The 60,948-nt window shown below is 42.8% G+C and overlaps 2 protein-coding genes across 2 annotated transcripts; one reads left to right on the forward strand and one right to left on the reverse strand.

The window, feature by feature from the left end:
• The first annotated feature begins 24,928 nt into the window (after positions 1–24,928).
• On the forward strand, positions 24,929–27,218 carry ptger4c (prostaglandin E receptor 4 (subtype EP4) c). The gene is made up of 2 exons (XM_014190305.2): positions 24,929–25,800; positions 25,974–27,218. Exons 1-2 carry the CDS (start codon positions 24,949–24,951, stop codon positions 26,595–26,597), a joined length of 1,476 nt encoding a protein of 491 aa, XP_014045780.2. The 5' UTR covers positions 24,929–24,948; the 3' UTR covers positions 26,598–27,218.
• Positions 27,219–27,238: 20 nt separating this feature from the next.
• Positions 27,239–55,249, reverse strand: LOC106598943 (artemin). The gene is made up of 5 exons (XM_045714529.1): positions 54,177–55,249; positions 53,758–54,065; positions 33,197–33,288; positions 32,824–33,022; positions 27,239–32,382 (listed from the first exon to the last, which is right to left on the reverse strand). The coding sequence occupies exons 2-5, from the start codon at positions 53,846–53,848 to the stop codon at positions 31,907–31,909; spliced, it is 858 nt and encodes a 285-aa protein (XP_045570485.1). The 5' UTR covers positions 53,849–54,065; positions 54,177–55,249; the 3' UTR covers positions 27,239–31,906.
• Between the last annotated feature and the right edge of the window lie 5,699 nt (positions 55,250–60,948).

The following is a 60,948-nucleotide window of genomic DNA, read 5'->3' on the forward strand; positions in this document are numbered from 1 at the left end:
ACTTTTTCAATTAGAGTCATATCTATCTGACCTGCAATCTATCTGTGTGGGGGTGTGAAACACCACACATTGATTATGTGTCACTGAGCCTGCAGTGGTCCATTCCACACTACTCATCCACACATCTAGCTGACCTGACTACAGTTTAACCATGCAAATTGCTCCTCCATTCTATGAGAATATTGTGCTATAGAACGTATTGCAAGACAGTGAGGGCACTACCTCACCAACTACCTGAAGAGAGATAGAGAGAAATAGAAAGACAAATACAGAGTGAAATCTGACATTGAAAGAGAGAGGGACAGAGAGAAAGAGAAAGAGAGTTATGAGTCATAGCAATCTATTCAATGAGCTTGGTAGCGGAGGCAGCCTGCGGGCTCTGTGGGAGGGAGCCAGTGATTTCCCCTGCAGGAAGAATTTGAGCAGTGTGACGGAATGGAGCATTGCAGCGCCAAAACACTATCAACATCATAATGACGCTGACGTTACGTTACGTCTACCTCCGTACACGAGCCAACACCACTAATTCTTGTCTCAATGCGAGCATGCAGGGAACGCAATGGGGCATCACAAGCTTATGGGTATTGTGTCATATCATCAGTGTGCATCTGTGTGTGTGTGTGGTAGGGGGTGGGAGACAGGAGAAGGCTACACCTCATTTAATCTAGTCTTCTGACTCCCTCCTCTTCTGAATTCCCTCTGTCCCACTAGGGTTACCATCTCCCCCAGCAGTGTCTCAATCCAAGCAGCCTCTATTTTCTGTATTAATAAATAAAAATAAAAAAATAAAGTGTACTCATCTCGCTCTTAGCAGCCAAACTGTCCAATGCAGACACATAATGGCTATTTTCCTGTTTCAATAAAAAATCTTCTCGGTTTTCTTTATTAAAAACCTGCAAAACAAAACTAATTAACGGTTTTGACATCTTTGATTTTCTCGTCTAGAGATTTGGGACATGGATTTGTGTCTAGGCTGCTACTGGTTCAAATCCCACTGGAGCAACTGAACTACTCAAGCAGTGAAACCTACTGAAGTTATTGCTGTAATAAACAACAAACCACACCTACAGTAGATACAGAACATCTTTACCAGGCAGCACTCAGTGCTCATGTAATTTTAAGTGTTGTCTTTTCCTGTCAAGTGTTCCGTGATTGTCTGGCAACCCCACTGAGAGGGGTGCAGGAGAGGTGTCAATTAAAGCAAACAGAACGTTCGAGAGGTGGCATATTACCTCTTCATCCCGAGATGATCAAAAATATAACTGCTTGTAGGTGGCTGAAATACGTTATGCGTTTAGCTACCAGTCGGTTGTCTAGGGATGACTTAAGGTCTTTATTGTTATGTTATCAACAATTGTTTATTTCTGGAGACTCGTGGCACCACTTTGTCCCGGTGCTGAAGATCTGCACGGTACCAACCGCATGCCACCGAGTCCAACCCGGCTTGAATTAAAAATAAAAAAACTGAAAACTTGAACATGCATAACTATTCACCCCCCCCAAAGTCAATACTTTGTAGAGCCACCTTTTGCAGCAATTACAGCTGCAAGTCTCTTGGGGTATGTCGCTATAAGCTTGGCACATCTAGCCACTGGGATTTTTGCCCATTCTTCAAGGCCAAACTGCTTCATCTCCTTCAAGTTGGATGGGTTCTGCTGGTGTACAGCAATCTTTAAGTCATACCACAGATTCTCAATTGGATTGACGTCTGGACTTTGACGAGGCCATTCCAATACATTTAAATGTTTCCCCTTAAACCACTCAAGTGTTGCTTTAGCAGTATGCTTAGAATCATTGTCCTGCTGGAAGGTGAACCTCCGTCCCTGTCTCAAATCTCTGGAAGACTGAACAGGTTTCCCTCAAGAATTTCCCTGTATTTACCACCATCCATCATTCCTTCAATTCTGACCAGTTTCCCAGTCCCTGCCAATGAAAAACATCCCCACAGCATGATGCTGCCACCACCATGCTTCACTGTGGGGATGGTGTTCCGGGGTGATGAGAGATGTTGGGTTTGCGCAAGACATAGCATTTTCCTTGATGGCCAAAAACTACATTTTAGTCTCATCTGACCAGAGTACCTTCTTCCATATGTTTGGGGAGTCTCCCACATGCCTTTGGGCGAACACCAAACGTTTTTGCTTATTTTTTTCTTTAAGCAATGCTTTATTTCTGGCCATTCTTCCGTAAAGCCCAGCTCTGTGGAGTGTACGGCTTAATGTGGTCCTTTGGACAGATATTCCAATCTCCGCTGTGGAGCTTTGCAGCTCCTTCAGGGTTATCTTTGGTCTCTTTGTTACCTCTCTGATTAAAACTTCTTCAGGATTGGTGGGTCCCCTGCAGAACGGTTGAGCTAATGTAGGCTAATGCGATTAGCATGAGGTTGTAAGTAACAAGGACATTTCCCAGGACATAGACATATCTGACATTGGCAGAAAACTTAAATTATTGTTAATCTAACTGCACTGTCCAATTTACAGTAGCTATTACAGTGAAATAATACCATGCTATTGTTTGAGGAGAGTGCACAGTTTTGAACATGAAAAGCTATTAACACATATAGAACTAGCAGGGGATTTTCAACTCAAAACACCCGTCCCTCTATTCAACCTAATGAATGTGTAGTCTCAGTTCTGTATACTCTACCTCTAGGATGGATATTGACTTGCTAAGCCAACCTATCCATTTTTCATTACTTCTCTAAGAGTAGATTGGAGTGAGAGGTAGAATAAATTGTTCTTATTTGGAGAGGGATCCCCAAGGCATGTTCTGTGTGGAATGGTAATGAGATGCGTTCGATGCGTACATACACACGTCACTAACATACAAACACACACACACACACACGCACACACACACAGATGGCAGAACCCTCATTAAACCCATACTGTCGGATGCAGGGGAGCGTGGGTGTGGCGATCTGTCCCTCAGGTAGTGTGTATGTGTGCATGTGTGTACACCGACACACACAGAACCAACCAACTTCTCCATTTCTGCTAGCCCCATATTCTCTCCTCTATTGTCCCTCCACTTCAGTTGTGAAAATCATAAGGATCAAATAGATTGCAGTTTTTGTGAATAAAATCAGTTTTTACGTGGGTTCAGTCTTCACATAGATTTTTGTTGTTGAAATTACGTGGAAACATCATTGATTCAACCAGTTTGTGACCAGTGGAAACAGCCTGTGGATATTGGTTTGCTATTGACAAATGGTCAGACATTCTAGTTTCTTTGCAGCAATTACTTCTACTATGGGAATGATGTCACATCTTAGGCGTGAGGCAGCCCTGCATTTTCTTTGTCCTTTGTAATATAATGATGTAATATAAGGATGTAACATAATAATATAATATATACCATTTAGTAGACGCTTTTATTCAAAGCCACTTACTGTCATGTGTGCATACATTTTATGTAAGTGACTTCACCATCACCTTTTGACCTCTGACTAGAAAACGTGTCTATCAATTTTGACTAACAATCATTAAAGAGGACAGTCCCGTACTGTGGCATCATATACAACCCCAGCTTCAGGGGAAGATGAAGGGAAATATCATTGTTCTTCCAATGCTAAAATGGCAAGGTGTATAATGCAGAAAATCTGTCATTTAAGGCATGACCTCTGAGTGAATTATGTGGGGATGAACATGTGAAACCAGGCCATTAACTGTGGCAAGTACTATAATTCAACCAGTTGTATTTCTTAACATGGGTTCATTAATTTAAATACATGTCAATATACTTAGGTTCAATATACATGGGTTCATTAATTTAAAACAATGTCAATATACTTTAAAATTACTAAAACCCAATCTAAACTGTGTAAAAATCATACTGGACCTACATTCAAACATTTTAATGACTGTGTCCAGCTTGCTAATGATCACCAAAATTAAAAATAGACACTCAGGGAGAACAGAACATTTAAAACATGATAGAAATAGGACTATGTTTTGCAAATATTGACAGCGAATAAATATATTTTCAGTGAGGCCCTCCGTACTTCGTTGAAGACCGAATGAGGCCCCCTGGGTAAAATGAGTTTGACACCGCTGGTATAGGCTATAGCCCACTTAAATGTGGCATGCCTTAACACATACAGCACTAGCAGGGGATCTTCAACTCAAAACACATGTCCCTCTATTCAACCTAATGAATGTGTACCCTGATATCCCTACTCTACGTCTAGGCTGGATATTGACTTGCTAAGCCAACCTATCAATTTTTCATTACAGCTCTAAGAGTTGAGTGGAGAGAGAGATAGACTAAATTGTTCTGATTTAGATACGCATCCCCAAGGAATGTTCTGTGTAATATCCACATACCATACATACCATGCATACAGTGCCTTTGGAAAGTATTCAGACCCCTTGACTTATTCCACATTTTGTTACGTTACAGCATTTTTCTAAAATTGTTTTTTTATTTAATTCCCTCATCAATCTACACACAATACCCCATAATTATTATTATTTAAAAAAAATTTCACTTTTATTTAACCAGGTAGGCTAGTTGAGAACAAGTTCTCATTTGCAACTGCGACCTGGCCAAGATAAAGCATAGCAGTTAGACACATACAACAACACAGAGTTACACATGGAATGAACAAAACATTCAGTCAATAATACAGTAGAAAAAAAGAAAACAAAAAGTCTATATACAGTGAGTGCAAATTAGGTAAAATAAAGGAATTAAGGCAATAAATACGCCATGGTGGCAAAGTAATTACAATATGGCAATTAAACACTGGAATGGTAGATATGCAAAAGATGGATGTGCAAGTAGAGATACTGGGGTGCAAAAGGAGCAGAATAAATAAATAAATACAGTATGGGGATGAGGTAGATAGATGGGCTGTATACAGATGGGCTATGAACAGGTTCAGTGATCTGTGAGCTGCTCTGACAGCTGGTGCTTAAAGCTAGTGAGGGAGATGGGAATCTCCAGCTTCAGAGATTTTTGCAGTTCGTTCCAGTCTTTGGCAGCAGAGAACTGGAAGGAAAGGCGACCAAAGGAGGAATTGGCTTTGGGGGTGACCAGTGAGATATACCTGCTGGAGCGCGTGCTACGAGTGGGTGCTGATATGGTGACCAGTGAGCTGAGATAAGGCGGGGCTTTACCTAGTAGAGACTTGTAGATAACCTGTAGCCAGTGGGTTTGGCGACGAGTATGAAGTGAGGGCCAGCCAACGAGAGCATATAGGTCGCAATGGTGGGTAGTGTATGGGGCTTTGAGACAAAACGGATGGCACTGTGATAGACTGCATCCAGTTTTCAGACCCTTTACTCAGTACTTTGTTGAAGCACGATTACAGCCTCAAGTCTTCTTAGGTATGACGCTACAAGCTTGACACACCTGTATTTGGGGAGTTTCTCTCATTCTTCTCTGCAGATCCCTACTCTTCGTCTAGGCTGAATATTGACTTGCTAAGCCAACCTATCCATTTTTCATTACTTCTCTAAGAGTTGAGTGGAGAGAGAGGTAGACTAAATTGTTCTTATTAGGAGAGGGATCCCCAAGGAACGTTCTGTGTGGAATAGTAATGAGATGCTTTCCTTGTGTACACAGACACACACACACACACACACACACACACACACACACACACACACACACACACACACACACACACACACACACACACACACACACACACACACACACACACACACAGATGGCAGAACCCTCATTAAACCCATACTGTTGGACGCAGGGGAGCGTGGGGGTGGCGATCTGTCCCTCAGGTAGTGTGTGTATGTGTGTGCGTGTGTGTGTGTGTGTGCATGTATGTGCATGTGTATGTGTGTGTGTGTGCGTGTGTGTGTGTGTGTGTGTGCACACACTAACACACACAAAACCAACCAACTCCCCAATTTCTGCCCCATATTCTCTCCTCTATTGTCCCTCCACTTCAGTTGTGAAAATCATAAGGAACAAATAGATTGCAGTTCATTTTCTGGTTTCTAGCTATGAGTCAATTTGCTCAAAACCCACTGGGCACAGAGGTCAGTTCAACATCTAGTTTTGATTTACATTTGATTGAGTAGTCAAATAACATCAAATAAATGAATTTACATCAAATAAATGAATCTTTTTGGATTTAGTTTCAAAGTTGGGTAGAAAAAGACAACAGTGCACAAAATTCCTTTCCTTGCGAATAAAATAATTTTCCACTTCGGTTCAAAGTCTTCAGATAGATTTTTGGTTGAAACAACGTTGGTTTAAACAGTTTGTGACAAGTGGGACCAGCCCGTGGATATTATATATATCATTTATTTTAACAGGGAAGACATGAGATCTAGGTCTCTTTTTCAAATGATACAACATAAATATATACCCAATACAGTTGAAGTCGGAAGTTTACATACACTTAGGTTGGAGTCAACCACTCCACACATTTCTTGTTAACAAACTATAGTTTTGGAAAGTCGGTTAGGACATCTACTTTGTACATGACACAAGTAATTTTTCCAACAATTGTTTACAGACAGATTATTTCACATATTATTCACTGTATCACAATTCCAGTGGGTCAGAAATGTACATACAATAAGTTGACTGTGCCTTTAAAACAGCTTGGAAAATTCCAGAAAATTATGTCATGGCTTTAGCAGCTTCTGATAGGCTAATTGACATAATTTGAGTCAACTGGAGGTGTACCTGTGGATGCATTTCAAGGCCTACCTTCAAACTCAGTGCCTCTTTGCTTGACATCTTGGGAAAATCAAAAGAAATCAGCCAAGACCTCAGAAAAAGAATTGTAGACCTCCACAAGTCTGATTCATCCTTGGGAGCAATTTCCAAACGCCTGAAGGTACCATGTTCATCTGTACAAACAATAGTACGCAAGTATAAACACCATGGGACCACGCAGCCGTCATACCACTCAGGAAGGAGACGCATTCTGTCTCCTACAGATGAAGGTACTTTGGTGTGAAAAGTGCAAATCAATCCCAGAACAACAGCAAAGGACCTTGTGAAGATGCTGGAGGGAACAGGTACAAAAGTATCTATATCCACAGTAAAACGAGTCCTATATCGACATAACCTGAAAGGCCGCTCAGCAAGGAAGAAGCCATCGCTCCAAAACCGCCATAAAAAAGACAGACTACGGTTTGCAACTGCACATAGGGGCAAAAGATTGTACTTTTTGGAGAAATGTCCTCTGGTCTGATGAAACAAAAATAGAACTGTTTGGCCATAATGACCATCATTATGTTTGGGGGAAAAAGGGGGAGGCTTGCAAGCCGAAGAACACCATCCCAACCGTGAAGCACGGGGATGGCAGCATCATGTTGTGGGGGTGCTTTGCTGCAGGAGGGACTGGTGCATTTCACAAAATAGATGGCATCACGAGGAAGGAAAATTATGTGGATATATTGAAGCAACATCTCAAGACATCAGTCAGGAAGTTAAAGCTTGGTCGAAAATGGGTCTTCTAAATGGACAATGACCCCAAGCATACTTCCAAAGTTGTGGCAAAATGGCTTAAGGTTAACAAAGTCAAGGTATTGGAGTGGCCATCACAAAGCCCTGACCTCAATCCTATAGAACATTTGTGGGCAGAATTGAAAAAGCGTGTGTGAGCTAGGAGGCCTACAAATCTGACTCAGTTACACCAGCTCTGTCAGGAGGAATGGACCAAAATTCACCAAACTTATTGTGGGAAGCTTGTGGAAGGCTACCCGAAACGTTTGACCCAAGTTAAACAATTTAAAGGCAATGTTACCAAATACTAATTGAGTGTATGTAAACTTCTGACCCACTGGGAATGTGATGAAAGAAATAAAAACTGAAATTAATAATTCTCTCTAGTATTATTCTGACATTTCACATTCTTAAAATAAAGTGGTGATCCTAACTGACCTAAGACAGGGATTTTCTAGAAGGTTTAAATGTCAGGAATTGTGAAAAATGGAGTTTAAATGTATTTGGCTAAGGTGTATGTATACTTCCAACTCCAACTTCCAACTTCTGACTAGAAAACGTGTCTATCAATTTTGACTAACAATCATTAAAGAGGACAATCCCGTACTATGGCATCATATACAACCCCATCTTCAGTCGAGCATGCAGGAAAAGATCATTGTTCTGCCAATGCTAAAATTCAGCCAGTGGTATTTTCTTTTACATGGGTTCATTGTTTATGTAAATTCACTAATTTAAAGGAGTGTATCTTCACTATCTGTTACGCAGGGTGGAGCAGGTGAACCCAAGTGCAAACTCAGATGAGGAGACAGCGATAAGGTAACCAAGGTATTTATTGAAAAGCGGGGGGAGAAAATATAGGGCGTGGCAGGGGCAGATGTAGCAGTACACCCCCCCTCCCCCGGCGCCCAACCTATCTGGGTGTGAGGTATGGAAATTCCTTAAGAGTGAGGGGTCCAGAATGTGACAGCGGGGCACCCAACAGCGTTCCTCAGGCCCGTATCCTTCCCAGTCCACCAGGTACTGCCAGCCATGACCCCGACGGCACACGTCCAGAAGCTGCCAGATGGTATAGGCAGGATGGTCATCGATGAGCTGAGGGGGGTGGAGGAGCTGCTGCCGGAGGAGACAGGACTGGAGCAGATAGGTTTAAATCAGGGATACATGGAAGGTATGGTGGATCCTGAGAGAGGCTGGGAGTTTCAGGCACACAGCAGAGGGGTTAATGACACGGTCAATCTCAAATGGACCAATGAATCAGGGAAAAGTGTCTGCGATGCCACTTGCAATGGCAGGTCCCACAAAGAGAGCCATACCTTTTGGCCTGGGGTGTAGACCGTGCTGAGGCACAGCGATGGTTGGCTTGGGACTGGGTCCTGGCGGAGGCACGGAGAAGAGCAGCCCGGGCCTTCCTCCAGGTACAATGACAACAGCGCATCTGGTCATGGACAGAGGGAACCACAACCTCTTGGGCAGGGAACAAAGGGGGTTGGTAACCCAGTGCACACTCAAAAGGTGACATACCTGACGAGGCATTGGTGAGGGTGTTGCGGGCATATTCAACTCAGGGTAGCTGAGCACTCCAGGAGGAAGGGTTCGCAGAAGTCACGCAGTGTAGGGCAGTGTAGGGCAGTCTCCATCTCCTGGTTGGCCCGTTCGGTCTGGCCTTTGGTCTGAGGGTGATATCCAGAAGAAAGACTAACATTGATATCAAGAGCTAAACAGAAGGATCTCCATACCTGGGACGTAAACTGGAGTTCCCTGTCAGAAACGATGTCAGTGGGAATGCCATGCAGACAACACACCAGCAGGTCCGCAGTTTCCCTGGAGGACGGGACCTTGGAGAGGGGAATGAAGTGAGCCGCTTAGGAAAATCTGTCCATAATGGTGAGGATGACTGAGTTACCATTAGATGGGGGAAGGCCAGTGACGAAGTCCAGAACTATGTGTGACCAGGGGCGACTGGGTATGGGAAGAGGGCGAAGCAGCCCGGAAGTAGGTCTAGTGGAGGTTTTGTTCCGGGCACAGACTGAGCAGACTGGGACAAACTACCGGTCATCTCTCTCCATGGTGGGCCACCAAAAGCGCTGACGCAGGAAGGCAAGGGTCCAGTTCTATCAGGGTGACAGGTGAGGTGGGTAGAATGGGCCCACTGAAGAACAGAATCAGGAACAAACAGAGCATTTCTAGGACCGTTACCTGGGTCAGGCTGGTTCTGCAGGTGGATGGCACAATGGAATCTGGCTTGGAATCAGTGTTGTCGGCAGTGAACTGGTGGGAGAGGGCGACAGGCTTGGTATTGCCACTCCTCAAGAGCCAGCTTAACTGCCAGGAGTTCCCGGTTACCGACGTCAAAATCCCTCTCTGCAGGTGAGAGCTTATGGAAAAAGAATGCACATGGGTGGAGCTTCTGATCAGAGGGGGAACGTTGAGACAGCACAGCACCTACCCCGGTGTCGGAGGCATCCACTTCCACGATGAACTGGAGTTCTGGGTCTGGCTGAGTGAGGACAGGACCGGAAGTGAAGCGGCGCTTGAGTTCCAGGAACCCTGCCTCTGCCTCAGGGGTCCAGTGGAACGGAGTGGAGGTGGAGGTGAGAGTGGTGAGAGGTGCTGCCAGACGGCTGTAGTTGCAGATGAAACATCTGTAAAAATTGGCAAACCCAGGAAACGCAGTAGCTGCTTCAGGTTAGAGGGCGCAGGCCACTCTGACTGCCATGACCTTGGCGGGGTCCATACGTAACTCCCCCTGTGCAATAATATAACCCAGGATAGACACAGAGGAAGCATGGAACTCACATTTCTCAGCTTTGACAAAAAGCTTATTCTCCCACAGCCGTTGGAGAACGTGTTGCTGGTGAGCCTCAGGGTCCTTAGAAAAAATCTGAATGTCATCCAAATAAACAATAACGAAGCATCCAATCAGATCCCTCAGCACATCATTGACTAGGTTCTGGAAAACAGCAGGGGCATTAGTAAGACCAAAAGGCATGACCAAATACTCAAAGTGGCCAAGTGGTGTGTTAAACGCAGTCTTCCACTAGTCCCCCTCTCTGATGCGGACAAGGTGGTAGGCATTCCCGAGGTCGAGTTTGGTGAACACCGTGGCACCATGGAGGGTGGCAAAAGCCGAACTGATGAGTGGCAAGGGATACTTGTTCTTCACTGTGATATTAGTCAGCCCACGGAAGTCTATGCACGTCCTCTGTGACCCATCCTTTTTATTTACAAAGAAAAAAACAGCACCCACCAGGGGGGGAAGGAGGCCTGATATGTCCTGCAGCTTGGGGCAAGAGAGGTTATACAACTGGCTACTGGGGAAAGGAGATCCAGGCAGGAGGTCAATGGGGCAGTCGTATGGCCGATGAAGCGGCAGCGAATAGGGAGTAGTGGTTGCTGAACACAGGAGCTAGATCTTGATACTCAGAACTGTTGACAGGACCGGAGGTTCTGAAATGGACCGTGGCACAGACCAGTGTCATGACGTTGGCCTCTTTGAGTACAGGGAGGACAGTTGACCCCCTTCCCCCTTGCACCATCCCCCAACCTACCTCCCCCACCCAGGCCCTGTGTGAAAGGGTTGTAAAATTCCAGAGGAGAATCTTACAACCACATGGTCCAGTTGAGACACAGAGGGGTCCCATAGAGAGACACAGGAAATTCTTCCAACTCACAGAATTGGGGAACCGAATGACATTTAGGTTCTGGAGAAGGTATGAAAGATTGGTGAAGAATCCAGCTACAAACTGGTCCGCTTGGTACAATTTTGTGATACTCAGAAGAGACAATATAGCCATATTACCATAAAACTGTTTATATAATAGCCTCAGCCTTGAGACTTGGTTGTATAGAATGTATTAATAAGGATAAAGCTTTTGTAATACATTGAGATGCTATGTACTGATGTTAATGTGATAGAATTGTATTTCTGTACCAAGCCTAACTCAGTCATCGGCACGCCCCCAGGGACACAGACAGGACCAGGCGTCATGTGACATAGTCACTATAAAACTATACCCTGATCTACTTTCTTCAGACCCGGCCTCCACTCCATTGCGAGTTGGCCAATAGGTTTGACCATCCAAGTACTCTACTGAAAGTGAACTATACCACGTGGTTAACTTTTAGACTATCGATACCGACAGAATAAGAACAAGTCTTTGATATTAATTATTAGTCTGCAGCTAAGTAAATTATATCATTGAACGCGAAGACCAACGAAACATCCATTCTATAACGACATTAATGAATGTCGCTTTGAAAGATCCATTCTAACCGAGAGAGAGAGAGAGAGAGAGAGAGAGAGAGAGAGAGAGAGAGAGAGAAAACTCTCCAACAGAACGACGCTCCAACAAGGATCCCGACGACACACTGAGCGTAAATATATATTGATTGCAATTGTTCTCAAATGAGTGAGCGTTCATGTGCAATTGATTAGCATGTCAATTGTTAATATTAATGAACTCTGTGTGTCTCCTCAGCTGACCGTTTATGACCCATTGTTCAACAAGCCGCCAGGTCTGTTAGCCCACTAGGGTACATTACTCTACCAATTCTTTGTGACGATAATTACTGTTTGTATACTTTCTGTGAATTACTTAGTTTAGTAAATAAATGATTTTAAGACAATTGATGTATGGATGACTCTTAGTAAAGACTGGGTTCGTGCAGATACAACCATTTACGACGTTTGGAATGAGACTGGACGCGAGGTAAAATACACCATTTAAACCAGAAGATAATCGGCCTATACTATAATAGAATATAATATATAATGTTATAATATAGGAAAGTTATATTAGGAAAATTATAACTTTGTAATCTGAATATTTTCCTTGGTGCCCCGATCTCCTAGTTAATTACAATTAAACGATTAATCAGTTTGATCGCGTGATAATAATTACAGGGAGTTAATTGATAAAACATGTCTTCAGTTTAATGGTACCCCAAAGACACGACACCAGGCAGGGGCAAGGGCAGAATGCAAACAATGAGAGTGACGAAATGAACTCCAAGTGGTTACCCTTTCCGGCGGTCCAGTCGATCTGAGGGTTGTGCAGCTTTAACCATTGATGGCCAAGAACCAGGGGAGAGCGAGGGCAGTCAATTGTTTTGGAAACTGATCCTTTCCTGTTGGTTTCCAGAGAGATGCAGGATGACAGGGAAGGTTCTCTCCCAGACACGGGCGAGGAGCTGTTCGTTAAGAGCGTTGGCATCAAGGGGTGAAGCGAGTGGAACAGTGTCCAGGCCCAACTGGGTAACGACAGCACGGTCCTGGAAACTCTCGTCGGCACCCGAGTCAATGAGAGCATGCAGAGGAAAGGCCTGGCTTTGCAACACGAGAGAGCTGTCATGGAGGGGTCTAAGGCTGATTTGGCTCAACAGGATATCCACCACTACTGCCGAGCAACCTCTTTTGCTGGAGGCAGGGGACAAGTGGAGACAAAAAGTGACCAACCTGGCCACAGTATAGGCTGCTCCTAGTGCTGATTCGCCGCTGCCTCTCCTCTGGAGAGAGACGGGCCCGGCCGAGCTGCATGGGTTCAGGAAGAGACTTGGGAAGGGAGGCAGTCGGGGAAGAAGAACAAGGCAAGGAAGCAGATGTTATGGGGCATGCAACCTTACCTGCCTTCTCCCTCCGACGCTTACGGAGACGGTTGTCGATGCGAATGGCGAGAGAGATGAGCTCATCGAGTCCATCAGGCTCATCCCTGGACACCAACTCATCCTTGATGTGCATTCTGGAATGTTCCCTGAAGGGCCTCCTCATTCCAAGCAGCGAGGGTGCGAAACTCAATCGCCATTTCAGCGACACTATGGGAGACTTGATGGAGGGACAGGAGTCGTTTAGCGACATCCTTACCACTGACAGGGTGGTCGAAGACTCTTCATCTCCTCTGTGAAGCTGGAGTAGGAGGAGCAGATGGGTGACTGTCTCTCCCACACCACAGTGGCCCAGGAAAGCACTGCTCCACGGAGGCAGCCAATCAAGAAGGAAATCTTGGCCCGTTCGCTAGCATAAGAGTAGGCCTTTTGCTCGAATACTAGCGAACATTGTACCAAAAATGGCTCTGCATGCTCTGAGGTTGCCATTGTAACGCTCGATGGCCAGAACAAACGGCACACGGCGCAGAGGAGAAGGACTAGGGGCTGGTTACGAGCTCTGGGTGAAGGATCAGTCCTGCAGGTCAGAAAGGCTTAGGTGAAAACTCTTTGACGTGCTCCAGAAGGGTTTTCAGGGCTTGGTCATGTTGCTCGAGCAGGGCACCTTGGCCGGCGAGGGTTTGGTGGAGAGGATCTAAGTCTGCTGGGTTCATATCTTTTGGCCACATCGTACTGTTACACGGGGTGGAGCAGGTGAACCCAAGTGCAGACTCAGACGTGGAGACAGGGATAAGGTAAGGGGAAACAAATTCAATATATATTAAAATGACTAAAACCAAATCTAAACTGGGTTACAAATTATACTGGACCTACATTCATGCATTTTATTGACTGTGTCCAGCTCGCTAATGACCACCGAATGAAAACTAGACAGTGAGGCCCTCCGTACTTCGTTGAAGACCGAATGAGGCCCCCTGGGTAAAATGAGTTTGACACCGCTGGTATAGGCTATAGCCCACTTAAATGTGGCATGCCTTAACACATACAGCACTAGCAGGGGATCTTCAACTCAAAACACATGTCCCTCTATTCAACCTAATGAATGTGTACCCTGATATCCCTACTCTACGTCTAGGCTGGATATTGACTTGCTAAGCCAACCTATCAATTTTTCATTACAGCTCTAAGAGTTGAGTGGAGAGAGAGATAGACTAAATTGTTCTGATTTAGATACGCATCCCCAAGGAATGTTCTGTGTAATATACACATACCACACATACCATACATACATTGCCTTTGGAAAGTATTCAGACCCCTTGACTTATTCCACATTTTGTTACGTTACAGCATTTTTCTAAAATTGTTTTTTTATTTAATTCCCTCATCAATCTACACACAATACCCCATAATGACAAAGTAAAAACAGGTTTTTATTAAAAAATATGTTTTCATACCCTTTACTCAGTACTTTGTTGAAACACCTTTGGCAGTGATTATAGCCTCAAGTCTTCTTAGGTATGACGCTACAAGCTTGGCACACCTGTATTTGGGGAGTTTCTCCCATTCTTCTCTGCAGATCCTCTCAAACTCTGTCAGGTTAGATGGGGAGTGTTGCGGCACAGCTATTTTCAGGTCTCCAGATATGTTCGATCGGGTTCAAGTCCGGGCTCTGGTTGGGCCACTCATGGACATTCAGAGCTCAATTTCGAGTCTCATAGCAAATTGTATGAATACTTATGTAAATAAGGCTGTAACATAACAACATGTGGAGAAAGTCAAGGGGTCTGAATACTTTCCGAATACTTTACAAACACACAGACGCACAGTTGGCCCCCCATACTGTTGGACGCATGAGAGCGTGGTGATCTGTCCCTCAGGTAGTGTTTGTGTGTGTGTGTGTGTGTGTGTGTGTGTGTGTGTGTGTGTAACAATCATTTGTGTGTGTAACAATCCTTTGACCAACTGGAGACATTTTGTTTGTCCCCACGAGGTCAAATGCTATTTCTAGGGGGTTTAGGGTTAAGGTTAGAATTAGTGTTAGGGTTAGGAGCTAGGGTTAGTTTTAGGGTTAGGGTTAGGAGCTAGAGTTAGGGTTAGAAGCTAGAGTTAGGGTTAGGAGCTAGAGTTAGGTTTAGGAGCTAGAGTTAGGTTTAGGGTTAGGAGCTAGAGTTAGGGTTAGGGTTAGGAGCTAGAGTTAGGGTTAGGAGCTAGAGTTAGGTTTAGGGTTAGGAGCTAGAGTTAGGGTTAGGAGCTAGAGTTAGGGTTAGGAGCTAGAGTTAGGGTTAGGAGCTAGAGTTAGGTTTAGGGTTAGGAGCTAGAGTTAGGGTTAGGAGCTAGAGTTAGGGTTAGGGTTAGGAGCTAGAGTTAGGGTTAAGGTTAAGGTTAGGTTTTTAGGTTAAGGTTAAGGTTAGAGTTAAGGTCAGGGTTAGGGTTAGGGTAAGGGTTAAGGAAAATAGGATTTTGAATGGGTCTGAATTGTATGTCCCCACAAGGTTAGTTTGCAAGACTGTGTGTGTGTGTGTGTGTGTGTGTGTCTCACTGTATGTGTGTGTGTGTGTGTGTCTCACTGTGTGTGTGTGTGTGTGTGTGTGTGTGTGTGTGTGTGTGTGTGTGTGTGTGTGTGTGCGTGTGCGTGTGAGCGTGCATGTGAGCGTGCATGTGTGTGCGGGCGGAGGGAGCTGACGTCCGAAGGAGGGCTCAGGGTTATTACAAAGAGGAGTACAGACGTGCGTAAAACCACACACACACCCAGGGGGATCTGTCCAATAGCTCGTCACACTAGGAAGAGAGGAATCCACTTACACAGACAGAGACAGAGAGCCACGGCCATATTGTAGGCTACCGTTATAGCCTCTACCATTGGATATGATACATTTTTTCATTATTCCAGATTAGATTATCCAGCCCTGGTTTGTGGGCTCATATTGGCTGTGGTATACTTGACTGTGTTGAGTCTCAGAGTCACAGTGAGCCTCCCTGGCAGATTAATAAACTCACATGGAAGGCCATCCAGCCATCTCTATACAGCAATCTCAACCCTGGGTCATCCATTCTTCATGTGGATTTTGGCACATGTTCTATTTCTTGCAAAGATAGAAATAGAATGAAAGAAAGCACTCAGTGTATACCAGAATAACATTTTGTACCACTGGTGAGATACATCTGTATATGTAAAGAAAATCAATGGCTGTTCACTGTTTGCGGCTCTAAAACGTGATCCTGATTGAAAGTACTATACAAGATGTTGTAAAAATAAATAAATAAATAACGGTCTGGTTCATTTTTGCAAAATTGCATGTAAATTATATTTTTTTAACTATAAATCATGATCATATTCATGTACTATCAGCATTTGTCCTGCAATTTGAACAGATAATCCTGGCTTGGTTACACTTTAACAGTGAAATGAAGCAAGTAGTTTCATTAAACTTTCATCAGACAATTAAAGGTATAGTTAATCCTTACTTTTAGACAATCAAAACACACTTAGGTCATTTTGTGCAGTTTGCACAGTCATGTCGACTCAAAAGACAGTGGCAGCTAGACAGATACATAGAAGGAATAATGTTCGGTCTGAACTTTTCAAGAATAGGAAGTAAGTATTCTCTTCTTCATTAATTGTCAGGGAGAATGTCAGATTAGAGAGAAAGGAGCGATAATCGTTTATGAAACATCAAACAAGCGTTGTTTTTTCTGATAAGCTCCATCAGGGCAGTGAAAGAATGGCATCCAAATTTAGCTTTGGCAGATTTACTACATACTTCCTCCAGCTGCAAACCTTGCGCCTGTTTCTTCAACCTGGGATAAAACATAAAAAAACAAATTCTAAAACATGAAAATGTCTCCAATCAGATGTATTTATAAAGCCCTTTGTACATCAGCAGTGTTCACAAAGTGCTTGTTCAGAATCCCAGCCTCATGGACTTCTAGACAGAGTTTCTCCCCAGACTTTCCCAAGAAACCCAATCAACCAGAACAGGATTAGCTATCTTGTTTTGTTCCTGTGCCTTCTCCTAGTCAGGTACAGAGTATTACTCTGTGGGAGGATTACTAGAAGGCCTGAAATAGGCCAAAATAAGTTTTACTTGTAACAATAAATAACCTTTTTTATTTACTTCCATTGTCCTCCAAGAGTTGCTTATTCTCCTTCATGCACCTTAGTTGGAGAGGGAGCCATAGGGTTGAAAAAACAAGTCTGGGACAAGATAGCATGTCCAGTGAACGGGTCAGGGTTCCATAGCCGCAGGCAGAACAGCAGAAACTGGATCATCAGCACGACCAGGTGGACAGGACGGGGACAGCCAGAAGTCGTCAGGCCAGGTAGTCCTGAGGCATGGTCCTAGGGCTCCGGTCCTCCGGAAGGGGGGAAAGAGAGAGAGATGGGAGCATATCTAAGATCACACAGAACACCAAATAATACAGGAAGATTACACCAGATAGGCCAGACTGACCCTAGCCCCCCGGCACAAAGACTATTGCAGCATAGATACTGGCGACTGAGACGGGGGTCAGGGGACACTTTGGCCTTGTCCAAAGTAACCCCGGACAGGGCCAACCAGGTAGGATATAACCCCACCCACTTTGCCAAAGCACAGCTCCCACACTACGAAAGGGATATCCACTTGACCACTAACTTTCTACCCTGAGACAAGGCTGAATATAGCCCATGAAGATTTCCTCCACTGCACGAGCATGAGGGGAAGCAAAACCCAACAGGAAGATCACGTTAGTGATTCAACCCATTCAAATTGAGTATAGCAAAAAAAGCTTGGCACTTCGTGATGCACCCTTCCTAGAGACGGCATTGGAGAACGCAAGCAAGCCAGTGACTCAGCCCCCATAATAGGGTCAGAGGCGGAAAATCCCAGTGGAGAGACGGGAGCCAGCCAGACAGGTGGTTCTTCCCTCCAGTGCCTTGCTGTTCACCTTCGCACCCCTGGGCTAGTCTACACTCAATCATATGAGGTCATTGGCTGGTCAGCTCTGTTAGCTTGACTCATTGTGTAAGTTTGTAATTTTTATTAGGATCCCCATTAGCTCACGCCGTAACACTAGCTAATCTTCCTGGGGTCCAACACCAATTAACAAGACATTACAAACAACCACAATCAAAACTTCACAAACATTCAACAAGTAGACAATACAGATAATTAAAATACCTGACAGGAAACACAACATTCAGTTGATGCTTTCTATTTACTGTCCAGTCATATGGTCTATCGCATTAGATGCACTTTCATTTTTTTCTTGAAGGTGGATTTACTTTTGCCTGAGAAATATGTATTGGTAAAGAGTTCCATTCAGCTATGGCTCTATATAAAACTGTAGATTTAAGGCGATTTGTCCTTGGCTTGGGTTGTTTAAGCTGCCCTGAACTTTCCTGTCTACTTTGGTGGTTATGCGTGTCGCTAGTACGTACTGACTGGACTGAAAAATACTGTGGTTTTTTGAAAAATACAACATTCATTAAAAAAATCTGAAGACTAGATAGTAATTTGTTTTTAACGTGAAGCCATGAGAGATTCTGATGCATTTGGATAATATTTATACGTTAGAGCAATGAAGAGCTAATCTGGCAGCCCTGTATTGAGCCATTTGGAGCTTTTATATCTTTCTTTCTTTGCTGCAGATGACCATATAACTGAACAGTACTCTCAGTGTGATAGGACCAGGATTGAATCACCTGATTCAGTGTGCTAGATGTTACATACTCTGAACATTTTCTTGTAACAGCAATTCCCTTACCCATCTTAATAACAATATGATCTATGTGTTCTGACCATGATAAAGCTGCTTCCAATATGACACATAGTAGTTAGTTTTTTTCACTTCCTCTACATGTGTTATATTCATCAACACATTCAACTGGGGATCATCAGCAAGCATATATCTAGAACCAAATACAATACATTTAGTTTTAGAAATGTTCAACACCAATTTGTTCATATCAACCCACTCAGACACCATTCTTAGTTCACTGCTCAGTACATCTGTTAGCTCATTACATTGTGATGCTGCGCTATACATTGTAGAGTCATCAGAATGCATGACCACTCTTGCTTTGTTCATTACTGAAGGTAAATCATTAGTAAAGATAGAGTAGAGAAGTGGGCCTAGGCAACTTCCTTGAGGAACACCACAGTGTATATCTTTACTGCTTGAAAAGCTACCATTAAAGAACACTTTTTGCCTTCTCCTGGATAGATAGCATTCCATCCAGGATAGAGCTGCAGACTTAAAACCATAACATTTGAGTTTACCTAGTAACAGTTCATGATTAACTACATCAAAAGCAGCACTGAAATCTAGCAACACAGCACCAACTAACTTCCTGTCATCCATACTCTTTAACCAATCATCTGTCATTTGTGCTAAGGCCCTGCTCGTAGAATGCCCTTCTTTGTATGCATGCTGGAAACCCGTTATCAGACCATTACATGAGAAATAATCCTTGATTTGTACAGATACATTTTTTTCTAATAATTTACTCAACACAGGCAGCAAGGTTAACGGACGACTATTAGGACCAGTGAATGCAGATTTTTGTATCCTTAGGTAGTTGAATAACCTTTGACTCTTTCCAGACTTCTGGGCACACCCCATACATCAAGCACTTCTTAAAAATATGAGAGATTGGTGTAAATATTTGGTTAGCTGTAACTCTAAGCAATTTGGCGTCAAGATTATCTGTACCAGGTGACTTGTCATCTGAAAGAGACAACAGCATCCTTTCTACCTCTTCCCTTTCTACTTGATGAAATTCGAAAAACATGCATTGCCTCTCCTTCATGATACAATCTTTTATAAGGTTATATGACTCTGTCGGACCTGCGGTAGATTATTTTAGGGTCAGCCTTTGATATTTTAGTTTTCCTAATGTGTGCAACCAAGTTATGATCACTGTAACCTAGTGCCACTGATACAGCTTTAGAACAATGTTCAGCCATGTTAGTAAAAATGTGATCGATACAAGTTGATGATATGAACGTTCTGGTTGGTGATGTCATAACTTGGGTCAGGTTACATACCTTGGCAACAGAAATACGTTTCTTTCTCATTGGACAGTTGGTGTTCAAAAAAATCTATACTCATATCTCCCAAAAAATATATTTCCCTATTTTCATCAGATACCTTATCCAACATTTCGCAAATTCCATCAAGATATTTGACATCAGCACTAGGTGGCCTATAGCAGCAACCAACTAGTATAGGTTTCAAATGTGGTAAATGCACCTGTACCCATAGAGCCTCTAATCCATTCAACATTAAGTCCTTACGTTGTTTTGCTGGATTATGATTCTGGATGTAAATTGCAACTCCACCTTCATATCTATTTCTGTCCCTCCTGAACAAATTGTATCCATGTATAGAGATCTCAGCATTCTCAAAAGAAGAGTCCAAGTGAGTCTCTGATATTTCCAATACATGAATATTGTTTGACTGCACTAGACAGCATATTTCATGAATTTTGTTCCTTGAACTGCATATATTCAAGTGAGCAATTAACAGACCTTTCTTTGGTAGATTTACAGTATTTATATGTCCAAACACGAATCAGCAGTTGGAATCTGAGAGAGAGATAGTTAGTGTGTGTGAGGCTGGAATTACTTGTGTCTGTCGCTCCTCCTAACTCTATGGGAGGGAGGGTGAACAATCAGTTTGTCATACCTCAGATATGCTATGTCATCTCGTTCTCTCATTCTCTTGCATGGCTGGTATTAGTTCCTTTCTTCTTTGACAGACTGCATCTAAGAAATCCCCTTTAAGGCATTTGGCTTTTTCAAGGACTGCAAGCTTATCCTTGAACCTGAGGAATTTCACTACAATTGGCCTGGGTCTGGTTCCATTTTCACCACCATTGGCACCACTAGTGCCCCCTGGATTCCCAGACCGGTGAGCACGTTCCAGCTCAACCTGTCGATCCAATTGTAGCTCCTCAGAAAACAGCTTTTCGAACTTTGTCCTTGGATTCAGCTCGTGTCTCACTTTAGCTCTCCTGGATACCATCTATTACAAGATGATTTCTCCTTGATTGTCCATCCAGGTAATCAGGCTTCCCAGACATGTTCTGGAGGCCCTCCCTGACTGTGGTGATTTCATTCTGCCTTCCCAGACATGTTCTGGAGGCCCTCCCTGACTGTGGTGATTTCATTCTGCCTTCCCAGACATGTTCTGGAGGCCCTCCCTGACTGTGGTGATTTCATTCTGCCTTCCCAGACATGTTCTGGAGGCCCTCCCTGACTGTGGTGATTTCATTCTGCCTTCCCAGACATGTTCTGGAGGCCCTCCCTGACTGTGGTGATTTCATTCTGCCTTCCCAGACATGTTCTGGAGGCCCTCCCTGACTGTGGTGATTTCATTTCGCATAGAGGAACAGTTTCTGGAAAGTGCATCCTGTGTGGTCTTCAATACATCCACATCCTTCTGTGTGAACTGAAGGCTTGTTATAATGTCTTGTACATCTTTAGTTAGGTCGTCCAGCCGTTTGTTGGTAGACTCCATGATCATTTGTATGAAGCTTTTAAAATTATTTTCCTGCTGAAGTATCATTTCCTTATAGAAAACGTTCTGCTTCTCCAAGAAATCACGTACCTGCTCAGCAGAGATGTGATCCTCGTCATTTTTCGGAGGCATGATATTAATGATAGTAGGATGAGCCCTCTATTCACTCTGTGAAATGAGAGACGCCAGCAGTAGAAAACTCTGGAAATCGGTGGTCCTAAAACCGAGACAAATTGAAGTACGGTCCTAGCCACAAGGGCTAACCACTTAGAGTGCTTGGTATCCAGCAATAGTAGCCCAGGTTGCCTAACTTGATAGCTAGCAGCTAGGCTAGCTGCTTTGCCAATGTATTACCACCTTGTTTGAGCTAGGATCCCTGGACATATATCAGCGGTCCCAGCATTAAAACTAACTGCGTCCCAGGATCCAGATATGAATAGGAAAACTATTGTAAACTTTTATTAGCTAACTAGGTAGTTTGTTGTTAAAGTAAAACAAACAGAGTCTCTAGTCTTGTTGTACTGCTCGTATTGAAGTGGAAGAGGTTATCTAATTGTCAATTAAATACCAGGAAATGACCCACCAAAAACCTGAAGAGGTGGGAAAAGGGTGGTGGTTTTATCAGAAGAGTTAATAAGAAACATTCCTGCATTGGGGCTTTTCAGTTTCAGGTTGATTTAGTGTGAGTGGTGTGCAGGGCAGGCAGAGATCATGGCATTGACTATTCCATTGGTCCTATTGTACCAGGGAAGCTAAGATTCAATCATTTCAGCGTTAACCCACGATAACCATCAACTGTGCTGTGTCGGAGGTGACAGGTATCTTAGGTTGAATCTAGGCTGTGGCCTTTGACTGTCAGAAATGTTTTGTACCACAAAAATAGAAAATAAGTAATGGTAGTGCTTCTTCAGTGCCTACCTTTCTTGAATCACAACAACAACGCCACCCCCGAGAGACTATCTGTACATAAAGGTTCCCAGCATCGTACAAGTTCAAGTCCTGTAATCATTTGCAATATGTTCTCAAGAAGAAGAAATTCCTGCCAGCAAATTGCTTGCTTTCAAGCTTTCTCTATTTTATTTAAATACCAACATTCTTAAAAGCCAGTTTATGTAACTCTTAACCTGTTTAGGATAGGGGGCAGTATTTTCACGGCCGGATAAAAAACGTACCCGATTTAATCTGGTTATTACTCCTGCCCAGAAACTAGAATATGCATATAATTATTTTATTTGGATAGAAAACACCCTAAAGTTTCTAAAACTGTTTGAATAGTGTCTGTGAGTATAACAGAACTCATATGGCAGGCCAAAACCTGAGAAGATTCCATACAGGAAGTGCCCTCTCTGACCATTTCTTGGCCTTCTATAGCCTCTTTATGGAAAACAGAGGATCTCTGCTGTAACGTGACATTTTCTAAGGCTCCCATAGGCTCTCAGAAGGCGCCAGAACGGGGAATGATGACTCTGCAGTCCCTGGGCGGAAAACAGTAGGGGATTTGGAAAGTGGTCGATCTGAGAACAATGACACGGGTGCGCGCGAAGACACCATTTTCTTCTTTGAGTCTTTGAACGAAAACAACGTCTCCCGGTCGGAATATTATTGCTATTTTACGAGAAAAATCGCGTAAAAATTGATTTTAAACAGCGTTTGACATGCTTCGAAGTACTGTAATGGAATATTTTGATTTTTTTTTGTCACGATACGCGCCGGCGCGTCACCCTTCGGATAGTGTCTTGAACGCAAGAACAAAACGCCGCTATTTGGATATAACTATGGATTATTTGGAACCAAAACAACATTGGGTGTAAAGTACAAGTCCTGGGAGTGCATTCTGACGAAGAACAGCAAAGGTAATCCAATTTTTCTTATAGTAAATCTGAGTTTGGTGAGTGCCAAACTTGGTGGGTGTCAAAATAGCTAGCCATGATGGCCGGGCTATCTACTCAGAATATTGCAAAATGTGCTTTCACCGAAAAGCTATTTTAAAATCGGACATAGCGATTGCATAAAGGAGTTCTGTATCTATAATTCTTAAAATAATTGTTATGTTTTTTGTGAACATTTATCGTGAGTAATTTAGTAAATTCACCGGAAGTTTCGGTGGGTATGCTAGTTCTGAACGTCACATGCTAATGTAAAAAGCTGGTTTTTGATATAAATATGAACTTGATTGAACAAAACATGCATGTATTGTATAACATAATGTCCTAGGAGTGTCATCTGATGAAGATCATCAAAGGTTAGTGCTGCATTTAGCTGTGGTTTTGGTTTTTGTGACATTATATGCTAGCTTGAAAAATGGGTGTGTGATTATTTCTGGCTGGGTACTCTCCTGACATAATCTAATGTTTTGCTTTCGTTGTAAAGCCTTTTTGAAATCGGACAATGTGGTTAGATAAAGGAGAGTCTTGTCTTTAAAATGGTATAAAATAGTCATATGTTTGAAAAATGGAAGTTTGGGGATTTTTGAGGAGTTTGTAATTCGCGCCTTGCTCTATCATTGGATATTGGCGAGGCGTTCCGCTAGCGGAACATCTAGATGTAAGAGGTTTTAAGACCTTGGTAGCCCAATGTCATTGTTCTCATCGGTTGATTGGGAATCCATGGTGGCACCATTCAACGTCCAGTAAATATTTCCTCTAGCTACATTGAGTGACAGTTTTGAGTGTCAGTCTATCCAACAAATAGGCTAAGGCTATGTTTCCTCAAATCATTAGTGAAGCTGCATAGTCTTGACTGGTTAGTTGCTGTCCATGGTCCTGCCGTGCTAGGAAACCTTACATAGCTGACATAAAGTAGCTACTCCCGACTGTAACATTAATAAAAGCATAGATGTGGTTCAGAACACCGGGCTCTGTTGCTGGGCTGTGCACTGAGTAAACCGAATACATGTCTACTGTTGAATAAATACATGTATGAAAACAAACGGTTGAACATTTATTGTAGAAATAATCACGCACTTACTTTCCAAGGATAGACGTTTGTCATAATTGGTCTATTCCTGTGTTGGAGTCGTGCAGGGTTCAATATTGAAACTAGAAATATCGTAGTAGGCTATACCTCGTGCACCTGACGTCACATTATTGACATCAGTAGCTGTGCGCGAGCGAGCAGCCTGTAGCTTAAATACCAGCAGCAGCGGCAGGTGCAGTTGTAGAAACAACACAAACCAAAGCACGCTGTTGTGGGAAATGTTGGAATCTGCTCGTAGAAGAAAAACAAAGCTCAGAAACATGTGTTCTGTGGTGTTGTAGGCTACGTTTATATATATATATATATATATATATATATATTATATTGCTTTTGATGTGTTTATAACTTGTGAAGAGACACTTCTGGAAATTTTCGGGAGGAAAGGGAACGTTTCTAAGAAGTTGAAGCTATCAAGCTATTTTGTTTCAGTTAGGAATTATGAATAATTCCTTCTATGGCGATGGCTCGAACATTTCAGAACTAGTTCAACCGCTCTGTGTCTCCCACAACCAAAGCCCTTTCCCGCCACTGCGACTGGAATCCAAATCACTGGTCACTTCAGCCACTATGTTCGCTTTTGGAGTCATGGGGAACCTCATAGCCATTGTTGTGTTGTGCATCTCAAAGAAAGAGCAGAAGGAGACCACATTCTATACGCTGGTTGTTGGAATGGCTATCACGGACCTGTTGGGCACCTGTTTCACCAGCCCGGTGGTTATCGCCACCTACATAGCCCAGAGGTGGCCGGGTGGAGAGCTACTGTGTGACTTTTTCTCGTTCTCTATGCTCTTTTTCGGCTCGGCTGGAATGTCCATTCTGTGCGCCATGGCAGTTGAACGATACCTGGCCATAAACCACGCTTATCTTTACTCCCAATACATTGACCGGACGACGGCGCGTTTGGCCCTCATGGGCATCTACCTGGCTAACATTGTGCTGTGCATCATGCCCAGCTTTGGTTTCGGGAAGCATGTGCGCCACTTCCCGGGCACTTGGTGTTTTTTGGACTGGAGGGCGATGGACCCCCTCGCTGCCTCGTACTCGTTTTTGTATGGCGGGTTCATGTTGGTGTTGATTGCGGTGACAGTTCTGTGCAACTTCGCAGTGTGTCGGTCACTTGTGGGGATGAGCCAGAAGACGCGGATAGTGAGAGCGAAGGTGTCTGAGCAAGGAGGCTCACGGCGCGGGTTCCTGCCCTCCGTCACCTGCCCGTCAGCGGCTGAGATCCAAATGTTCTGGCTGCTGATATTTATGACCATCGTTTTCCTGGTGTGTTCCATTCCTTTAGTGGTAAGTGAAATGCTAATATTGGAAATGTAATTAAAGTTATTGTGCATGCATTATGTTATGGGCATGAGTTTCAAATATGGCCTAAACTATCCAACACAGACAAATTAATAGTATATTGCTGAAAAATTGTTTGCTTTATCCACATATACAACTTTTATGTATCAATCTGACAGGTGCGCATCTTTGTAAACCAGCTGTATGGTCCTTCCAGCATCTGTGCCGGAGTGAATCCAGATTACCGCAGTGATCTGATGGCCATTCGCTTCGCCTCGTTCAACCCCATTCTGGACCCCTGGGTATACATCCTCTGTAGGAAGAACCTGTTGGTCAAGGGCTGTGAGAGGATAAAGAAGACAGTTGGACAAGTCAAGGCGGGCCGCGGGCGTAATTTAGGCTGGGTTGGCACTAGCAGTCATCATTCACTCCCGTCGTTTGAACACAGCAACGACACCAGTTACGCGTCATTACGCACGACCAACTACAGAAACGACTCGGAGAACAAGGTTACCACCAAAAATAAATCGTTTACAGACTTTACCATACGACACGCTTGGGACCTTGACACGGCACAGGCGAACTTTCATCCGTTTAGTGTAGACCAGACTACCGTGATCGGTTTCGAGGCGGAGATAGCTGTGGTGTCCAAACCGACCATGATCGCGTCACAGCTCGGAAGCAGCGAGGCGCTTCCGGAGATGTGCTCACCAGCAGGTCTTCATAGCCACGTCAGTAAAGTGGACATAGTCACCTGTACCTTCAGCACACTAAGCTCCTGTCAATCGGAGAAGTGCCTCTGATCAACTGTTTCCCAACAAACGTAAATGTTTTCATATAGACTTTTACAGCAAATGTCTGAGATGCTGAACACAGACAGCCAGACAGACACAGGTCATTTACCTTGATGTAGTCTACAGGTCAGATTACAAAGGCTGGGCTTCTGCACACAGTAGATTTTACAAAATGGACCCATTTGGGACATTTTAAGATGCACTTTATGAATCTGTAACGTGATTGTATTATGATCATACTCTAAGGGGACCATATACACCTACTTGCCTTCAACACAGCATTATCTTTATACTTTTTGAATTCAATGAATTTAAGAATTACATTTCTACACAGTGGTCCATTTTATTTGATCTTCTCAATATATTCAGATATCAGTCTTTGATTGATACAAATATGTATTTTTTCTGTTAAATGATGCGCACAACTTAATGCAGACAGACAATAAATCAATGGCTTAATAAATTATTGGAAATGCTGCTTCTTTCTGTGCCATAGCCGTGTTGCATGCAGGGAATATTAACTGAATGTACCAACATGTCCAACTTAGTTTTGTACTGTTTCATATTTTTGATAACATAACTGTGAGTGAAGATTAACTTTCCTATTTAAATGTGTTTTAAAGCTATTGGAAAATGTATTGTGAGCTCTTTTGAAAAATATACATCATTAGTGTTGTGCGGAATTAAATCAGCTAAACAGCACACATTGTTTCCTGAAATATGTTTAACTAAATGCACTTCATGAGTAGTGTGTGAATGACATAACAAGCAAGTTCCGGAAAGCACACATTTAAAGCTGATCGAGGTTAAACAAGATCGGTTCCGACAACAGTTCAGAGTCATGGCGACGTCAAGTGACTTGTCATCAAGTTTTGTGGTCTAATTTATTAAATGAAGCATGGCTCCATATATGTTTTTGGTGTTGTTTATTGCCCATTCTTTTCCTGAGAACAATATCAATGAACACTTGTGTTGAGAGATCGTCAACCTAATAATGATCACACACTCTGAGACCATTGATGAAAAGTGTGAAGGAGTGTGATGCCCTCTTGAGATGAATAGTGTGAACTGAACACCTTTCGCTCCATGTTCCTGTACTTATATATCCAACCTGTAGGGAGCACAATAACACAAGGATGAGTACCTGTAAAACGGCTCTAGCTGAAAAGGACTGTCTCCATGGGGAAATTTACAATAGTCTTAATTTGCAACTCTCGCCTCTATTTCTGCATTGATCTGAAAGAAGTGGACATGCAAAAGCAAAATCCCACTTTCTTGTGTTTTCTTTCCTGTTTCAGGTCAATGCAGATGACGGATTTAAATGCACCCCTATAATGGTGAAATATAGGACTCCCAACCCAGCAGAGGTGAAGCAAGGGTTATGGGGTCAACCTTAGAAAGAATAAGCAATCCATTGTATATTTAGAAATACTTCATTCCTACACAGAATAATGCCATTGTACAAAAATACAGGAAACCATTTAAATAATGATTATAATAATAATAACATGAATAATATTGAGTGTAATATTGCTCTGAAATACTGAAACAACAATGACATAACTCAACTAAGCTTGTAACCTGGTAAAGTTTTCCACCTCTGGACTATTAACTTCCTTTGTGTGAAATGAGACATACTGTATGTTGACGTCAGGGTTGGGTAGGTTACTTTCTAAATGTAGTTTGTTACAGTTAGTAGTTACCTGTCCAAACACTTTAATTTGTAAGGTAACTTTTGGATTACCCCAACTCAGTAAAGTAATCTGATTACTTTCAGTTACTTTCAGTTTACTTTCCCCTTAAGCAGCACTAGAAGAAGACAACAAATGAATATTACCAATTGAATGACATCTATTGCAGGATAAATCAATGTTAGAGTTTAAATAGCCCACCATATATGGATGTTAAATTTTACTTTATGGGTTGGTTATGTAGGCTTCTTCTAACACATTGCTTTCTACTGTAATACAGATAATAATACGATTTCGCTAAATCTTTACATTTAAAACCAAAGTCTGTCAGATTTTCAGTCATTCCAATTATCTTAATACCCCTTCATCTTCAAGAATAGGACTTGGATATATGGAAATATAGATGAGCCAAATTGTTTTACCTGAGCATAACCCAAAAACGAAGGACCTGTTGATTAGGATTTTGTTGTCATGGAGGACTGATTGGGCTCGTTGCTTCGAATTTAAAAATAAATGCTGCTCTCATGAAATCGCATGCTTTGAGCACTACCGAAAAATGAATGCATATGCTGCATTTAAAGGCCTATTATTTACGTTTTTGTTGGTGGCACTTTGATATTTCGATCATTTGCAGCTGTTTAATTTAATTAAATCTACTAAAAGTGTACTAGTGTGAGCATGTGTTCATTTGACCTATGGACATGTTTTTTTTATCAACACGAATTATATTGTGCAATAAAATCCCCATTTGTGGTCTCCTTCAATTCAACTCGAGTTTAGAAGGGAGGAACTCCTTTAAACTTGTATTCCATTGGCTGGGATCTGCACTATATATGCAGCTGTTGCAAGAACGCATTTTTCACTGGCTGTCAACTGGTCGCAAAAACAATGATTGATAGGCAACTTAGACTTCTTCAATTCCACCATTATTGGGTTAAAATACACATATACACGTGTGAACAGACATCCACAACAACCACAATCCGTAAGGCAAATAGCGAAATGAGAGAGCAGCAGTGTGATTCACTTCAATGCACTACGTAGATAACAATAATAAGTGATTTCGGTATGGCCTGTAGGCTACACCACTGCTGTCTTCCATACCGCCAAGTGCTTATTTAAATGATATAATCTTTGGATGGCGACAGCAGTAGCACCATTGGAAGACGTAGTTTGCTTGCACTGTAGCCTACAAAAGCCTATGCCTGCTCTTTTACCGCGATCCATCTAACACATTTGGTGTGTCAACATAGTGTTCTCAGACTCAAGCAGAAACACGTATATTTTCGGCTTTTTTCAATGCTGATTTGAACGTAATTGTGAAAACAGAAAGGTTTCATAAATACGTTTGGAAACACATTCCACAGCCATGTCTGTAATAGGTGTGTGTACACGTGTGCTTGTGAGCAATGAAGAGAAAGAGGAAGAATGCTGTAGCATGCCACAATCTGCATTGGATTTGCTTACACTGTATAATCTACTGTGTGTGAGTGTTATGTGGATTTCTCAGTGGTGTAAAGTACTTAAGTAAAAATACTTGAAAGTACTACTTAAGTCGTTTTGGGAAGTATCTGTACATTACTTCACTATTTATAGTTTTGATAACTTTTACTTTTACTTCACTACATTCCTAAAGAAAATAATGTACGTTTTACTCCATACATTTTCCCTGACACCCAAAAGTACTCGTTACATTTTAATGCTTAGCAAGAGAGGAAAATGGTCTAATTCACACACATCAAGAGAATGTCCCTGGTCATCCCGACTGCCTCTGATCTGGCAGACTCACTAAACACATACTTTTTTTTAAAACAATAAAATGGTGCTATCTGGTTTGCTTAATAGAAGGAATTTGAAATTATTTATACTTTTACTTTTGATACATAAGTATATTTTAGCAATTCCATTTACTTTTGATACTTAAGTATATTTAAAACCAAATACTTTTAGACTTTTACTCAAATAGGATTTTACTGGGCGACTTTCACTTTTACTTGAGTCATTTTCTATGAAGGTATCTTTACTTTTACTCAAGTATGACAATTGAGTACTTTTTTCACCACTGGGATTTCTTTAGATATTGTTTTTAGATTTATATATTGGTCCAGAAAATCTATATACCAAACATTATTAAGACGGGGCTCCCGAGTGGCGCAGCAGTCTAAGGCACTGCATCTCAGTGCTAGAGGTGTCACTACAGACCCTGGTTCGATTCCAGGCTGTATCACAACTGGTTGTGATTGCGAGTCCCATAGGGCGGCACACAATTGGCCCAGTGTCATCCCGGTTAGGGTTTGGCTGGGGGTAGGCTGTCATGGTAAATAAAAATGTGTTCTTAACTGACTTGCCTAGTTAAATAAAAGTTAAATAAAATAAAATAAATAAAAGATCTGATCCTTTGAACATTCACATGACTTGACCAAAGATGAACTATTGTACGATACAGAAACGGCTGTAGTTTACAAACAACAATGAGTTGAATCATATATTTGGGCTTTGAACAATACTATATGCTTTTAAACAATTTAATTCTGAAATGTATTTCAAAATACATATGCTGAAGTCATATTAATTACTTTTTCAGATTTTCTCAAAATCCCAATTTTGATTGTTATTATTTATGTGTCCTGTCTAGACACTTGAAGTAACTATGTTGACACCACATTTCATGCATTTACACCAAACAGAATTTGTTCAGTGGTGTATTTTGATATTGTACTAAATAAAGTACAAGGACGTGAATGGGGTAAAAGTAATCCTAGAAGTAATCATTTTGTTTTTTCAAAAGTATCTGTAATCTGATAACAATATTTTTGCTGTTAACGTAACGGACTACAGTTTATAAAAATGTAATCCGTTACATGTAATCGGTTACACCCCCAACCCTGGTTGAGGTTCTTGCCACTTGTTCTGATCTTTTTGATGTTTCAAAACAACATCCCACACAATTCAATGACAAAGGACCCAGCAACACAACCCATGGGATGTGTGATCATGACAATAAATATAACTCTACAGTCCATCTCATATGAAACAATAATAAATAAATAACTTATTTGTGATAAATATGTTGGTTATAATACAGTAACTCAAAGAGATGCATGGCATCCATTTGGTAGGGTTCAAGTCAACACTGAAAAATGCAATTATGGTATGGAAGATCCCTGTTTTGAAGGAATTAACATATGTTGACATTGTTAAAAGTGTTTTGAGCTTGTCGACCTGTGTTCAAATGCAAATTTTCAGCAGTACCCCAGGTCAGTCTTATACATATCCCAACTGCTGTGAATATTCAAATCCCACCATTGTGTGGTCACCGTCTTGCCATTCGCTCATGACAGTTTCCCATTGCCAACAAATCCACTTATCCTCAACAGGGAATGGACAACGGGAAGAGGCGTGGCCTCGCTCCACCATCAAAGACACTACAGAATCTCCATTCTGCTTTGTACTGGGTACCAGCCCTGCTGCATATGTTTCGGAGCGACCACTTCTGCCCTTCCAGAACCCAGAGGCTCTCCCTAGACCCAGCCTCAACGGCGAGCCACCATCTGTATATTCTCAGGCAGGGGTGAGTGACAGCCAGTCACCACCCCCTCCTATTCTCCCTCCTCCAAGTTGGCTCCCTCAGCCCATACACATGCAGCTGGCCGCCGACAGCGACTGGATGGTCTGCCACGCGGTCTGGGCGTCCATGAAGGACACAGGCTCGTAGCTGTTGGGCCGGCAGCAGGGGTGGGCGCTGACTCGCCGGGAGGTCCTCCGCGGCAGGGACCCGTCCTCCATCAGGGCCCTTAGAGCCAGGTCGTAGTTGGTCCTGGACGACTGGCAGGAGCCCACGCAAAACTTGAAGAGGACGATCTCGTCCGAGTCGAAGCCCAGGCCCAAGTCCCGCACCCGCATCTCTCGTTTCTCCACCCTGCAGTCTGGGCTGCTCTGCTGGGGCTGCCGGCCCTTCCCTTTGCCCTTTCTATCCCTCTCTTTCTTCTTCCTCCTCTTCTTTTTCTTGGCCGAGCCTTTTGGTTCGGCGTCTGAGTTGCGAGGGGAACGTCTCCCCCACCGGCCACTAGGGTGGTCGTCCGCTTCGTCCATCACAGAGAGGTCTGAGAGAGAGAGGGAGAGATTTTGTTGTTTTATTTAGCCATAATTCTTTTTTTAAAATCTTATTTTATTTTAATTAAATGTATTGACCTGAAAATTAGACAATACAATAGCAGTAGTGTTGTACTTGCATACATTATTATATGTACTATTATTATTACTACTACTGAATTGTATTTCATTTCCTCATTGCAATTTACTTAATTTACTGAAATGCTGTACAATTGCTTTGGCAATATCTACAAATTGTACTTCATGCCAATAAAGAAATCTGAATTTGAGAGAGAGAGAGAAAGTTAAGATCAGTGGCTTATACTCTAGAATTGTGTTGCACACCCTTCGTTTAACTCTTCTCTTTTCATGGAGAACATCATGCCTGATTAACAGGTGCAAGGCTTAAATTGAAGGTCCTGTTGAACATGCAGATCTAGTTCCACTCTTACCATAGAGGCCATGCCAGGGGGAGTACGGGTCCCTCTTCTCCTCTTGTTCCTCATCCACCTCAGGTAGAGTGTCTGGGAGCTGCCTTTCCCCCATCCCTCCCACCAGTCCCACAGCCTGGACAGAGTCTGCCTCCAAACCAGCGCCCATACGGGCCCCCTCCAACAGGGGCAGCAGAGAGACAACCACCCACAGCAGCACCTACAGGAGAGGACAGTCCATGAGAATTGGTACACGGAGCAGAGGACCAATGCAGCCAACAATATGACAACGATAAATAAGGAGGATGATAAATATGATGATTATGGATGATGAGGTAAATCATGATGAATCTGGTGGTTATTATGATGACGGTAAAGCTAATAAGTAACTCACCTTCATATTCCTCAGGTGGTAAGGTGCACCTGCTGATGGTCTGGTGGTCACCCCTGATCTGTCCCTCCTCCTCGTCCTCCATCTTGGCCCACCTGGAGAGAAAGCAGAACAAGGCCTCGCTCTGTCAATTGTCCCGACCTTAAGAACACACTCTTACAAGAATAAGATAAACGAACAACATGATGCGGGCTGCTAGTGTTAGCTTGTCAGTACATACAGGCACAGAACTGCTCCTGTCCAGATACAGGCTACCTTCAGTCAGATACCAGTCAAATACTTCTTTAGAAGGAGGTAGAGCTGGTTCTGCTGAAGGGGAACACGGGGATCACATAAAGCGGTGATGCTTCACAGAGATCTTAGAGGAAACCACAGAGATGAGGAGGTCGTGATAAGGGGTTTGAGCATGGATTAAATGTAGACGTTTATATAGGAGGCGTACGGTGTGACCAGGTTAGCTGTATGTCAATGATAGGGCCGCACATCTCACCTAAGGACTGTTACTGTAAAGAACCTTCAAAGGCTCAAACACAAATTTGACTGGCGTTCAGCACATCAGCTAAAGGTCCCTGGTTTGACCCCGGGTTTTCGGCACCAACTTTGAGGTGAACAGTAAAGGAAAACAAACAAGTAAATAGCACTAATGGTGCAGATTCACACTCACTGAACTTGAAGACAGATTATGCTAAAAAAAACAATGGGTGTTTGTTCCACTTAATTTGTTAAGACAGTCAAGCACCTGTTGCTAGAACAGCAGACTATTACATAAATTGAGCTCAGAAACAGAAGCCAGTGTCATCACCTTCCCATCTCTCTCCAAAGAGCTGAGGTGTCACTTTAGAATCATGGATCCAGCATCCTACAGTACATTCATCTTCCATCCTACTGGTTCTCTCTGTCCTCTCAGCTCTCCATATATACCCCAGCTGACGTGCCATTTAAGTAACACCATAGGAAACGTTCACATGTGGAGGGATTGACTAGAAACAACTCATGTTCTCGAGATAATCTTTATTCAATCTCCTCTGGGAATCTCAAAGCTCATTTAAGGTGAGAGCAGACAAAATTGGTTGATTTCAACATCATCAACAGATGGTATGGCGAAGCAAAATTCAGCTCGATAGGGTCTGTGTGTGCATCTCCAACCTGCTTCAGAGGCTTGACTATATCAATATAGTTACTGAGAAACAGTAAGTCAAATCAGGGCCAGGGAGAATGCAGACGTCTGTCTCTTACACAATGGAACCTGAAAAGCAGAGGGAAATGTGTGTGTGTTTGTGTGTGTGGTGCTGCGTGTGTGCGCATGTGTGTGTATGCAGAGTAGAGAGACTGCAATCCAACTCCCTCTCCCCTAACCTGTTTTAAAAGCTGACCATTGTGAGAGAGAGAGAGAGAGAGAGAGGCTAAAGGGGCTTTTTCAACTGATCCCCTCTTGGTCCCTGGAGAGGCCTTGTTTTGAGTCCTTAATGCCACAGCTGGGAGCGTTTAGCCTCCTTTAGCCTTGTATGCTGGGTGTATGTGGGCCTGTCTGCCCGGCTCATTTCACCCCATTGCTCTGGAGCTGTTTACAGCCCAACGCCTCCAGCCCCTCAGGGGGTAGAAGGTGGAGGTGGGCTAGCCGAGTCCTGAAGACCTCCAGAGCTTCAGTGTGTGTGTGTGTGTGTGTGTGTGTGTGTGTGTGTGTGTGTGTGTGTGAGAGAGAGAAGTGTGTGTGTGTGTCTGTGTGTGATTGGCCTCACTGGTCTGATTAAAGGCTTTGGTTTGGTCAGCAGCCTCTTCATTCGCAAAACTGAAACAAGGAGAGTCGATTGCTTGTCACCTTATATTTGTGTTGTTGGTACAGTTTCCTCCCCTTATTGAATACACCCACGAATTACAGTACCATTCCAAAATTTGGACACACCTACTCATTCAAGAGTTTTTCTTAGTTTGACTATTTTCTATATTGTAGAATATTAGTGAAGACATCAACACTATAAAATAACACATATGGAATCATGTAGTAACCAAAAAAGTGTTACACAAATCAACATATATTTTATATTTGAGATTCTTCAAAGTAGCCACCCTTTGCCTTGATGACCTCTTGGCATTCTCTCAACCAGCTTCATGAGGTAGTTACCTGGAATGCATTTCAATTAACAGGTGTGCCTTGTTAAAAGTTAATTTGTTGAATTTCTTTCCTTCTTAATTAATGCGTTTGAGCCAATCAGTTGTGTTGTGACAAGGTAGGGGTGGTATACAGAAGATAGCCCTATTTGGTAAAAGACCAAGTCCATATTATGGCAAGAACAGCTCAAATAACCAACGAAAAATTACAGTCCATCCTTACTTTAGCACATGAAGTTCAGTCAATCTGGAACATTTCAAGAACTTTGAAAGTTTCTTCAAGTGCAGTCGCAAAAACTATCAAGCGCTATGACGAAACTGGCTCTCATGAGGACTGCCACAGGAATGGAAGACCCAGAGTTCTCTGCTACAGAGGATAAGTTCATTAAAGTTAACTGCACCTCAGATTGCAGCCCAAATAAATGCTGCACAGAGTTCAAGTAACAGACACATCTCAACATCAACTCTTCAGAGGAAACTGTGTGAATCAGGCTTTCGTTGTCGAATTGCTGCAAAGAAACCACTACTAAAGGACACCAATAAGAAGAAGAGACTTGCTTGGGCCAAGAAACAAGAGCAATGGACATTAGACCGGTGGATATCAGTCTTTTGGTCTGAAGCATGGAAGAGGTGTGATGGTGTGGGGGTGCTTTGCAGGTGACACTGTCAGTGATTTATTTTGAATTCAAGGCACACTTAACCAGCATGGCTACCACAGCATTCTGGAGCGATACGCCATCCCATCTGATTTGCACTTAGTGGGACTATCATTTGTTTTTTTAAAGGACAATGACCCAACACCCCTCCAGGCTGTGTAAGGGTTATTTGACCAAGAAGGAGAGTGATGGAGTGCTGCATCAGATGACCTGACCTCCACAATCGTCCAACCTTAACCCAATTGAGATGGTTTGGGATGAGTTGGACCGCAGAGTGAAGGAAAAACAGCCACCAAGTGCTCAGCATATGTGGGAACTCCTTCAAGACTGTTGGAAAAGCATTCCAGGTGAAGCTGGTTGAGAGAATGCCAAGAGTGTGCAAAGCTGTAATCAAGGCAAAGGTTGGCTACTTTGAAGAATCTAAAATATATTTGGATTTGTTTAACACTTTTTTGGTTACTACATGGTTCCATATGTGTTATTTCATAGCTTTGATGTCAATGTAGAAAATAGTCAAATTAAGAAAAATCCTTGAATGAGTAGGTGTGTTTCCAAATTTTTGACTGGTACTGTACATACGTACACATTGAATTGTAAATTTGCTCTGAGTAAGGTTAGGTTTGCAATGAGATGGGAAGAAAAATGTAAGCTATCCTTATTGATGAGGGTGGCAGGAAGCCTAGTGGTTAAGAGCTTTGGGCCAGTAACCGAAAGGTCGCTGGTTCGAAACCCCAAGCCGAGTAGGTGAACAAAATCTGTCGATGTGACCTTCAGCAAGGCACTTAACCCAAATTGCTTCTGTAAGTCGCTCTGGATAAGAGCATCTGCTAAATGACTAAAATGTTTATATACAAATATTGTAAACAGTTGTATTAAACAATAAATAATTACACATTAATTGTAAATAAACTAAGTTGATATTTGCTCAGGGCTAGAGTGTGTTCCACCCAAGACTAATATATGGACAAATGATATTGCTTGAACATAAACGTGTTTCACATTATCATCACTGAGTTGGGTATAGCTAGCCATATGGCATAATCCATAACTACTTTTGAATTTTAGTTAGCGGTGGCTAAAGTTAGCTGAAGTTTGAAGTGGCTGAAGAAAACCAAACCATGGATTACAGTTTCTCCAGGTCAATAGACTACTTTCAAGGTGAGGAACCATCTAACATCAAGTTTTAAAATCCTGAACTTGGCCTTTAACAGCCCAGATCCAATCTCTCCAGAACAGAACAATCTTCTATAAGGAAGCCCATTAGAGGTGTTCTGTCCTCCAGCATTACCTGTCACAGACAGCCCTACAGCAGGGGGAACGGACCTCACTAAATCACCATCACAATAAAAGACACCCGGGGAGAAAGAGGAGATTCAATTACTAGCCCCTGTCGTGTCTTCCCCTGATCATTACCAGACACACTTTTATCTGGGTACAGAAACTTCCATAACACCTATGATGATATACACGGCATGCATGTTCCTTATTCCTTCTGGTTCCTGTGAAAACCTCTTCGAATATGTCCAGTCCATCCAGTCAGAACAGACCATTTGTACACCTGGCGGTTGACTACTTGTTGCTTTTCAGATTCTGGTAGCAAACACACACACCCATAATCTCCACAGTCCCGTACTGTGTGTTCTTACGTGTTAAAGTGGTGGGTTCGGGTTTGATTCGCCCCTTAAAGTGGCGGGTTCGGGTTCGATTCATACCCTCCCTCACGTCACTTCCAGTTGAACGCGGAGCGAGGAAGAGCTGCGGTTAAGTTTGTTTGGAAAGTTTGTTTTTTGAAAGTGTATTGGAAATTTCTTGGTAGCTAGCTAGCTAGCTTCTTAGTTTGGATCCCGTGACGCGTTTGGCATCAGTTGCTGGGACTGCTTGTCTCTTTCCAGTGATCCTGCCGACCAAGGACGGGTCTGAGGAGCTATTTGGCGTCGCAGCTAGCCTAGCTGCTAGCTAGCTGCATATCAAGCTAGCGGGGTTTTCTTGAACACAGCCCGCGACACGGTTAGCCATTATGGCTGGGACTGCGGATTGTCCCGGGTTTGTGTCTGTCTAGATCCTTGCTGTTTGTTGTTTTCAATATTCCCATTGACCTGCCCTGTCTGGAACTGCGAGGAGTAACAGCATAACCTACGTTGCTAGCTACCATGACAAAGACCAAAGCCGGTGGGAGTACCGTTGAGGACAGTGGTGTCTCTCTATCACATGTGAAGGATCCTTTAAACTAACAAAAAGAGACCTACAAGCAAATGTTACAACAGCAAGACATTAGCTTCAAGTGTTTTGCCAAATACTCGTGGATTCTACTAATAAAAGAATGGACGACCTGACCAGAGAGGTCCAGGACCTGAAGAACAGTTTGCAGTTCTCCCACGGTCAGCTCGATGAGTTGAAACAGGAGAACGGCAAAATGACAGCAATCTGTAAGTCATTGAGAGAGGACATTAGTTCTGTGTGTGAATCCATGATAACATTGACAGATAAATCTCGAAGGACAATCAAGGCAGAACAACATGGTTGTGGACGGAATTGCAGAATCTCCTCATGAGACCTGGACGGAGTCTGAGGACAAAGTGAGGGAAATGATCTCTAAGAAATTGAAGATGGACCACAGGAAGATTGAGGTGGAGCGCGCCCACAGGACTGGAAAACCCACCACCGGCCAAGGTGATAGGCCCAGGCCAATAGTGGTCAAGTTCCTGAGGTTCAAGGACAAGGTAGCTGCTCTGGAAAGAGCCAAGAACTTGAGAGGAACTTATATCTTCCTCAATGAGGACTATCCTGAAGCTGTGCGCCAGAAGAGGAAAGAACTAATCCCAGCCATTAAAGCTGCCGGAGCGTGTGGGGACATTGTTTACATCCGCTATGACAGGCTCATTGTCCACCAGAAGCCTGGAAGGGATGAGAGAGCCAAGCCTATGGGTCCGCAGCACACACACACACACACACACCATTTGATTAATGGACTGTAGAATGTACATTTTTCCTCTTGCTTTGTTTGCTCTTTTCAGTATTATGTCTGTCTCTGATAAGCTACCCAGGAAAGGGCTGAAAATAGCCCATATTAATATATGTAGCCTTAGAAATAAGGGTCATGAAATCAATAACTTGTTAACATCAGATAACATTCATATATTAGCCATTTCTGAGACTCACTTAGATAATTCATTTGATGATACAGCAGTAGCAATAGAAGGATATAACATCTATAGAAGAGACAGAAATGCTTATGGGGGAGGTGTTGCTGTATATATTCAGAGCCATATCCCTGTAACGCTTAGAGAAGATCTTATGTCCAGTGTTATTGAAGTGTTGTGGTTGCAGGTTCACTTGGCACATCTAAAGCCTTTTCTTTTGGGGTGTTGCTATAGGCTAACAGTCAGTATCTAAATAATATGTGTGAAATGCTTGATAGTGTATGGATGTAAACAGAGAGTTCTACTTTCTTGGGGGCCTGAATATTGACTGGTTTTCATCAAGCTGTCCACTCAAGAGGAAGCTTCTTACTGTAACCAGTGCCTGTAATCTGGTTCAGGTTATTAATCAACCTATCAGGGTGTTAACAAACACTACAGGAACAAGATCATCCACATGTATCGATAACATTTTTACTAATACTGTAGAACTTTGTTCTAAAGCTGTATCCGTACACATTGGATGCAGTGATCACAATATAGTGGCTATATCCAGGAAAGCCAAAGTTCCATAAACTGGGCCCAAAATAGTGTATAAGAGATCATACAAAGGATTTTGCTGTGGCTCTTATGTGGATGACGTTAAAAATATTTGTTGGTCTGATGTGATTATAATGAGGAGCATCCAGACACTGCACTTGATGAATTTATGAAATTGCTTCTTATAATTATTGATAAACATGCACCTGTTAAGAAACTGACTGTTAGAACTGTTCAGGCTCCATGGATTGATGAGGAATTGCAAAACTGTATGGTTGAAAGAGATGGAGCAAAAGGAGTGGCTAATAAATCTGGCTGCACATCTGACTGGCTTACTTACAGCAAATTGAGAAATTATGTGACTAAACTTAACAAAAAGAAGAAGAAACTGTATTATGAAGCCAAGATCAATGATACGTATATAGAATAATGGAACAAAAACTTTGGAGTACTTTAAAATAAATTATGGGCAGAAAGAAAAATTAAACTCCATCTTTCATTGAATCAGATGGCTTATTCATAATGAAACAATTTGATGTTGCCAATTATTTTAATGATTATTTCATTGGCAAAGTGGGCAAACTTAGGCAGGAAATGCCAATAACAAACAGTGAGCAATTGTATTCATGCAAAGGAAAGCATTGCAAGTTTGAATTTTGGAAAGTTAGTGTGGGAGAGGTGGAAAAATTATTGTTATCGATCAATAATGACAAACCTCCTGGCATTGACCATTTAGATGGAAAGCTACTGAGGATGGTAGCTGACTCTATAGTCACTCCTATCTGTCATATTTTTAATCTGAGCCTAGAGGAAAGTCTTTGTCCTCAGGCCTGGAGGGAAGCCAAAGTCATTCCGCTACCCAACGGTGGTAAAGCGGCCTTTACTGGTTCTAACAGCAGACCTGTAAGCTTGCTGCCAGCTCTTAGCAAACTGTTGTAAAAATTGTGTTTGACCAAATACAATGCTATTTCTCTGTAAACAAATTAACAACAGACTTTCAGCATGCTTATAGAGAATGGCACTCAACATGTACTGCACTGACACAAATGACTGATGATTGGCTGAAAGAAATTGATAATAATAAGATTGATTGTGAGAGCTTTACTGTTAGATTTCAGTGTAGCCTTTGATATTATTGACCATAACCTGTTGTTGAAAAAACGTATGTGTTATGGCTTTTCAACCTCTGCCATATCGTGGATTCAGCGCTATCTATCTAATAGAACTCAAAGGGTTTTCTTTAATGGAAGCTTCTCTAATGTCAAACATGTTAAGTGTGGTGTCCCACAGGGCAGCTCTCTAGGCCATCTACTCTTATCTATTTTTACCAATGACCTGCCACTGGTATTAAACAAAGCATGTGTGTCCATGTATGCTGATGATTCAACCATATACGCATAAGTAACCACAGCTAATGAAGTCACTGAAACCCTTAACAAAGAGTTGCAGTCTGTTTTGGAATGGGTGGCCAGTAATAAACTGGTCCTGAACATCTCTAAAACTAAGAACATTTGTATTTGGTACAAATCATTCCTTAAGTTTTAGACCTCAGCTAAATCTGGTAATGAATGGTGTGGCTGTTGAACAAGTTGAGGAGACTAAATTACTTGGTATTACTTTAGATTGTAAACTGTCATGGTCAAAACATATAGATTCAATGGTTGTAAAGATGGGGAGAGGTCTGGCTGTAATAAAGAGATGCTCTGCTTTTTTGACACCACACTCCAAAAAGCAAGTTCTGCAGGCTCTAGTTTTATCTAATCTTGATTATTGTCCAGTCGTGTGGTCCAGTGCTGCAAGGAAAGACTTAGTTAAGCTGCAGCTGGCCCAGAACAGAGCGGCATGTTTTGCTCCTAATTGTAATCAGAGGGCTGATATAAATACTATGCATGCCAGTCTTTCTTGGCTAAGAGTTGAGGAGAGACTGACTGCATCACTTCTTCTTTTTATAAGAAACAATGTGTTGAAAATCCCAAATTGTTTGCATAGTCAATTTACACACAGCTCTGACACACACACTCATCTCACCAGACATGCCACCAGGGGTCTTTTCACAGTTCTCAAATCCAGAACAAACTCAAGAAAGCATACAGTATTATATAGAGCCCTAATTGCATGGAAATTCCTTCCATCTCATATTGCTCAAATAAACAGCAAACCTGGTTTAAAAAAAACAGATAAAGCAACACCTCGCGGCACCACGCCTCTCCCCTATTTGACCTAGATAGTTTGTGTATTAATTGATATGTAGGCTACGTGTGCCTTTAAAAAAATGTAGTTCTTTGAGCTGTTCTATTGATGTTCTGTATTATCTCATTCTCTATTGTGTTTCATGTTTTCTATGGACCCCAGGAAGAGTAGCTGCTGCTTTTGCAACAGCTAATGGGGATCCTAATAAAATATCAAATACCACTCTGACCACAATGCGCCAGATATGCCCTTCTAACTGACGCTAGACTAAACTGCAGTCAGCAGCGACAAAACCAGAGGATCTGATTATGCTGCATAATCCCCTAATGCCTTCCAGGCTGGAGAGGAGAGGAGGTAATTGCTTGTTAGTGCCAGTTTCCACTCTTTAGCTCAGCTGTCGCCTGTCAAAAACCCACAGAACTCTGCTTAAAATGAGAACCAGATACCTGGCAATGTTTGCGGCTCAGATAACCCTGGTCAGAAGCAGCCAATCAGAAGATGTGTACAACACTTCCCAGGGTCCAATATCAATGTTTTGGACATAGTGGCTCTGGATGGGAGAGAGAGTAGTATAACTGCACTTCAACCCTTTAAGCTGAGCAAAGCATAAGGTGAAACAGCGCCACTGGTCACCCCAGGCGCATTTGTTATTGTTTTTGTTTTGTTTATGAAAGGAAAGAGAGGAGCGTCCAGCATCGTAGTAAATACTCTGCTGTTCTATCATGCATGCAATGATGTCTGCGGGGAAAAAACAGTGTTGGTTGTTTGAAGTAACCTCTTTGTTGTTGTAATATGGCAAATAGACGTGGCAGTTTTACTACTATGGCTGCAATCAGTGGTGCTGCTCGGAACCAAACAAAGTGGTTGTCTGATGATGAAACTGTAACCTAAGGGCTGAATCCTTACTTGAGATGTGTGCTCTTAACTTGTATTTCTCATTAATCATGCATTGATGTCGATGAAAGAACGTGTTCCGTTTGGATTGGGGTTTACTGTAAGTGAGCAGTGATTTACCTCTATGGCCCTGAGGTTAGCATCCTCTCTTTAACACCATGGAGGAAAGGTCCAGAAAGGTCCAGAGAAACCAAGGTAATGGTGTTTTTACTGAGCAACCAAAGTGTTTGAAGTTGTATGTGTGGATTATAGTACCCTTACAATCTCAGGCCTAAACTAATGTCCCTCTCAGAGATGCTGTGGAGAGTGAAACCAGACCCTCCACCCATTGAATCCTCCAGAGGACATTAGCCCCACCCCTAACCCTAACCCCAATGGGACTGAGCCACGCACACCACTATTCTGATTGGGTTGTTTGTTTATTTGGATCCCCATTAGCTTGTGCTTTTTCCTGGGCTCCACAAAAAACACTAAACATGACAAGTAACAAACCACTGATACACAAGGACTGTCACACACATTTACAATACCATGACATACAAACATAACTAATAATAATAATACAAATAATACAACTAAACAAATAATGTGCGTATTAGAGTGTGTCTGTGTGTGCATGTGTTTGTGTGTCCCCTCACAGTACATGCTGTTCCATGAGAGGTTGTCCATTTTTTTAAGGTCATTTTTCTGTTTGCTTGAGTAATTGGAGATGGAATGGATTTCCATGTGATCACGGCTCTGTATAATACTGTACATTGCTGTGAATTCGTTTTGGACTATGATGAGACCCCTGGTGGTATGTCTTGTGGACTGTGAAGAGACCCCTGGTGGCATGTCTTGGGGACTGTGAAGAGACCCCTGGTGGCATATCTTGTGGGTGTCTGAGCTGAATGTTATTTGATTATGCAGACAATCTGGAATTTTTATCACAGTAATATTTATCATAAAAACTAGAAGAGAAGCAGTTAATCTCTCATCAACCCTCAACCAGGAAAGACTGGCATGCATGTTGTTGATGTTAGTTCTGTATGTGTAATTAAGGGCAAGGTGTGCTGCTCTGTTTTGAGCCAGCTGCAGCTTTGCTAGGTCTTTCTTTGCTGCGCTTGACCATGTTACGGGACAGTAATCAAGATGGGACAAGACCAGTGCCTGAACAACTAATACAGTTGATTTTTGTGTCAAAAACTTAGAACATATTTTTATAACAGACATACCTCTCTCCATCTTCACAACAACTTAGTCAATATGACTTGACCATAATAACTGGCCATCCAATGTTATATCTAGGAGTTTAGCTTCCTCAACTTGCTCTCTTATACATAACTCCAGTTGAAGTTTAGGTCTTTGAGAATGTTTTCAACCAAATACAATGATTTTTGTTTTAGTGCCTTTGGAAAGTATTCAAAAGTCAAGGGGTCTGAATACTTTCCGAAGGCACTGTATTTAAGACCAGTTTATTATTAATCACCCATTCTGATACTGACTGTAACTCCTTATTTATAATTTCAGTGAGCTCACTGGCTTTGGGTGTTGACATGTAGAGTGTGGAATCATCCGCATAAATAGGCAGCAAACTGATTGGGCGGCTGTTAGAGCCAGAAAAGGGTGCTTTACTATTTTTAGGCAGTGGAATTACTTTAGCCTTCTTCCACACCTGTGGACACACCCTCCTTTAGGCTTTGGTTAAAGATATAGCAGATAGGGGTGGTAATACAGTCTGCTACAATTCTCAATAGTTTCCCGTTAAGGTTGTCTATACCTGGTGGCTTATCAATAATGTATAGTTTCCCATTAAGGTTGTCTATACCTGGTGGCTTATCATTAATTGATGGATAACAATAGTTTTTCCACCTCTCCCACACTATCTTGACCAAATTCAAAAACAATCATTCTCTTTCATTATCAGATCTTTGAGACAAAATATGATGGTTCACTGTTCAATGTTGTAATTTTGCTTCTGAGTTTTTCCAGTGAGTGAGGGAGAGTGAGAAAGGGAGAGTGAGAAAGGGAGACAGCCTTTCCACCTTTCCAGAAACAAATCTCTCACCGTTGCCACTTGTTACAGACCCCCCTCAGCCACCCAGCTGTGCCCTGGACACCATATGTTAATTGATTTCCCCCCCATCTATCTTCAGAGTTCGTACCGTTAGGTGACCTAAACTGGGATGTGCTCAACCCCTCGGCTGTCCTACAATCTAAACTAGATGCCCTCAATCTCACACAAATTATCAAGGAACTTACCAGGTACAACCATAAATCCGTAACCATGGGCTCACTCTTAGATATCATCCTGACCAATTTTCCCTCTATTTTCAGCGAGCAGGCTTTTCTAATCGACGTGGCCCGGGTATCCTGGAAGGATATTGACCCCTTCCTGTCAGTAGAGGATGCCTGGTTGCACTTTAAAAGTGCTTTCCTCACCATCTTAAATAAGCATGCCCCTTTCAAAAAATGTAGAACTAAGAATAGATATAGCCCCTGGTTTACCCCAGACTTGACTGCCCTTGACCAGCACAAAAACTTTCTGTGGCATTCTGCATTAGCATCGAATAGCCCCCGCGATATGCAACTTTTCAGGGAAGTCAGGAACCAATATACTCAGTCAGTTTGAAAAAGCTAGCCTTGGCTTTCCTCACAGAAATTTGCATCCTGTAGCACTAATTCAAAAAGGTTTTGGGACACTGTAAAGTCCATGGAGAATAAGAGCACCTCCTCCCAGCTGCCCACTGCACTGAGGCTAGGAAACACTGTCACCACCGATAAATCTACGATAATCAATAATATCAATAAGTATTTTTCTAAGTCTGGCCAAGCTTTCCACCTAGCTACCCCTACCCCGGCCAACAGCTCTGCACCCCCTGCAGCAACTTGCCCAAGCCCCCCCCCCCCCGCTTCTCCTTCACCCAAATCCAGACAGCTGATGTTCTGAAAGAGTTGCAAAATCTGGATCCCTACAAATCAGCTGGGCTCGACAATCTGGAGCCTCTCTTTCTACAATTATCAGCTGAAATTGTTGCAACCCCTATTACTAGCCTGTTCAACCTCTCTTTCGTATCATCTGAGATCCCCAAAGATTGGAAAGCTTCAGCGGTCATCCCCCTCTTCAAAAGGGGGAGACACTCTAGACCCAAACTGTTATAGACCTATATCCATCCTGCCCTGCCGTTCTAAAATCTTGGAAAGCCAAGTTAACAAACAGATCACCGACCATTTAGAATCCCACCGTACCTACTCCGCTATGCAATCTGGTTTCAGAGCTGGTAATGGGTGCACCTCAGCCAATCTCAAGGTCCTAAACAATATCATAAGCGCCATCGATAAAAGACAGTACTGTGCAGCCGTCTTCATCGACCTGGCCAAGGCTTTCGACTCTGTCAATCACCACATTCTTATTGACAGACTCCATAGCCTTGGTTTCTCAAATGACTGCCTCGCCTGGTTCACCAACTACTTCTCTGATAGAGTTCAGTGTGACAAATCGGAGGGCCTGTTGTCCGGATCTCTGGCAGTCTCTCTGGGGGTACCACAGGGTTCAATTCTCAGGTCAACTCTTTTTTCTGTATATATCAATGATGTCACTCTTGCTGCTGGTGATTCTCTGATCCACTTCAATGCAGACGACACCATTCTGTATACATCTGTCCCTTTGGACACTGTGTTAACAAACCTCCAAACGAGCTTCAATGCCATACAACACTCCTTCCGTAGCCTCCAACTGCTTTAAAAATCTAGTAAAACTAAATGCATGCTCTTCAACCGATTGCTGCCCGCACCCGCCCGCCCGACTAGCATCACTACTCTGGACTGTTCTCACTTAGAATATGTGGACAACTACAAATACCTAGGTGTCTGGTTAGACTGTAAACTCTCCTTCCAGACTCACATTAAGCATGTCCAGTCTAAAATGAAATCTAGAATTGGCTTCCTATTTTGCAACGAGGCCTCCTTCAATCATGCTGCCAAACATACCCTCGTAAAACTGACTATCCTACCGATCCTTGACTTCGGCGATGTCATTTACAAAATAGCCTCCAACACTCTACTCAGCAAACTGGATGTAGTCTATCACAGTGCCATCCGTTTTGTCACCAAAGCTCCATATACTACCCACCACTGCGACCTGTATGCTCTCGTTGGCTGGCCCTCGCTACATATTCGTCGCCAAACCCACTGGCTCCAGGTCATCTATAAGTCTTTGCTAGGCAAAGCCCTGCCTTATCTCAGCTCACTGGTCACCATAGCAACACCCACCCGTAGCACGCACTCCAGCAGGTATATTTCACTGGTCATCCCCAAAGCCAACACTTACTTTGGCCGCCTTTCCTTCCAGTTCTCTGCTGCCAATGACTGGAACGAATTGCAGAAATTACTGAAGCTGGAGTCTTATATCTCCCTCTCTAACTTTAAGCATCAGCTGTCAGAGCAGCTTATAGATAGATCACTGTACCTGTACACAGCCAATCTGTAAATAGCACACCCGACTACCTCATCCCCATATTGTTATTTATCCTCTTGCTCTTTTGCACCCCAGTATCTCTACTTGCACATCATCATCTGCACATCTATCACTCCAGTGTTCATGCTAAATTGTAATTGTTTTGCCTCTATGGCCTATTTATTGCCTTACCTCCCTACTCTTCTACATTTGCACACACTGTACATAGATTTTCTACTGTGTTATTGACTGTATGTTAGTTTATGTGTAACTCTGTGTTGTTGTTTTTGTCGCACTGTTTTGCTTTATCTTGGCCAGGTCGCAGTTGTAAATGTGAACTTGTTCTCAACTGGCCTACCTGGTTAAATAAAGGTGAAATAAAAAATGTAATTACATTTAAAAAAGGGAGAGAGGGAGAAAGGGAGAGAGAGGGAGAGTGAGAGAGAGGGAGAGTGAGAGAGAGGGAGAGTGAGAGAGGGAGAGTGAGAGAGAGGGAGAGTGAGAGAGGGAGAGTGAGAGAGAGGGAGAGAGAGTGAGAGAGAGAGGAAGAGTGGGAGAGAGAGAGAGAGAGTGATGGAAGAGAGTGAGAGGGAGAGGGAGAGAGAGAGGGATAATGAGAGTGGGAGAATGAGAAAGGGAGAGAGGGAGAGGGAGAGAGAGAGGGAGAGTGCGAAAGGGAGAGAGGGAGAGTGCGAAAGGGAGAGAGAGGGAGAGGGAGAATGAGAGAGGGAGAGTGCGAAAGGGAGAGAGGGAGAGTGAGAAAGGGAGAGAGAGGGAGAGGGAGAATGAGAGAGGGAGAGAGAGAGAGAGAGAGAGAGATATACAGTTGAAGTCGGAAGTTTACACACACTTATGTTGGAGTCATTAAAACTCGTTTTTCAACCACTCCACAAATTTCTTGTTAACAAACTATAGTTTTGGCCAGTCGGTTATGACATCTACTTTCTGCATAACACAAGTAATTTTTCAACAATTGTTTACAGATTATTTCACTTATAATTCACTATATTACAATTCTAGTGGGTCAGAAGTTTACATACACTAAGTTGACTGTGCCTTTAAACAGCTTGGAAAATTCCATCAAATTGTGTCATGGCTTTAGAAGCTTCTGATAGGCTAATTGACATCATTTGAGCCAATTGGAGGTGTACCTGTGGATGCATTTCAAGGCCTACCTCAAGTCTTTGCTTGACCTACCTCAGGTGCCTCTTTGCTTGACATCATGGGAAAAATCTAAAGAAATCAGCCAAGACCTCAGAATTTTTTTTTGTAGAACTCCACATGTCTGGTTCATCCTTGGGAGCAATTTAAAAATGCCTGAAGGTACCACATTCATATGTACAAACAATAGTATGCAAGTATAAACACCATGGGACCACGCAGCCGTCATACCGCTCAGGAAGGAGACATGTTCTGTCTCCTAGAAATGAATGTACTTTGGTGCGAAAAATGCAAATCAATCCCAGAACAACAGCAAAGGACCTTTTAAAGATGCTGGAGGAAACAGGTACAAAAGTATCTATATCCACAGTAAAACGAGTCCTATATCGACATAACCTGAAAGGCTGCTCAGCAAGGAAGAAGCCACTGCTCCAAAACCGCCATAAAAAAAGCCAGACTACGGTTTGCAACTGCACATGTTGACAAAGATTGTACTTTTTGGAGAAATGTCCTCTGGTCTGATGAAATAAAAATAGAACTGTTTGGCCATAATGACCATAGTTATCTTTGGAGGAAAAAGGGGGAGGCTTGCAAGCCGAAGAACACCATCCCAACCGTGAAGCAAGGGGGTAGAAGTATGTTGTGGGGGTGCTTTGTTGCAGAAGGGACTGACGCGCTTCACAAAATAGATGGCATCATGAGGGAGGAAAATTATGTGGATATATTGAAGCAACATCTCAAGACATCAGTCAGGAATTTAAAGCTTGGTCGCAAATGGGTCTTCCAAATGGACAATGACCCCAAGCATACTTCCAAAGTTGTGGCAAAATGTCTTAAGGATAACAAAGTTAAGGTATTGGAGTGGCCATCACAAAGCCCTGACCTCAATCCCATAGAAAATTTGTGGGCAGAACAGAAAAAGCGTGTGCGAGCTAGGAGGCATACAAACCTGGCTCAGTTACACTAGCTCTGCCAGGAGGAATGGGCCAAAATTCACCCAACTTATTGTGGGAAGCTTGTGGAAGGCTACCTGAAACGTTTGACCCAAGTTAAACAATTTAAAGGCAATGCTACCAAATACTATTTGATTGTATGTAAACTTCTGACCCACTGGGAATGTGATGAAAGAAATAAAAGCTGAAATAAATCATTCTCTCTGCTATTATTCTGACATTTCACATTCTTAAAATAAAGTGGTGATCCTAACTGACCTAAGACAGGGAATTTTTACTAGGATTAAAAACTGAGTTTAAATGTATTTGGCTAAGGTGTATGTAAACTTCAGACTTGTACTGTGTATATATATATATATATATATATATATATATATATATATATATAGAGAGAGAGAGAGAGAGAGAGAGAGAGAGAGAGAGAGAGAGAGAGAGAGAGAGAGAGAGAGAGAGAGAGAGAGAGAGAGAGGAGGAAAATGTTGGAGACATTATATAGAGAGATATCTACAAAAAACTCAAAGCAAAAACAGCACACAAACACACACACACACAACCCCCCTGCCCATTCCTACTCTACCCCCAACAAACCTCCCCTTCCCACTCCTACTCTACCCCCAACAAACCTCCCCTTCCCACTCCTACTCTACCCCCAACAACCCCCCCTGCCCACTCTACCCCCAACAAACCTCCCCTTCCCACTCCTACTCTACCCCCAACAAACCTCCCCTTCCCACTCCTACTCTACCCCCAACAAACCTCCCCTTCCCACTCCTACTCTACCCCCAACAACCCCCCCTGCCCACTCCTACTCTACCCCCAACAAACCTCCCCTTCCCACTCCTACTCTACCCCCAACAACCCCCCCTGCCCACTCTACCCCCAACAAACCTCCCCTTCCCACTCCTACTCTACCCCCAACAAACCTCCCCTTCCCACTCCTACTCTACCCCCAACAACCCCCCCTGCCCACTCCTACTCTACCCCCAACAAACCTCCCCTTCCCTTGCCCTTCCTCACTAATTTCTTTAAATTCAGTTCAGTGTGGTCCAGGCCCAGGGAAAGCTGACCATTAGTGTGTCTGGATGAACAAATGCCCTGCAAAGCATTTCCGTGTCGCCCACTTGTCTTGAGCCCCTCTCGTAATGACCTGCTGGCCCGTCAGTTCAAAGCAGCCCATGACACCATGATGAATGGAGCTGACCCGGCAATTTCAGAAGAATACAGCTGTGCTAACTATCGCTTTGTTCTAAATGTAAGTCTGTTAAATCAGAAATAGACATTAAGTGCAATAATACATGTATAATTCTAGTATACTTAGCAGTTTGTGTCAACTGCAAGAAAGTAATGGAAGAGTGAGCAGTTGTTGTTTTTTTAAAGTATAAATTGAAATGTGTTTTAGTCAGAGCATGCCCCCTTCACTTCACCCCAAAATACGTATTGTGGCTCAGTGAGTTCTCTAAACAGTTGCAGGTTGAGGTTGCCCTGTGGCACTCTGGGTTGCATAGTCTATTTCTCATGACTTATTCTCCTCTATCTCATCTTAAAGGCTCAATCAGAGTGACATTATCCAGTAACGTCAGTCACACTCTCACAGACAAGGCAAGCCAGACACACCTCCCCTGCATAGACTTCTACATAGAAATCTATTACACTGGATTTCTAGACCTTACAGAAAGTCATATGTAAAACCTGCAGTTGATACCAATTTTTAAATGATTTAATATTTGCTTACCACTAGGGGGAGGGACTAGAACTTGAATAACACTTGAGCTTAGTGACTAGCGAGTTAATAACAAAATATATAACATGTTAATACATTTTTACATTGCGCTGGAGCTAACTGCCTATCAGAGGCAATACAGGTAGATATTACGATGCAATAAGCAATGAAAGAGGAGCGAAGAAGAAGCATCAGAGTGTAGAGATATACACCTCCAAACCAAACAGCAGCTTTTCATACCCATAAACTCCAAGCGTGTTTAAAAAGACCATGCAGGCCAGAGGGAGGTCGCAGTCAAAGCGAAAAGGAGTGTCCAGTTGATCTGACCACTACTAACCGGGGTGCAGACCTCCATGACCTTTGACCCGAGGAAGTGGAACCAGTGGAGGCTCAGTCCCATTCAAAATCCATTTTCCCTAACGCTAACCCATACCCTAACCCAAACACAAAAACCTAACCTTAACCCTAGCTCCTAACCCTAACCCTAATTCTAACCTTAACCCTAAACCCCCTAGAAAAAGCATTTGACCTTGTGGGGACCAACAAAATGTCCCCAGTTGGTCAAATGTTTTTTTTGTTTACTATTCAAACACACACACACCACTACATGGGAGTGTGATTCCAAAGTAAATGGACAGTCTTAAATCAACTCAGCCCAGTTCCCTGACATCCCCAATCTACACAGTGCTGCTGGCTGAACGCTGAGACCGAAGCCGCAACTGCATCAGCACGCAGCCTTCCCATTAGAGGTGAGTATGAGGTCAACTGACAGAAGACCAGTAGTTAGAGACCAGTAGTTAGAGTCCAGTAGTTAGAGACCTGTAGTTAGAGACCAGTAGTTAGAGACCAGTAGTTAGAGACCTGTAGTTAGAGACCAGTAGTTAGAGACCTGTAGTTAGAGACCTGTAGTTAGAGACCTGTAGTTAGAGACCTGTAGTTAGAAACCAGTAGTTAGAGACCAGTAGTTAGAGTCCAGTAGTTAGAGACCTGTAGTTAGAGACCAGTAGTTAGAGACCAGTAGTTAGAGACCTGTAGTTAGAGACCTGTAGTTAGAGACCTGTAGTTAGAGACCAGTAGTTAGAGACCTGTAGTTAGAGACCTGTAGTTAGAGACCTGTAGTTAGAGACCAGTAGTTAGATAGCAGTAGTTAGAAACCTGTAGTTAGAAACCTGTAGTTAGAGACCTGTAGTTAGAGACATGTAGTTAGAGACCTGTAGTTAGAGACCTGTAGTTAGAAACCTGTAGTTAGAAACCTGTAGTTAGAGACCTGTAGTTAGAGACCTGTAGTTAGAGACTTGTAGTTAGAGACCTGTAGTTAGAGACCTGTAGTTAGAGACTTGTAGTTAGATAGCAGTAGTTAGAGACCTGTAGTTAGATAGCAGTAGTTAGAGACCTGTAGTTAGATAGCATTAGTTAGATAGCAGTAGTTAGAGACCAGTAGTTAGAGACCAGTAGTTAGATAGCATGAAGAGAGACATGTAGGGCACAGGGTTTTGACAGTCCTGAGAGCACCAGAACATCAAGATGACACAGCATCAAAAGAAAAGGCAATGAAGCGTTTCACATGTCTGTGTTTGCTTATTAATTACCAATAAGACGGCATGGTCAGATTGAAAGAGGTTTGCCAATCAGACAGGTACGAGCAGCTGAGCACCATGCAGGTAACCCTGAGGAGGTGAGATACTACCCAGACAGGTACGAGCAGCTGAGCACCATGCAGGTAACCCTGAGGAGGTGAGATACTACCCAGACAGGTACGAGCAGCTGAGCACCATGCAGGTAACCCTGAGGAGGTGAGATACTACCCAGACAGGTACGAGCAGCTGAGCACCATGCAGGTAACCCTGAGGAGGTGAGATACTACCCAGACAGGTACGAGCAGCTGAGCACCATGCAGGTAACCCTGAGGAGGTGAGATACTACCCGAGAGAGACCAGCCAAGGCCAAAACACAGTTCTCTAGCACCTGGGAGGCAATGGAAATCAGGGGAAATGCATACACCTGTGTGTGAGGTAGTATGCACGCTCTGAGGGGGACACACATTGAACATTAGCAGGTGTGTGTGAATGACGCTTTGATATTCAGATTGCAGCCCACCGCTGGAGAGGGTCACTCATTAAGACGTACTGACCGCCATCTCAAAGTAAGAGATTATCTGGCCCTACTAGGGAATTGGCACAAGAAGAAAGGTCAAGGAGAACATATATTGTAGCCAGTCTAGCCTACATTGGGCAGGGCCATTGTCAATGTACACACAGAATTTGCTTTTCAGAGCTCATTTGAAACACAAAGATGAAAGGGCTGAATTATTAATATAAAGATAGTTAGTGTTCAATAAGTTTACAGATACACAATTAGTAGAGGGTATAATAGATAAACATTTTATGACAAAAATACCAATAGGTCTGCATAGAAAATCTGGTGACTCAAAAAGTCAGGGCAATAAAGGTGGCAGCTGTGAGCAAAGAGTTTTGTATGACAAAAACAGCTGATGTGAAAAGAATGCCTTTGACATCAAACCAGCTATTGAATTGTTGTCAAAGCAAACAATAAGACAAGGGAAATAACGAATGACAGGCAAGGACTGTAGCTTTCATGGCAACCATGTACAATTACGCACAAGTAAACGAATAGGAATGTAATACATTTAACCTATATCACAGTTTTAAATGAATGATATGCCTAATGTAGTCGTAATGCATTATTTCCTACTCAACAAATATTATTTTGTTGTAATATTATTCAATATTAAATTGTGCGTTACTTTACCTGCTATCCAATGCGTTTTAGTCCAATCTGCGTGCGCGCCAGTGAGGTCAGACACTTTCCCCCAGCAAGCTCCTGGTCGGCTGTGGAGCATGGCTTGGCGGTGAAAATTCACACAACGATGTCCTTTAAAGGTACATAATTCTCATGCGTCCAACTTTTCAGGTTATGTCCTCTTTCCTTGAAGTAAAAAAATAAAAAAATAATAATAATCTTCAAAGGCTTTGGTTTCAGGAGAGCACGAAAGGCGCCTCCCCCTATGCGGCCAAGCCTTTCTGTTCTGCTCTCCACCAAATCCTTTCAGTTTCACCCTGCATAGGAACAGAATAAATATCATTCCAATTACACCCTGAATAGGAACAGAATAAATATCATTCTAATTACATCAAAAGTTGAATTGTACACATAAATACGCACATTACCAAAATATTTATGCTGCAATCTTGTGGGATAATTCCGTTGATTATTTCATGATGAGCACATCTGTGGAAATGTCAAACAATGCTTTATCAGTTCAAACAAACAATTACATTAACACACATTATTTTCTCTGTGTGTGTGTGTGTGTGAGAGAGAGAAGGGGGGTCATAAAAACATAATGGAGCAGAGAGGCTTTGGGTCATGTATGATGAGTTACAGGTGACTCAACGTCTTAAGTTTCATGCATTGTTAGTGACATTTATTTCCCACCGCTGAGCAAATAGGCCCAAGGCAATATGAGGTTTGTAAGACAAGCATTTCGCTACACCCGCAACAACATCTGCTAAATATGTGTATGTGACCAATAAAATGTTATTAGATTTGATTCAGGTTATATGTGATGTTTCTTCCCCCATACTCGGACTTGCTCAGTCTTGCCTCCTAACATTGATACAAATAAGAGTATACAAAGCGCCAGGAACGCGCATAACCTTAAGGCTTTTCCAGGATTATTTCACAATAAAATGTTAAAACAAAAATGTTCCAAGATACAAGTTATGTTTTGGATATAGAACCGCAGCTCGGCAATGTTCTTGGTATGGAAACGTTGCGTCTCACATTCATACAGTGTCCCTCGCTCAGAACTTGGAACTCGATGGCGTTCTTGCATTCAGAACAGTTTTTTTTTGTATTTGATACATGTTGTTTTTCCACAGGTATAGTTCAGGTTAAAAAAAACTCTTGCTGTGACCTCTGCGCGTCAAAATCGACTTCACCGCAACTGAGGATAAAGTATTTTCAACATTGCATCTCCGTGCGTCATGCCATTACGCGGTGGCAGTGCAACTATTACCAAATCTCCAAATCATCAATGTAGGCTATCCCATCGATCTTTGTTGAGTGGGTATCCGTCACTAAAAGGTATCCAATGTTCAGCGACTTTGCAGGTCTTTTGTGTATTTGGGCGCACACTAGAGATACTATACAATACACAAGCACAGGAGGCGATACGCTGCTCTGTCTGTCAAAATCCTTGTGAGACGGGAGCGTACTGACGCTCTTGAGAGTGCTGTGATTTTTCCTGCCCATCTGCATAGTTCAAATATATTTGTGTTAATGGGGAGGGCGCACTGGAATTGTCATATCTGAAAGGGTTTGGATATGGATACGTGTCTGTGCGTCGGTATTGACAACAACAAGGTTCTGAGCAAAAATAAAAACAGGAGGCATACATATACTTTGAGGAAATGTACTCCGCCACAGATGTCAATTCAACGTCTATTCCACGTTGGTTGGAAACAACATTGATTCAACCAGTGTGTGCCCAGTGGGCATGGACTGACTCCCAAGTTGTTTATGCTCTCTGTCCCATAAACTTTAGTGATTTTACTGCATTCTTACATTCTTCATGAACTAACAAAGGATATTGTACACACACGTGTATTTGCCACCCTCCTCTCAATGTTTACATAGTCCTGGCAAGGCCTCCCTTATAGACTGTCACCAAGTCTACTGTAATCCACAGAGAGGGATTGATGGAGGGTGGAGAGAGAGATGGAGGGAGGGCAGAGGGTGCAGAGAGAGATGGAAAGAGGGCAGAGTGTGGAGAGAGAGATGGAGGGAGGGCAGAGGGTGCAGAGAGAGATGGAAAGAGGGCAGAGTGTGGAGAGAGAGATGGAGGGAGGGCAGAGTGTGGAGAGAGAGATGGAGGGAGGGCAGAGGGTGGAGGAAGAGATGGAGGGAGGGCAGAGGGTGGAGAGAGAGATGGAGGGAGGGCAGAGGGTGGAGGAAGAGATGGAGGGAGGGCAGAGGGTGGAGGAAGAGATGCAGGGAGGGCAGAGGGTGGAGAGAGAGATGGAGGGAGGGCAGAGGGTGGAGAGAGAGACGGAGGGAGGGCAGAGGGTGGAGAGAGAGATGGAGGGAGGGCAGAGGGTTGAGAGAGAGATGGAGGGAGGGCAGAGTGTGGAGAGAGAGATGGAGGGAGGGCAGAGGGTGGAGAGAGAGATGGAGGGAGGGCAGAGGGTGGAGGAAGAGATGGAGGGAGGGCAGAGGGTGGAGGAAGGGGGATTCCTTCAGAAAATGCCTGCCTGACATACTTCAGATTCAGGCTTATGGCTGCACTGTACAGCACACACCTCCCCTCCCAAAACGACCCCACCCCTCTATCAGGCCAGCTCCAGCACTCCCTCCAGGGCAAACACTGAGGCCCGAGGAACACAAAAGCCTGGGCAAACAGCGCCTCGCTCGCCCAGCTCTCCTCTCTACCACACAGAAGGCAGAGACAAACGCAAGGGAGGATCCCCGCCCGCGATCCCTATTAATAGAACCCGGGTAACTATACACACACAGCTGAGCATGGCAGGTTCAACAACATAGTGGAACCTGTGGACTGTACTGTGCCTATACCAGAGATGGACCCTAAGGCAAGGGGACACCTGGGTAAGGTGAGACAGATGGGAGGATTACACAATACATGTTTACTACATTTTACAGGATGACTCTCTCACACAGTCAGAGACGGGATTGTGAAAGCATATGCATTAAAGCTGTATCAATACAGAAGAGTTGTATTTAACCATGACAACAAGGAAACTAATGAATGACGGTTTCAAAGCTTTTTGAAAAGGAGATTGACAGGGTCTTCTGAGAACATGCCTCTGGCATATAGATGCTGCCTACATATGGTGGTGTAAAGAACTTATACTTGAAAGTTCTACTTAACTTGTTTCAGGTATCTGTACTTTACTTTACCATTTATATTTTTTACTACTTTTACTTCACTACATTCCTAAAGAAAATAATGTACTTTTTACAACATTTCCGACACCCAAATGTACTCGTTATATTTTGAATGCTTAGCTCGGCTAGAAAATTGTCAAATTCACACATTCACACATTTATCAAGAGAACATCCCTGGTCATCCCTACTGCCTCTGATCTGTCGGACTCACTAAACACACATGCTTTGTTTGTAAATTATGTCTGAGTGTTGGAGCTTACCCCTGGCTAGCCATAAATAAAATAAAAACATGAAAATTGTACCATCTGGTTTGCTTAATATGAACAATTTGAAATTATTTCTACTTTTCCTTTAAGTATATTTTTGCAATTACATTTACTTTTGATACTTAAGTATATTTAAAATCAAATACTTTTAAACATTTACTCAAGTAGTATTTTACTGGATGACTTTCACTTGAGTCATTTTCTACTAAGGTATGTTAACCTTTACTCAAGTATGAAAATGGGGTACTTTTTCCACCACTGTCTACATAAAAGGTCTGAATACTTATGTAAATGTGCGATTTCAGTATTATATATTTTTTAATAAATTTGCAAACATTTCTAAAATACTGTTTTTGATTTGACATTATGGGGTATTGTTTGTATATTGGTGAAGAAAAAAAACATTTTATAATAAGGCTGTGACGTAACAAAATGTGAAAAAAGTCAAGGTGTCTGAATACTTTCAGAATGCACTGTATATGTTCTCTCACAGGCTACTTTACTTTACAGCCATGACATCAGTGCTTCGGCATTGTCACTTAATAAGAAGAATGTGCGTTGATATGCATAACTTTATGACAAGAGCCATGAGCACCTCTGTGACTGCGTGCCAAGCCATCACACTGACAGATGGTAATGAACTTGTACGGCATTTGTGTGTACACCCATTGCTAAGCCCCATGAGCACAAGGACAACACACTCAGGCATGCAAAACACACACACACTCAAACACATGCACATACACACAGAACGCTGTCACTGAACCCAACTTTGGGCAAATGTCACCTCTCTACTCTCATCCCCACAGAACAGTAATGTCAACATGTCAAACCTCTGCCTGGAACTCTGATTGTCCTCCAGTTCTCCCAAGAGAGGCCGAGTCAGAAAAATGTAGTTAACTAAGGTTTTGGATAAATGAGAAGTAACATGACTGCCAAACTGTTATAGAAACACTCATTAATCCTTATCTCTCATGAATATGACATCCTGATTCAACCTGCAGTGACAGACATTCCATACCCGTACTTTGTACTACACTAAATCTGATACTTCACATACAGTATAACAGGGTTCCCAAACTGACGGCCCATTTCATTTCCCGCCCAAGTTTTCTGAGCAAAAAAAAAATAAGTCAAACTTTGTCATTGTTAGACATAAAAGACTAAGGAAATCAGCTCCTATTGATTTTAATTTGGGAAATCTGTTCAATTATTCACACGCGTAATAGAGAGACACATATATTCAAATGTGAGCAAGTCTTATAATTATTAGGTTTTAGTCAAATATGATATATTTTTGAGATTCTTGCGGTCAATTTGCAGTCTACAAATGATTTGTAATTTTGTTCTGGCCCCCACCATCCGCTCAAGAAACAAATCGGCCCACGGCTGAATCTACACTGAACAAAAATATAAACACAACATGCGACCATTTAAAATATTTTACTGAGTTACAGTTCATACAAGGAAATCAGTCAATTTAAATAAATGAATTATGCCCTAATCTATTGATTTCACGACTGGTCACAGATACCTTAAAAAAGGTATGGGCGTGGATCAGAAACCAGTCAGTATCTGGTGTGACCACTGCCTAATGCAGCGCGACACATCTCCTTCACATAGAGTTGATCAGGCTGTTGATTGTGGCCTGTGGAATGTTGTCTCACTCCTCTTCAATGGCTGTGCGAAGTTGCTGGATATTGCGCGGGTACTGGATCCCGCTGTCCTACACGTTGATACAGAGCATCCTAAACGTGCTAAATCGATGACATGTTTAGTGAGTATGCAGGCCATGGAAGAACTGGGACATTTTTAGCTTCCAGGAATTGTGTACAGATCCTTGCGACATAGGACTGTATATTATCATGCTGAAACATGAGTTGATGGTGGCGGATGAATGGCACGACAAACGGCCTCAGGATTTCGTCACGGTAGTCCTGAGCATTCAAAATGCCATCAATAAAATGCAATTGTGTTCGTTGTCAGTAGTTTATGTCTGCCCATACCATAACCCCACCGTCACCCTGGGGCACTCTGTTCACAACATTGTCTTCAGCAAACTGCTGGCCCACACAATGCCATGCACGTGGTCTGCGGTATTGAGGCCAGTTGGACATACTGCCAAATCCCCTAAAACAACACTGGATGGGCTTATGGTAGAGAAATTAACATAAAAGTATTTGGCAACAGTTCTGGTTGACATCTGTAGCATTGTGTTGTGACAAAACTGCACATTTCAGAGTGGCCATTTATTGTCCCCCAGCACAAAGTGCACCTGTGTATTTTTATTTATTATAGATCCCCATTAGTTCCTGCCAAGGCAGCAGCTACTCTTTCTGGGGTCCATCAACATTATGGCAGTTACAGTGCATTCGGAAAGTATTCAGACCCCTTGACTTTTTACACATTTTGTTATGTTACAGCCTTATTCTAAAATGGATAACATTGTTTTTTTCTCTCATCAATCTATACACAATAACCCATAATGACAAAGCAAAAACAGCTTGTTTAAAAAAAATGCTAGTTTATAAAAAAATATATATATAATATCACATTTACATGTATTCAGACCCTTTACTCAGTACTTTGTTGAAGCACCTTTGGCAGCGATTATAGCCTCGAGTCTTGTGGGTATGACGCTACAAGCTTGGCACACCTTCGCCCCAGTCTGAGGTCCTGAGTGCTCTGGAGCAGATTTTCATCAAGGATCTCTCTGTACTTTGCTCCATTAATCTTTCACTCAATCCTGACTAGTCTCCCAGTTCATGCTGCTGAAAAACATCCCCCAGCATGATGCTGCCACCACCATGCTTCACCGTAGAGATGGTGCCAGGTTTCCACCAGACGTGACGCTTGGCATTCAGACCACAGAGTTCAATCTTGGTTTCATCAGACCAGAGAATCTTGATTCTCATGGTCTGAGAGTCCTTTAACTGCCTTTTGGCAAACTCCAAATGGGCTGTCAAGTGCCTTTTACTGAGGAGTGGCTTCTGTCTGGCCACTGAAAACTTTAATTTCATAACACTTTACCCAATACATTTAGTGTGTTCCCTCAGGCCACTACTCCACTATCATATATTTACAATACAACATCCATGTGTACGTGTGTGTAGAGTGTGTGTCTTATCATGTGTGTGTCTCTTCACACTCCCCGCTGTTCCATAAGGTGTATTTTTTATCTGTTTTTTAAAATCTGATTCTACTGCTTGCATCATTTACCTGATGTGGAATAGAGTTCCATGTAGCCATGGCTCTAAGTAGTACTGTTGACCTTCCATAGTCTATTCTGGACTTTGGGACTGTGAAGAGACCTCTGGTGGCATGTCTTGTGAAGAGACCTCTGGTGGCATGTCTTGTGGTGTATGATCGGGTGTCCGAGCTGTGTGCCAGTAGTTTAAACAGACACCTCGGTGCATTCAGCATGTCAACACATTTTTTACAAAAGTCAATCTCTCGTCCACTTTGAGCCGTGAGAGATTTACATGCATATTATTAATGTCAGCTCTCCGTGTACATTTAAGGGCCAGCCGTGCTGCTCTGTTCTGAGCCACATGACTGAACAGTAGTCCAGGTGCGACAAAACTAAAACTTGTAGGACCTGCCTTGTTGATAGTGTTGTTAAAAAGGCAGAGCAGCGCTTAATTATGGACAGACTTCTCCCCATCTTAGGTACCGTTGCATCAACATGTTTTGACCATGACAGTTTACAATCCAGGGTTACTCCAAGCAGTCTCCTCAACTTGCTAAAATGCCACATAATTTATTTCA

Source organism: Salmo salar, chromosome ssa03 (assembly GCF_905237065.1).
Source record: "Salmo salar chromosome ssa03, Ssal_v3.1, whole genome shotgun sequence".
NCBI lineage: Eukaryota > Metazoa > Chordata > Actinopteri > Salmoniformes > Salmonidae > Salmo > Salmo salar.

What these genes read in the sequence shown, in the direction of transcription:
- LOC106598943 (XM_045714529.1), bottom strand. Translation starts at nt 53,848, where the DNA reads ATGCTCCACAGCCGACCAGGAGCTTGCTGGGGGAAAGTGTCTGACCTC. An exon ending in TAAAACGCATTGGATAGCAG is followed by an intron (nt 33,289 to 53,757) that starts GTAAAGTAACGC and finishes CTTTCTCTCCAG; the next exon opens with GTGGGCCAAGATGGAGGACG. An exon ending in ACCACCTGAGGAATATGAAG is followed by an intron (nt 33,023 to 33,196) that starts GTGAGTTACTTA and finishes CCTCTCCTGTAG; the next exon opens with GTGCTGCTGTGGGTGGTTGT.
- ptger4c (XM_014190305.2), top strand. Translation starts at nt 24,949, where the DNA reads ATGAATAATTCCTTCTATGGCGATGGCTCGAACATTTCAGAACTAGTT. An exon ending in TGTGTTCCATTCCTTTAGTG is followed by an intron (nt 25,801 to 25,973) that starts GTAAGTGAAATG and finishes TCAATCTGACAG; the next exon opens with GTGCGCATCTTTGTAAACCA.